Raw genomic sequence first — 60,983 nt, forward strand, 5'->3', positions numbered from 1 at the left:
CGTAAGTAGTAAAACCTTAAAGTCACATCTTAAGTGCACAGGAAGCCAGTGCAGGTGAGCCAGTACAGGTGTAATGTGATCAAACTTTCTTCTTCTTGTCAAAAGTCTAGCAGCCGCATTTTGTACCAACTGTAATCTTTTAATGCTAGACATGGGGAGACCCGAAAATAATACGTTACAGTAGTCGAGGCGAGACGTAACAAACGCATGGATAATGATCTCGGCGTCTTTAGTGGACAAAATGGAGCGAATTTTAGCGATATTACGGAGATGAAAGAAGGCCGTTTTAGTAACGCTTTTAATGTGTGCCTCAAAGGAGAGAGTTGGGTCGAAGATAATACCCAGATTCTTTACCGTGTCGCCTTGTTTAATTGTTTGGTTGTCAAATGTTAGAGTTGTATTATTAAATAGAGTTCGGTGTCTAGCAGGACCGATAATCAGCATTTCTGTTTTTTTGGCGTTAAAGTTGCAAAAAATGAGCGGACATCCATTGTTTAATTTCATTAAGACACGCTTCCAACTGACTACAGTCTGGCGTGTTGGTCAGCTTTAGGGGCATGTAGAGTTGGGTGTCATCAGCATAACAGTGAAAAAAGCTAACACCGTATTTGCGTATGACGTCACCCAAACCAAATTACTGTGTAATTATGCGATGAGAAGAGTCGACTTTTAGCCGTGTGTGTGTGGTACTGAGCTGGTATGTCCCCTCCAACCAATAACGTCACAAACAGACGTCATCATTCCGCGACGTTTTCAACAAGAAACTCCGCGGGAAATTTAAAATTGCAATGTTAAATTTTCATCATTGGTATATAAACTAGTAGTGGGTTTCAGTAGGCCTTTAAAGACGTGTATGAGCTAAGTGGGAAGTGGCTGTTTTACCTCATTTTTTTTATGCCTCCACAACCTGTAGAAAGGGTGGTCCTCATTCCAAATGATAACCTGTGTGTGTGTGTGTGTGTGTGTGTGTGTGTGTGTGTGTGTGTGTGTGTGTGTGTGTGTGTGTGTGTGTGTGTGTGTGTGTGTGTGTGTGTGTGTGTGTGTGTGTGTGTGTGTGTGTGTGTGTGTGTGTCAGTGCCACATGACCTGGACGTGCCATTCTTATATTTAGAGTCACATGATGTTGGTGTTGCTGACTCACAGCAGTAGGAAGCGACACGCTGGCCACACATTGTATATAAATATATACATATGTACATACATACGTATTTTTAGACTTCCTGTATTTGCGTTGCTTCCGTCACCTTTGTGGCCACTTTATCGGGTCCGCCCACAAGTTCCGAGCTTTCTGACAAAAAAAAGTTTAATTTCCAATGTGGACTTTTCTGCAGTTTTTGCACCCGAAGCTGTTGGCAATGATATTGTAATGGGCAGGTGTGCCTAATGAAGTGGCCAGAGAGTGTTCCATACAAATATACTGCACAAAATGAAATTGAAACCTTGGCCTAAATAATAATGCGTTTATAGCTATGACGAATGAGCATGTTTACATTGCATTAACTTGTTTTTTGTTTTTTTTAAATCCCCAAATGTAAAGGACTAAAGCATGGGTGTACAACTCTGGCCTGCGGGCCAAATTTGGCCCTTGAGGTAATATCAAATTAAGATTAGAGCTGGCCCGCCGGTATGATACAGGGTGGATGCCTCTGTAACACTGCATTCACTGCTGATACTCACACTTGCCAACCCTCACCATTTTCCTCGGGAGACTCCGAATTTCTCCCGATTTCCACCCGGACAACAATATTGGGGGCGTGCCTTGAAGGCACTGCCTTAAACGTCCTCTACAGCCTGTCCTCACGTCCGCTTTTACGCCCTAAAAAACAACGTGCCGGCCCAGTCACAGAATATATGCGGCTTTAACACACGCACAAGTGAATGCAAGGCATACTTGATCAACAGCCATAAGGGTCACACTGAGGGTGGCCGTATAAACAACTTTAACACTTTTTTACAAATACAAGCCACACTGTGAAGACACACCAAACAAGTATGACAAACACATTTCGGGGGAACATCCGCACCGTAACACAACATAAACTCAACAGAAGAAATACCCAGAACCCCTTGCACCACTAACTCTTCCGGGACGCTGCAATATACACCACTGCTACCACCAAACCCCGCTCACCCAATTTTTATTTAAATTTTATTTGATATGCCATTGATATTTTTTAAATAATTGTTATAATTTGAAACTTGATTTTGTATGTGACTATAAAGTTAAATAAGCCTTGCTTGTTTAATCCATCCATCCATTTTCTACCGCTTATTCCCTTTCGGGGTCGCGGGGGGCGCTGGCGCCTATTGCTTGTTTAATATTCAATGCAATGTTCAATATTCTTTACCAGGTTTGTACACACAGTAGCTGGTGTTTTGGCCCATTCCTCCATGCAGATCTTCTCAAGAGCATCGATGTTTTGGGGCTGTCGCCGAGCAACACGGACTTTCAACTCCCTCCACAGATTTTCTATGGGGTTGAGGTCTGGAGACTGGCTAGGCCACTCCAGGACTTTCAAATGCTTCTTACAGAGCCACTCCTTTGTTGCCCGGGTGGTGTGTTTGGGATCATTGTCATGCTGGAAGACCTAACCACGTTTCATCTTCAAAGCTCTCACTGATGGAAGGAGGTTTTTGCTCAAAATCTCATAATACATGACCCCATTCATTCTTTCCTTACACGGATCAATCATCCTGTCCCCTTAGCAGAAAAACAGCCCCAAAGCATGATGTTTCCACCCCCATGCTTCACAGTAGGTATGGTGTTCTTGGGATGCAACTCAGTATTCTTCTTCCTCCAAACACGACGAGTTGAGTTTATACCAAAAAGTTCTATTTTGGTTTCATCTGACCACATGACATTCTCCCATGTGTTCTCTGGCAAACTTTAGACGGGCCTGGACATGCACTGGCTTAAGCAGGGGGACACGTCTGGCACTGCAGGATTTGATTACCTTTGTTACTTTGGTCCCAGCTCTCTGCAGGTCATTCACCAGGTTCCCCCGTGTGGTTCTGGGATTTTTGCTCACCGTTCTCATGATCATTTTGACCCCACGGGATGAGATCTTGCGTGGAACCCCCAATCGAGGGAGATTATCAGTGGTCTTGTATGTCTTCTATTTTCTGATAACTCCTCCCACAGTTGATTTTTTCACACCAAGCTGCTTGCCTATTGTAGATTCACTCTTCCCAGTCGGGTGCAGGTCTACAATTCTTTTCCTGGTGTCCTTCGACAGCTCTTTGGTCTTGGCCATAGTGAAGTTTGGAGTCTGACTGTTTGAGGCTGTAGACAGGTGTCTTTTATACAGATAACGAGTTCAAACAGGTTCCATTAATACAGGTAACGAGTGGAGGACTGAAGAGCTTCTTAAAGAAGAAGTTACAGGTCTGTGAGAGCCAGAGATCTTCCTTGTTTGAAGTGACCAAATACTTATTTTCCACCATAATTTGCAAATAAATTCTTTAAAATTCCTGGATTTTTTTCCCACATTCTGTCTCTCACAGTTGAAGTGTACCTATGATGAACATTACAGACCTCTGTCATCATTTTAAGTGGGAGAACTTGCACAATCGGTGGCTGACTAAATACTTTATTGCCCCACTGTATATATAACATATTAATAATGAACTGTTTGGAATGTATTTATCATATATCTTTATTTATTGTAAGGTATTAACTTTGTATAATGTATAAAATATATTTTAAATGTATTATAGTGTGTTAATTGTCATATATTGTACATAATTGTTCATTGTATTGTATTAATTAGAATATAGCAATTGTAATATATTAAATATAAAGTGTATATGAATTTCATATCATTAATAATTGTACAGAATGTTTAATTTGTAATTTAATTGCTGTTTATTGTATGAACTGTTATGCAATTATTATTATTGTTATGTAATTATTATTAATATTGCATATGTTTCAATTGTTACGTAATTATTGTTATGTAATTATTAATATTGCATATGTTTCAATTCTAAAGGACTTGTGAATTGTGTGTAATGCATAATTTGTTGGTAATGTATGAAATGTAATGTATTTATTAATTTTAGATATGTTAATTGTATATATATAATTAATAATTGTATATAATGTATCAAAGTAATGTCATGTATAAAACTGTAATGTAATTATGAATTATACATAATGCAATAATTGTATATGCTGTATAAATTCTAAATGAATTTAGAATAATGTTTGATTATTTATTGTGTATATTGTATTGTAAAATAATAATGAATTGTGTATAATTTATGAATTGTTGATAACGTATGTTTTATTGTGTATATTGTATTAACTGTACAAAATGTTTAAATTATAAAGTAATTATGAATTGTTGTGTAATTATTTGTGTTTATTGTATTAATCGTAGATATTGTTTAAATTGTAAAGTAATCATGAATTGTGTATAATTTACGTATTGTTGATAAAGAATGAATTGTGTAATTCGTGTAAATTGCATTAATCGCACATAATGTTCAAAACTGTAGAGTAATTATGAATTGTGGGTAATAATTTATGCATTGTATGTTTTTATTGTGTTTATTGTAATGATAGCGTATGTTTAAATTGTAAAGTAATTATGAATTGTCGATAAAATATCAATTGTTGTGTAATTATTTATTGTGTTAATTGTACATAATGTTTAAAAATGCTAAAGTAGTTATGAACTTTGTATAATTTATGAATTGTTGATAAAGTATGAATTGTAATGTAATTATTTATTGTGTATATTGTACTAATTGTATATAATGATTAACAATTGTAAAGTAATTATGAAATGTGTATAATTTATGAATTGTTGGTCAAGTATGAATTGTTGTGTAATTTTTTATTGTGTATATTATATTAATTGTACGTCATGTTTAAAAACGGTAAAGCAATTATGAATTGTGTGTACTAATAATTTATGAATTGTTGATAAAATATGAATTGTAGTGTAATTATTTATTGTGTGTATTGTACTAATTGTATATCATGTTTAAATTGTGCATAATACTTTATGGATTGTTGTGTGAATATTTGGTGTGTTTATTGTATTAATTGTACATGATTAAATTGTAAAGTAGTTATGAAACGTGCATAATATATTAATTTTAATGCAATTATTTATTGTGTATATTGTACTAATTGTGTATAATGTTTAAATTGTAAAGTAATTATGAATTGTGTGTAATATTTTATGAATTGTTGATCATGTAGGAATTGTGCAATCATTTATTGTATTAATTGTACATATTTAAATTGTAAAGTAATTATGAATTGTGTATAACAATGAATGAATTTTTGTGTAATTATTTGTGTATATTGTATTAATCGTTCATAATGTTTAAATTATAAAGTAGTTATGAATTGTGTGTAATTATGTATTTTTGATAAAGTAAGTATGAATTGTGTGTGTTGGTATATAATGTTTAAAAATGATATTTTTGAATTGTGTATATTTTAAGGATTGTTGATAAAGTATGAATTGTGTAATTTTTGAATGTGTATATTTTATTATTTGTACATAATGTTTAAAAATTGTGAAGTAATTATGAATTGTTGATGGTGTATTAATTGTTGTGTAATTATTTCTTGTGTTTATTGTATTAATTGTACATATTGTTTACATTGTAAAGTAGTTATGAATTGTGTATAACAATGTAGGAATTATGTAATTATTTATTGTGTATATTGTATTATTGTACATAATGTTTCAATTATAAAGTAATTATGAATTGTGTATAATTATGTATTTTTGATAAAGTAGGTATGAATTGTGTAATTTGTACTAATGGTATATAATGTTTAAAAATGGTATAGTAATTTTGAATTGTGTATATTTTATGAATTGTTGATACAGTATGAATTGTGTAATTTTTGAATGTGAACGTTTTATTTATTGTACATAATGTTTAAAAATGGTGAAGTAATTATGAATTGTGTAAATATTTATTGTATTAATTGTACTTAATGTTTAAATTATAAAGTAGTTATAAATTTTGTGTAATTATGTATTTTTGATAAAGTAAGTATGAATTGTTGTGTAATGGTATATAATGTTTAAAAATTATAATTTTGAATTGTGTATATTTTATGGATTGTTGATAAAGTATGAATTGTGTAATTTTTGAATGTGTATATTTTATTATTTGTACATAATGTTTAAAAATGGTAAAGTAATTACGAATTGTTGATGGTGTATTAATTGTTGTGTAATTATTTCTTGTGTTTATTGTATTAATTGCACATATTGTTTACATCGTAAAGTAGTTATGAATTGTGTATAATTTATGAATTGTTGACGTATGAACTGTGTTTTTTTATTGTGTTTATTGTATTAATTGTGGATAATGTTTGAATTGTAAAGTAATTATGAATTGTGTATAACAATGTAGGAATTATGTAATTATTTATTGTGTATATTGTATTATTGTACATAATGTTTGAATTATGAATTGTGTACAATTATGTATTTTTGATAAAGTAGGTATGAATTGTGTAATTTGTACTAATGGTATTTAATGTTTAAAAATGGTATAGTAATTTTGAATTGTGTATATTTTATGAATTGTTGATACAGTATGAATTGTGTAATTTTTGAATGTGAACATTTTATTAATTGTACATGTTTAAAAATGGTGAAGTAATTATGAATTGTGTAAATATTTATTGTATTAATTGTACTTAATGTTTACATTGTAAAGTAGTTATGAATTTTGTATACATTATGAATTGTTGATAATCTATGAATTGTGTTTTTATTGTGTTTATTGTATTAATTGTGTATAATGTTAAAATTGTAAAGTAATTATGAATTGTGTATAACAATGTAGCAATTGTTATGTAATTATTTATTGTGTATATTGTGTTATTGTACATACTGTTTAAATTGTAAAGTGATAATGAATTGTGCGTAATAATTCATGAGTTGTTGATAAAACATGCATTGTTGTGTAATTCTTAATTGTGTAATAAAAAGTGTGTTCCCAGATGCCTTCTTGCACTTGGAGACGATGCACAATTCCTCAGACCTCAGCCAAGAAAAACAACGTTTTCCATCAGGAAGAAGAAGAAAACATCTTTTGTTTTCCTTCTTTTCTGCTATTTTCCAGCTGAGTCAGCGGTCCCACTTCCTGGCTGACGTCACGGCGGCCTCAGACTGGAACCAGATGGGATTCTTCCCCTCCTCTGCACTTCCCTAAAAAGACGAGGCATAAAAAGCCGCACGCCGACCTTCCTGTTTATTGAAGAAGGACCTGGGAGGACGTGAAGAAACTTGGACACATCGCTGCCGGACTTAAGGTGACCTCGCTCTTATTCCCGCCTTCTCTTTCTCTCCGATCGCCTTTTTACGTTCCTGGAAAAAGACGACGGCTTGTCTTTGTCCTCATTAGCGGCGTTAGCATTAGCATCCGATTCCCTTGTTTACATCACCTGGTAGCACTTTGCATGAGTCTCCTATCAGTGTGTGTGTAGGAGGGGGAGGAGGTCAGAGGTCAGCTGAGCACGCCCAGAAAAAAACAAATCGATATAAACTTTCCTTTCCTCTGGTGCACTCGCTTTGTCCAGCCACTTCCTTGTCGCCATGGTTACGCTGAAAAAAGGTGCCACGATAAAAGCTAATCCGCGTTAGCATGTCATCTCAACAACACCCGGGCTCGTGCACGTTCTGAAAGGGGTGCACAAAAATCATCGATTCAAATGTATTCATCCTGATTTCTAATAGATTCGTCATTTTGAAAAATTGTTTAAAATAAAAAAATATATATACATAAAAAAAAAAATTTTTTAAATAAGATTACATTTTTTAAATTTTAGGAAACAGGTGTCAAACTCAAGGCCGGTGGGCCAAATCAGGCCCGCCACATTATTTTCCCGGGACCTGGAAATAATGTGTTAATAAAATGCTTAACATTATCTTACTAAATATATTTTCCCTTTCGACATTAAAAATCATGAACAGCATGCAATTGCATATCTTTTAAAACTCAATATTATTATATTATCATGTATTCCGAAAATTATTTTGTGTTAAAATAAACATAAATACTGTATGATTTCAAAATAAAAATATCAATCAAATTGTAGACTGTAAAACTGACAATAGATTTTATCGTTAAATTGAACGGACTAAATATTTTTTTTTTTTACCGTAAAATCAACTTTAGCACTGTTTTTTTTTTTTTATCCAAATACAGTAAGACACTAAAACATAAAAAAACCCCCATTAAAACAGGATTTTACGGTTTATTTGGGTAAGCACGCCATTTATGTCAAAATAGCTTGGCTCCAATTTCCATATTTATAGTGTCAAAATCGCTTTCACTCCCCGATTCCGTCTAATCCAACTTCTCGCTCTTCCTTTGTGCTCGCTTCTATAAGCAAAAGTTCATCCTCCGTATATTCAGCTTCAAAAAGACAAGGTTGTGAATCCTCTTTTGCCCAGAAATAGTCATATGTTACCAAGTCTGCCATGATTAGCACACACTCGTGTTTGTTTCCAGAAGGAGGAACACACATGTTTCTAGAAGTCAGAAATGCGCCGCCATGGAAACAGAAGTCAATGGGCTGAAAAAAATCAGTCCTGGAAATGATTTAAAATGACCAAAATACTGTATAATAATGTAATATTGGACATATTACATATTGTTATGATTGTGTCTGTTACTACATTATATATATATATATATACAATAATATTCTGCAAATGTTTATTTACATACCTAAATTGTTTCCTTTAACACAGCAGCAAAACGGCTGATCCAACAAAACAGAAGTCATCGTCATGGACCCACTAGCTGCGGAAGCTAGCTCTCCAATCACCTAAACATATGTTTTGGTGAATCTGTGAAACTAAAACCATACAAAAAGAATAACATTGTAAGTTAATAATACTAACACAGACCCTCGTAAACGTGTTAGCATATTAGCTCATGCTAATGACACTAGCTTCGTTACTTTACGAAAGCACGCACAAATAAATATGCATGAAAACAGCCCTACAGACGTCACACATGGGACGGTTTAGTAAGTCAGAATAGTTTTAGTTATATTGTAAAACTTACAAACGTTGCTCGGAGTGATAAATGAAGAATCCATAGCGTAGCAACGCTGTGGATGACTAAAAGACAGAACGGCACTTGTACTTCCGGTTCAAAGCGTTTTAAACACTGACGGCATTCACCCAGCAGCACCTGCAGCGAGCAAACTCGTCCATAAGATGGCGCCACCGCACAAACAAGAACACACCTTTTCAGTGTCTTTGCTGGTGTTTTTTTTTTTTTTAACATTTGCATGGAAGTCACAAGAGCCAGGCGTGCTGATTTGACAGAGTTTTATTTTTCCATCCAGATTTCCAACACAATCTTTTCATTTAGCTTTTTCTCCAATCTCTCCACGCTTTCCTCCGCTGGCCGCTCATTGTTAAAGACAGCAGATGATTAGATTAACACGTACCACCTGTGAAATCTAATCACCTGCCGGCTGTGTCTTGCACATGCCCCCGCCCCTAGCTGTGGGTGCTCCGCCCTCCACGGCATTGACAGAGGCGGTGACCTTTGCTCCTGCAGGTGCGCTAATGCACTTCCCTCCACAATTTCGCTTTATGGCCATCAGTGAAAAAAATAAAATAAAATAAGCCGCGGGGTTCAAAGCGTAGGAAAGAAGTTTGTAATGTACGGTATAATATTTATAATGAAACATTTTTCAAAACCGGTCCCAGGTTAGAAAAGTTGTTTTTATGGTTGCCTGAAGATGGCGAAAACTTTTTCATTTATTTTTTTTAAGTTGATTCTTATTTTTAAAAAAATACATTAATAGATAAATTATTATAATTTTATTTAATTTTCTTTTTTTAATTCTGATTGGATATAGAGTCGGCTGCGATTCGGAAGCAAATTTTGACTTTTTATTTCATGATCTTGACTTTTTATGTGACTTTGATCTTATAATTCTGCTTTTTTTGTTTAATAATCTGGATTTTTAACATCTCAATTTTGACTTTTTTTTTATTTACTTTTTTACATAATTTAGAATTTTTTTTCCACATAATTTCGATTTTTTGTATCATGACATTTTAATTTAGAATTTTGACTTTTTATCTTACAAATTTTTACATTTTTTTTCTCATAATTCTGACTTTTTATCTCACAATTTCCACGTTCTTAAAATCATAACTCCGTTTCTTAAAATCTCATAATAATGATTTATTAATCTCATTATTTCCTCCCAGCATTTCATAAATATGACTATCTTTTATTTCATAATTTTGACTTTTTACCTTATTTTAAAAATGTTTTCTCATAGTTGTGACTTTTTACTCTCAACGCCCCCTGGTGGCTGATATGCCAATAAACAGTCACGCAAATATATGTTTTAAATATATTAAATGTTGTAATTTCCTATAAATCATGTAAAAACATGCTTTAAATCAGACTCTAAAAAAAAAGACTTCATTGTGGTGCAGTTAATTTTATTTGATTATTTTAATACAGTGTTTTATTTTCCTATATTCAAACACAGTGTTACCGTTCAAACTGTGTGTAATGTTAAAATATTAAACATACCTGTTAAAAAACACCCTAGGCCTTGTTTTTGATGAATACTTGGGCGTACTACGCCGCTGTATTTTGAATGGCGGTCAATACGGTGGTACTGATAAAGTGCTGTTTCCTTTCCAGGATGTGGTGCTGCGTTTACCTGTCGCTGCTGGCCGCGTCGGCGCTGGCCCACCTGGACCAGGTGACCCTGGACGGCCACTGGGAGGAGTGGAAGATGACCCACGGACGAGAGTACAACGGCCTGGTCAGTCCTACTGCACATGTGCACGCCAGTCATGTGACTAAAAACCAAAAAAAGGGGGGGTTAGAGTTTCCGCCCTGAGATCGGTAGGTTGTGAGTTCAAACCCCGGCCGAGTCATACCAAAGACTATAAAATTGGGAGCCATTATCTCCCTGCTTGGCACTCAGCATTAAGGGTTGGAATTGGGGGTTAAATCACCAAAAATGATTCCCGGGCGCTGCTGCTCACTGCTCCCCTCACCTCCCAGGGGGTGATCAAGGGTGATGGGTCAAATGCAGTGTGTGACAATCATGGGTACTTAAAAAAATAAAAACAATAACTCACCTCATGATATCATCATACAAATGCCTATGCATTTAATGATAAATAAAAATTAAAACAACTTAATTTTACCGTAAAATTTACGGTGGTTTTCAAAGCCACATTACTGTAAATGGATAAACCGTACCAATTTTTATTTTTCCTACGGTAAAATTCTCAGCTGCCAGTTTTTTGTTTTTTTTTTCATTTTTGCAACGTACAATTTGATGTAAAATCACCAGTCAAGCAGATGTTTATTATCATTATTTTTATTTCCCACTAAAAAAAGGGTGATAGTACAATATTTGTTGCATTATTAGATAATATTAAAGTTGAAAAGATATGCAATTTTTTTTATGTCAAAATGGAAAGAATATGTTTAGTAAGAAAATATCAATTATTGAATATTATGATTTTTTTTTTTAAAGGCTTTTACAGGCCACGGTAAATGAAGTGGTGACTATAATTAGTAAGGCTGTGAATCTTTGCGCCCCACACGATTTGATTCGATTCCTCATGGGGAACTATTCCATTCTGAATTGATTCTCGATTCAAAACAACTTTTTCATAACATAACATTCCTCCATAAAATAGACAAACAGCTGTGATACATTTCTATATAATTTTTAAAAAATGGTTTGTTTAAATTTGATAAAGTGACTGATCAGGACAGATTTTGTAAAAAAAAAAAAAAAAAAAAAAAAAAAAAAATGTGTATATATATATATATATATATATATATATATATATATCCAGAGAATAGTGCTCGATACCGTGGTAGAGTGTAATATATGTGATTTTTAAAAAATCTCCTGATGATTGAGGGAACGCCTCATGAAACAGTTCTGTAGAGATGAAGTAGTCTTGTGATTTTTCACACACACACATACCTGAAAATATGTATCACGATTAATTTGAAAATTTATTTTTTTTCATGCCCCTAAAATGTTTTATTTTTTTTACAGGTCTTATATAACTTTGTATCCTTATTAATATTAAAGAAAATATTTGATAAAGACTACTTTAGTGATTTTTAAAAAAAAAAATTCTTAATTCAACCAAACAAGGTTGCAAATCCACGTTTTTGTTGTTGGTTCCGACTAAACTTCAATCTTGGGGCGGGGCCTCCTCTGAACAACATGTTAGGAGCCTTTTTATTGGTCAGTTTCAGATTATGACGTCACTGCTCATTTACTCCCTCCCTCAACACATTTGTAGGGAAAAAAAACAAAAAACTAACCTAATAATAAACAAAATGAAACGATTTTACAACCAAAATATAATTTTTAAAAACATTTGTAGCAACATATTTTCTTTTTTTTGAAAAAATACATGTTTTTCATTATTTTAATGTATTTTTTGTTGCAAATCCATTTTTGTTTGGTGGCATAAAAGACTTCATAATGCTTAGGCCAATTTTCCCTGCTTGATGCCTGTCAGGTGCTACTTAAAAATAAAGAAGACTTTGTTTATGTACATACGTATGTCTGACTATATATACTGTATATATATATATATATATATATATATGTGTGTGTATATAATATATATATATGTATATATATATATACATACATACATATATGTATGTATATATGTACATTTATACACATTATATATACATGTATATATATATGCATACATACATACATATATATATATGTATATATTATGCAGTATATATATTATACTGTATTTGTTTATATACTGTATAATATATGAAAGTGTCTTTTAAAAATAATATTAGATGTACCTAATGTATTGTCCAGAGAGTGACATCATTCCAACATGGCGTCTACAGCCATCTTTATGCAAATGTGTTGAGAATTGACACAATGACAAAGTTGTTCCTTAGGACGAGGAGGGCATCCGTCGGGCCATCTGGGAGAAGAACATGCTGATGATCCAGGCCCACAACCAGGAGGCGGCGCTGGGCCTGCACACGTACGAGCTGGGCATGAACCACCTGGGCGACATGGTGAGGAACCATCGCCCGTGGACGCCGTCAGTGCCGCCCTCCACTCCTCTTTTGTCTCCTTGCAGACCTCGGAGGAAGTGGTGGACAGGATGACGGGCCTGCAGGTTCCTGTCAGCCGTGAGCGGGGCTTCACCATGGAGCTGGACCAGCAGGACTACCACCTGCCCAAGTCTGTGGACTACCGCAAGAGGGGCATGGTGACGCCCGTCAAAGACCAGGTCAGAGGTTCTGTATTTCCTCACCAGAAATCTCGGTTCCCAGCGTGGTGCCTCTCATTTCATATTCTTGACTTTTTATTTCATAAACTTGACTTTTTATGTGACTTTGATCTTATAATTCAGATTTTTTTTTATTTAATAATCTCAATTTTGACTTTTTTTTTTTTTTTTTTTTTTTTTTTTTACATAATTTTGACTTTTTTCCACATAATTTCGACTTTTTATCTCATATTGACATTTTAATTAATAATTTTGACTTTTTATCTTATAAGTTTTTACATTTTTTTCTCTCATAATTATGACTTTTTATCTCATAATTTCCACATTCTTAAAATCATAACTCTGTTTTTTAAAATCTCATAATAATGATTTATTGATTTCATTATTTCCTCCCAGCATTTCATAAATATGACTTTATCTTTTATTTCATAATGTAGATTTTTTTAAATCTCATATTATGACTTTTTATTTTATAATTTTGACCTATTATCTTATCATTTTTTAGAATGTTTTCTCATAATTTTGACTTTTTATTTCATAATATGACTTTATTCATATTTTAGACTTTTTATCTCATAATTTTGACTTTATTTTATAATATGACTTTATTCATATTTTAGACATTTTATCTCATAATTTTGACTTTTTATTTCATAATATGACTTTATTCATATTTTAGACTTTTTATCTCATAATTTTGACTTTATTTTATAATATGACTTTATTCATATTTTAGACATTTTATCTCATAATTTTGACTTTTCATGTGACTTCTATCTCAGAATTCTGACTTTTTGTTCAATAATTTTGAGTTTTTTTCTCAATTTGGACTTTGTTTTTTTCATAATTTTGACTTTTTTCCTCACAATTTTGACTTTTTATCTCATAATTTCGACTTTTCATCTCATGACATTTTAATTAATAATTTTGACTTTTTATCTTATAATAAAAAAAAAATTCCTCACAATTGTGACTTTTTATCTGATAATTTCGACTTTTCATCTTATCATATGACATTTTAATTCATAATTCTGACTTTTTGTCTCATAATATCCACGTTGTTAAAATCATAAGTCAGTTTTTTAAAATCTCAATGACTTACTTATCTCATAATTTCGTCACAGCATTTCATAAATACGACTTTTTATCTTTTATTTCATCATTGGGCTTTTTAAAAAAAATCATATTATGACTTTTTATTTAAAATTTTTGACATTTTAACTTGTAATTTTTAACATTTTTTCCTCATAATTCTGACTTTTTATCTCATAATTTTGACTTTTTATCTTATAATTGTGTTTATTTTCTCATAATTGTGACTTTTTATCTCATCATTTCCACTTTCTTACAATCATAATACGTTTTTTAAAAATGTCATAATAATGATTTACTTATCTCATTATTTCGTCTCGGCATTTCATAAATATAACTTATCTCATCATTTCGATTTACTTATTTTATAATTTTGACGTTTTATCTTGTAAATATTACTTTTTATCCCATCATTTTGATGTTTGATCTCACAATTTACACTTTTTACCTCATGACTTTTTTTATCCATAATTTTGACTTATTATTTAATAATTCTGATTTATCTCATGAGTTTTCATCTTATAATTTCTACTTTTTATCTCATAATTATGACTTTTTATTCAACAATCTTGACTTTTTATCTCATAATTATGACTTTTTATTCAACAATCTTGACTTTTTAGCTCATTTTGACTTTTTATTTCCTAATTTTGACTTTTTATCTCATAATTTTGACTTCTCATTTCATAATTTTGACTTCATTTCATATTATTACTTTTTATTTCGTAATTTAGATTTTTTAATCTCAAAATTTAATTTTTTTTTCCTTATAATTCTAACTTCTTATTTAAAAACTACAAAACATGGGTGTCCAAACATTTCCCAGCCAGGGCTGCATATGGAGGAATATAATGTAAATAAATATATATTTCAATACATTTTGTTCATTAGATATTAAAAAACTGCAAAGTTCATCAGTAATAGCTAAGCTATTTAAAAAAACAAAGTAGTAAAGTAACTGCGGGTGAAAATTGTCCCCACTTTGAACAGGTGTGCTTCATCCAGTGGTCCATGATGACCACCATTAAATTACAGTAGTGTAGTTGGCCTAAGTACTCATTAAAAACAAGGCAGAGGTTTTATTTGCCACATGCATTTCATATTTGGACCGCTGTAGCGTGATACACATTTGGAACAGTAACACCGTGTTTGAATACTTAATTGAGCCATTCTTTGGCGTAGCACTAGATGGCGCCCGCCTACCACGACTGCTTGTGTCCTCCACAGGGCTCGTGCGGCTCCTGCTGGGCCTTCAGCTCCGCCGGCGCCCTGGAGGGCCAGATGGCCAAGACCACGGGTCAGCTGAGGGACCTGAGTCCTCAGAACCTGGTGGACTGCGTGACGGAGAACAGCGGCTGCGGCGGAGGATACATGACCACCGCCTTCAAGTACGTGAGGGACAACGGCGGCATAGACTCGGAGGAGTCCTACCCCTACGTGGGCCAGGTGAGAACCGGAACCGCGGGGGTTTCCTCTTCCTGTCCGCCTGTTTACCCAACTTCCTGCGCGGGACCGCGAGCTCCGCATCCTCTTCTCTGTGGCGTTCCCCTCGTCACGTGACTGTCACCATGGCAACGCCCTCTGAAGCCGGTGTGTCTCCTGCCCCCCCCCCCCTGCAGCAGCAGATGTGCCGTTACAACTCCTCGGGCACGGCGGCGGAATGTCGGAGCTTCAAGGAGGTCCCTGAAGGCAACGAGCACGCCCTCGCCGTGGCGCTCTACAAAGTCGGACCCGTTTCCGTCGGCATCGACGCCGCACAGGGAACCTTCCAGTTCTACCAGAGAGGTCAGTGAACGCAGCAGACTTTTATTTCATAATATGACTTTCTTATTCAGATTTTAGACTTTTTATCTCCTAATTTTGACTTTTTATGTGACTTCTATCTCAGAATTCTAACGTTTTGTTCAGTAATCTTGACTTTTTATCTCAATTTTGACTTTTTTGTTTTTTTTCATAATTTGGAATTTTTTTTGTCACAACTTTGACTTTTTATCTCATAATTTGGACTTTTCATCCCATCATATGACATTTAAATTCATAATTTTGACTTTTCTTATAATTAAAATTATTTTCTCATAATTTAGACTTTTTGTCTCATAATTTCCACATTTTTAAAATCATAACTCCGTTTTTTAAAATCTCAATAATGATTTACTTAGCTCATAATTTCGTCACAAATATGACTTTTTTATCTTTTATTTCATCATCTGGATTTAAAAAAAAATCTCATATTATGACTTTTTATTTCGTAATTTTGACTCGTTATCTAATCATTTCTCATAATTGTGACTTTTTATTTCATAATATGACTTTCTTATTCATATTTTAGACTTTTTATCTCCTAATTTTGACTTTTTATGTGACTTCTATCTCAGAATTCTGACTTTTGGTTCAATAATCTTGACTTTTTGTTTTTTTTCATAATTGTGACTTTTTTTTGTCACAACTTTGATTTTATCTCATAATTTCGACTTTTCATCTCATCATATGACATTTTAATTCATAATTTTGACTTTTTATCTCATTATAAAAACATTTCTTTTCTCATAATTATGACTTTTTGTCTCATAATTTCCACATTCTTAAAATCATAACTCCGTTTTATAAAATCTCATAATAATGATTTACTTATCTCATAATTTCGCTACGGCATTTCATAAATATGACTTTTTATCTTTTATTTCATCATTTGGATTTTTTTAATCTCATATGACTTTTTATTTCATAATGTTGACTCTTTATCTTATCATTTCTCATAATTTTGACTTTCTATTTCATAATATGACTTTCTTATTCATATTTTAGACTTTTTAACCTCATAATTTTGACTTTTTATGTGACTTCTATCTCAGAATTCTGACTTTTTGTTCAATAATCTTGACTTTTTATCTCAATTTTGACTTTTTAGTTTTTTTCATAATTTTGACTTTTTTGTCACAACTTTGACTTTTTATCTCATAATTTCGACTTTTCATCTCATCATATGACATTTTAATTCATAATTTTGACTTTTTATCTCATTATAAAAACATTTCTTTTGTCATAATTGACTTTTTGTCTCATAATTTCCACATTCTTAAAATCCTAGCTCTGTTTTTTAAAATCTCCTAATAATGATTTACTTATCTCATAATTTCGCTACGGCATTTCATAAATATGACTTTTTATCTTTTATTTCATCATTTGGATTTTTTTAATCTCATATGACTTTTTATTTCATAATGTTGACTCTTTATCTTATCATTTCTCATAATTTTGACTTTCTATTTCATAATATGACTTTCTTATTCATATTTTAGACTTTTTAACCTCATAATTTTGACTTTTTATGTGACTTCTATCTCAGAATTCTGACTTTTTGTTCAATAATCTTGACTTTTTATCTCAATTTTGACTTTTTAGTTTTTTTCATAATTTTGACTTTTTTGTCACAACTTTGACTTTTTATCTCATAATTTCGACTTTTCATCTCATTATATGACATTTTAATTCATAATTTTGGCTTTTTATCTTATAATTAAAACATTTATTTTCTCATAATTATGACTTTTTGTCTCATAATTTCCACATTCTTAAAATCATAACTCTGTTTTTTAAAATCTCATAATAATGATTTACTTATCTCATAATTTCGCTACGGCATTTCATAAATATGACTTTTTATCTTTTATTTCATCATTTGGATTTTTTTTTATCTCATATGACTTTTTTGTTTAATAATTTTGTCTCTTTATCTTATCATTTTTCATAATTTTGACTTTTTATTTCATAATATGACTTTCTCATTCATATTTTAGACTTTTTATCTCCTAATTTTGACTTTTTGTGTGACTTTTATCTCAGAATTCTGACTTTTTGTTCAATAATCTTGACTTTTTATCTCAATTTTGACTTTTAGTTTTTTTTCATAATTTTGACTTTTTTTTGTCACAACTTTGACTTTTTATCTCATAATTTCGACTTTTCCTCTCATCATATGACATTTTAATTCATAATTTTGGCTTTTTATCTTATAATTAAAACATTTATTTTCTCATAATTATGACTTTTTATCTCACAATTTCCACATTCTTAAAATCATAACTCCCTTTTTTAAAATCTCATAATAATGATTTACTTATCTCATAATTTCGCTACGGCATTTCATAAATATGACTTTGTATCTTTTATTTCATCATTTGGATTTTTTTTTATCTCATATGACTTTTTTGTTTAATAATTTTGTCTCTTTATCTTATCATTTTTCATAATTTTGACTTTTTATTTCATAATATGACTTTTTCATTCATATTTTAGACTTTTTATTTCCTAATTTTGACTTTGGATGTGACTTCTATCTCAAAATTCTGACTTTTTGTTCAATAATCTTGACTTTTTATCTCAATTTTGACTTTTTAGTTTTTTTCATAATTTTGACTTTTTTTGGTCACAACTTTGACTTTTTATCTCATAATTTCGACTTTTCATCTCATCATATAACATTTTAATTCATAATTTTGACTCTTTATCTTATCATTTCCCATAATTCTGACTTTTTATTTCATAATTTGACTTTCTCATTCATATTTTAGACATTTTTTTCTCCTAATTTCGACTTTTTATGTGACTTCTATCTCAGAATTCTGACTTTTCCCCCTTCCCTTCCTGTCATGTGACCGGTACGACCACGCCCCCCCCGTCACATGACCAGGTGTTTACTACGACCCCAACTGCAACAAGGACGACATCAACCACGCCGTGCTGGCGGTGGGCTTCGGCGTGACGCCCAAGGGGAAGAAGTACTGGATCGTCAAGAACAGGTGCGGCGTCACATGACGGCGTCACATGACAGCGTCACATGACGGCGTCACATGACCGCGCCCAACGTGTTGTTGTTTGTGTCCACAGCTGGAGCGAGCGCTGGGGCAAGAAAGGCTACGTCCTGATGGCGCGGAACCGCGGGAACCTGTGCGGCATCGCCAACCTGGCCAGCTACCCCACGGTGTGACGTCGCCGTGGCGACGCGCCTCCCCCTTTTAAGCCGAGTCAGCGGTAAAGCGCGCACATAAAAAAAAAGTGTCGCTGGGCGACGCGATTAAGCACTTTATGATTATTACTAAAGTGTCAAATATTTTGTACGAAATGAAATAAACTCGTTGAAGGCACTTTTTGACTCTCAATCAATGTTTGTTTATATAGCGCTAAATCACGAGTGTCTCAAAGGGCTGCACAAGCCACGACGACATCCGCGGTACAGAGCCCGCATAAGGGCAAGGAAAAACTCACACCGGTGGGACGTCGACGACTCTGAGCTTGTTTTGGACTCCCATATATATTAATAATATGCATATATTAATGAAGATACAAATACGAACGTGGTCTATATAAATCAATTTGAAAATATACACAAATAAAATGTTTATACAGTGGGGCAAAAAAGTATTTAGTCAGCCATCGATTGTGCAAGTCCTCCCACTTAAAATGATGACAGAGGTCTGTAATTTTCATCATAGGTACACTTCAACTGTGAGAGACAGAATGTGGGGGAAAAAAATCTAGGAATTTTCAAGAATTTATATGTAAATTATGGTGGAAAATAAGTATTTGGTCAACCATTCAAGACTCTCACTGCTGAAAATCTCACGATACATGGCCCCATTCATTCTTTCCTTAACACGGATCAATCGTCCTGTCCCCTTAGCATAAAAAACGCCCCAAAGCATGATGTTTCCACCCCCATGCTTCGCAGTAGGTATGGTGTTCTTGGGATGCAACTCAGTATTCTTCTTCCTCCAAACACCACGAGTTGAGTTTATACCAAAAAGTTCTATTTTGGTTTCATCTGACCACATGACATTCTCCCAATCCTCTGCTGTATCATCCATGTATCCATTTTGGTAGGAATGGTGTTCCTTGGATTTAACATACTGCTTGGTATAACAGCTCAATTTTTATTTCATCTTGTCTTTGTCCATGTGATGTCAGGATATGTAAACTTTTAACCACGACAGTATTTATATGCCTCTCAATTGTGTTCTTTGAAAATAATGTTCCATAAAAAAGTTACATTTATATCTGCTCTAATTACACAAATTAAACATTTACGAGCGGGCGGTGTCATTTCAAACTATTCGTTTTCGATTAAAAATAAAAGCAAAACTTGTTTTGAACGATCTTTGTCATTTGCATTTATTGCTTTCTTGAAAAAGTAGAGAAAATATGGCCCAAATAATCACCTAATTAAAAATTCAAACACAGTGTTTGGTACAAAATGCGGCTGCTAGACTTTTGACAAGAACAAGAAAGTTTGATCACATTACGCCTGTACTGGCTCACCTGCACTGGCTTCCTGTGCACTTAAGATGTGACTTTAAGGTTTTACTACTTACGTATAAAATACTACACGGTCTAGCTCCAGCCTATCTTGCCGATTGTATTGTACCATATGTCCCGGCAAGAAATCTGCGTTCAAAAGACTCCGGCTTATTAGTGATTCCCAAAGCCCAAAAAAAGTCTGCGGGCTATAGAGCGTTTTCCGTTCGGGCTCCAGTACTCTGGAATGCCCTCCCGGTAACAGTTCGAGATGCCACCTCAGTGGAAGCATTTAAGTCTCACCTTAAAACTCATCTGTATACTCTAGCCTTTAAATAGACCTCCTTTTTAGACCAGTTGATCTGCCGCTTCTTTTCTTTCTCCTATGTCCCCCCCTCCCTTGTGGAGGGGGTCCGGTCCGATGACCATGGATGAAGTACTGGCTGTCCAGAGTCGAGACCCAGGATGGACCGCTCGTCGGGACCCAGGATGGACCGCTCGCCTGTATCGGTTGGGGACATCTCTATGCTGCTGATCCGCTTGAGATGGTTTCCTGTGGACGGGACTCTCGCTGCTGTCTTGGATCCGCTTGAACTGAACTCTCGCGGCTGTGTTGGAGCCACTATGGATTGAACTTTCACAGTATCATGTTAGACCCGCTCGACATCCATTGCTTTCGGTCCCCTAGAGGGGAGGGGGGGGGGGGGGTTGCCCACATCTGAGGTCCTCTCCAAGGTTCTCATAGTCAGCATTGTCACTGGCGTCCCACTGGATGTGAATTCTCCCTGCCCACTGGGTGTGAGTTTTCCTTGCCCTTTTGTGGGTTCTTCCGAGGATGTTGTAGTCGTAATGATTTGTGCAGTCCTTTGAGACATTTGTGATTTGGGGCTATATAAATAAACATTGATTGATTGAGTGTTACTGTTCAAACTGTGTGTGAATATTACATCCTTGTTTTTAATGAATACGTAGCCCTACTACGCTACTGTATTTCAATGTTGGTCATCGGGAGTGTTTTCTGAAGCGGTGCTTGGCGGAAAAAGTCTGAGAACCGCTGGACGGGGGTTCGATTCCCAAGCAGGGTGATGTCATATGTGAGAAAACAGACCCACAAACATCTCCTGTCTTGTGTCATCAAGCACAAAAATGTACAACAATACTTTCATGATTAACGACTTGTGGAATTGAAGCTCCGCCCCTTCTTTCAGTTCACTGAAAAAGGAAGTTGAGCGTCGTTTTCTTCCTTATTCTCATCAACCAGGAAGGATGTTTGACAAAGGTAACACGTTTTTATCTCTTTCAGCACCATCGTAAATAACTTTTGACTACGCCGTAACACGACTTTTGATTATTTTCACAACTTGTGGTTGGAATCTTTCACTTTCGTTTTATGTTAGTTTCCTTCTGGCTGCCAGAGAAGTTGATTGCAGAAGTAAATCCGTTATGAGGCAACTAAAAATAACCTCCACAGTGTTTTAGTTTTTGCAATTCTTTGGATTCATTTCATTTTTTTAAATATTTTTTTTAAAATGACCATAATATTAGGTACATTTTAATGAGGTGCAATAGTAATTATTGTTCAGACTTATATGAAAATGTTAATTGGTTCCGGGCTTGACCGTGGTACATGGCTTTAATGAAGTAAGTTAGAAATGTCATATTTTAGAGCGTATTAAAACAGTTTATGACCTTCTAAATGTGGTTATGAGAGCCCTGGAGATTTGATCTAACACCACATAGTCACTTTAACACTCCTTCAAGGCAACATAGTCGACATAAAACTGTCTACATACACGGTCTAGTGGCTAATAGTACTGTAATATTTAGGTTTTTACTTCATATTGTCATTTTTATGCTTGAAGTTGCTTATCAACCCTTGTGTAATGTTCAGATCCTTGTTACTAAGCCAGCGTTTCTGGGTCTGATGGACCCGTTGCATTTTGTGGCTCACAATCAAACATTTTTATGTTAAAATACTGAACAGATGATTACCTTATCAAAATAAACATCTGTTCAGTATTTAAACATAAAAGGTGCAGTTACCACACGAGGTTGCAACATTGTCAACACTGTCTGCTCTCATTTTCTCGCACAATTGACCCTATGATGTTTTGTGCACCTACACTCTGTCCTCCTCCTCCTCCTGCTGTGTGTGTGTGTGTGTGTGTGTGTGTGTGTGTGTGTGTGTGTGTGTGTGTGTGTGTGTGTGTGTGTGTGTGTGTGTGTGTGTGTGTGTGTGTGTGTGTGTGTGTGTGTGTGTGTGTGTGTGTGTGTGTGCGTGTGTGCGTGTGTGCGTGTGTGCGTGTGTGTGTGTGTGTGGTACACAGAAAATCAATTTCCACATGTCCAGTGGACCCGGACATCTTATATGTCAGGGGTCGGGAACCTTTTTGGCCATGGTGATGGACTGAACGGGAAATAAACGGATCAAACGGAGAATGAGAACAAAGATGGAAAAATAAACAACGATATGTGAAGATCCGAGTCACGGATCGCAACAGAGAGAGAGCCAAAAAGCCAAATATTTTCTCATGTGTTTCCGTAAGAGCCATATAATTTTTTTTTTACACTGAACAAAACTAAACACGTGCATTTTTAAGTAAGACCAACATTTCTAGAGTATAATAGGTCTGTTATTCTTTGTAATAACATTGTTATTCTCGAGCTAACCGTGGAGGGGGCGTGGCCTGCCGGCCTGCAGCGAACTGGGGTGTGCCAGGGCCGGCCTCGAAATCAGCGACAGGTGCGTAAATGGCCCACCTGGGCCTTGTTATCTAATCACCTGTCGCTCTGTTATAAGCAGCAGCCAGGAGGAGAGACGGGGTCGGGGCTGGAGCCAGAAAGCGAGCGAAAATGAAAGAGAAAAATACAGTTGCTGGAAAGCAACTGAGAGACTTATTGAAAAATAAAACAATATTGTAACCCTGAAACAGGCGGTCATGTTGGTCCTTGGTGGTCTGACAAGCCCCACACTAACCAAGAATAAATAAATAAATTCTAACCATTAACGCAAATTCTTGAACAGTTGCGGTAGATAAAACGGATGGATGGATTAAAAATGCCTGAGAATGTTTTATATTTTGAACATTATTTGTAACACTGTGATTACAAGTGGAATTATTTATTACTTATCATATTAAGCAATGTCAGCTAAGATTTATCCGAGAGCCAGATGCAGTCATCAAAAGAGACACATCTGGCTCTAGAGCCATAGGTTCTCTACCCCTTCATTATATGTAATAAAAATGTCTAAGGGGGGTGTATGGTGTGTGGTCATTAAGTATGTATTCTGATATATGCGCTTCACAGAAAATGAGCTAAAGTCAGTGAATAATTAATTAGTTGTATTTTCTTTTAATAAAAAAATTAAAACGGGTCCCACAGACCCAAACACCACACAGGGGTTAAATGCGTAAAATATAATAAACTAGAACATTTCTGCGGAAATCTTGATGGGCCTGCTATCTGTGCCCTGGACCTCTGGCCGGGGGGGTCGCCGGAATCCGCCGTACTTCGAAGATGGTGCCGAGTGTCCGAATCCGAGAGTTTTAGATGTAACTATGCAAAATGAGTTACAAAGCTATACTAAAACGTTAAGCGTGTGCGCGAACGTTAGCATGTTTCATATTTTAAGTCAGTGATTTTCAACCACTGTGCCACGGCACACTAGTGTCCCGTGAGATATTGTCTGGTGTGCCGTGGGAAATTATGCTACTTCACCTAATTGGTCCAAAATGTATGTTTTGCAAACCAATAATCATAATAATGTGCCGTTGTCTAGTGCCTGGGCTGTGTAGAACTATGCAGGGTAACCGTGTAATACTCCATATCAGTAGGGGGCAGCAGGTGGTTCATTGCTTTGTAGAAGTCAGAATGCGTCCAGGATGGTTTGTGGTGATCCCGATATGCAGAGCACAGCGGGAGACAGTGTGCAGGTAAAAAAGTATGTAACGCTTAAACCATACTTGCCAACCCTCCTGGATTTCCCGGGAGACTCCCGAAATTCCGCGCCTCTCCCGAAAACCTCCCGGAAGAAGTTTTCTCCCGAAAATCTCCCGAAATTCAGTAGAGCTGGAGGCTACGCCCCCTCCAGCTCCATGCGGACCTGAGTGGGTCTGCTTCTTTTCCCGTCCGCTTTACCACTATATAAACAGCTTGATGAGTCCCACTTCTCTGTGAGCGCTTTGAGTGTCTAGAAAAGCGCGATATAAATCTAAGTTATTTGCCTGCCCAATCACGTTACAACATCTACGTATTTTAATAAAAAAACTGCACACACAAAGAGATGAAGCAGAAGAAGGAGGAAGTTACAGCCATGGCGATGCCGTCTGTAATGGAGTGATTCTATATTGTCTGTCGCCATCTCCTGGTGAGTGTTGGCTATGGCGTTATGGGGTTGCTTTTTTATTGGCCAACGATTTACGTGGTGTTGTGCACCTGACGGCAAGTGACTCTCGCCGGTACGCAAATGGCAGAACAAAGGTTACTCAAATAGTGAAAGGTGAGTGTTGTTTTTTTTTAGTAACCAGCAAGCACAGTACAGTTCGTATAACAACCGTGTTTTTATTACTGTGTATTTAATAGGTGCCGAAATTCAACTATTTTATTTATATATATAATAAAATGAATATATATAGCTATAATTCACTGAAAGTCAAATATTTCATACATATATATATATATATTAATATATATATATAAATATGAAATATATATGAAATACTCGAGTTGGTGAATTGTAGATGTAAATACACTCCTCCCCTCTTAACCACAGCCCCGCCCCCAACCACGCCCCCGACCACGCATCCGCTCCACCCCCGACCACGACGCAAGCTCTTCGCTCATAACTATGGTAACACAATTCCACCATTTTCTCACCGAAACCTGCCGGTTCACATGTGGTAGGGAACCATGGTCGCTTGACCGCTCTGTTCCATAGTAAAGCTTCCCCATCAGCTTTCGGGAATGTAAAGAAGGAAACAAGGAAACACCGGCTGTGTTTGTGTGGCTAAAGGCGGCTGCAATACACCGCTTCCCACCTACATCTTTCTTCTTTGACGTCTCTATTATTAATTGAACAATTTGCAAAAGATTCACCGACACAAATGTCCAGAATACTGTGTAATAATGCGATTAAAGCAGACGACTTAACTTATAGCTGGGATCGGTGCTGGATCAAAATGTCCGTTACGATCCGTGACATCACGCATCCTCATACCGCGACGTTTTCAACAGGATACTTTGCGCGAAATATAAAATTGTAATTTAGTAAACTAAAAAGGCCGTATTGGCATGTGTTGCAATGTTAATATTTCATCATTGATATATAAACTATCAGACTGCGTGGTCGCTAGTAGTGGGTTTCACTAGGGCTTTAAGGTGTGAAAATGGCTGAAAAAAAGTTAGCGATGCTAACAGTTAGCATCTATCACGGACCAAGTCATATGACTGTGTGATACACAGGGACACATTTGGCTATAAATGTTAACAAGTTAACAATATTCCTAAATACTTTTAAAAAATGTAGTTAGCGTCGTGTGTGACGCAACAAAAGAGACGTTGCTAACGTGCTAATGTTGTTGTTCAGGTGCGATGCTAACGAGCTTGCTGCTCCTGTCGCTACACGCCACGGCGGCGGCGCCGGCCGTGTTGGACGGCAGACTGGACGAGCACTGGGCACTGTGGAAGAAGACGCACGGGAAGTGGTACCACGGCGAGGTTCGTGTCGACCTTTATCGAAAAACCCCGCGCGCACGTGTGTCACACGCCGTCTTTGTCTAGCCGGAGGAGCGCCACCGCCGAGGATTGTGGGAAAAGAACCTGATGATGATCATGCTGCACAACCTGGAGGCGTCCATGGGCGCCCACAGCTTCCAGCTGGGCATGAACTTCCTGGGCGACATGGTCAGACCGCCTCACTGCGCTCGGACATCTAATCGGTACTAACGAGCACAATCTCCTTTAGACGCCGGACGAGATCCGTCAGTCGTTGGCCAACTTGACTCCTCCCCCTGAACCTCAGAGGCAGTCCGAGTCCATGTGGTCCAGCGCGAACGTTCCAGCCTCTGTGGACTGGAGGGACAAAGGCTGGGTGACGCGGGTCAAAAATCAGGTGAGGACACCTCCAGACCTTCTTGTCCTCGCCACAAAAAAAAAAAAAGTGTTGGTTCTTGTTCATCCTCCATGTTGTTTTGGGGGTCCAGGGCTCCTGCGGTTCCTGCTGGGCCTTCAGTGCTGTGGGGGCCCTGGAGGGCCAGTTGGCCAGAACCACAGGGAGGCTGGTGGACCTCAGCCCCCAGAACCTTCTGGATTGCTCGGGCAAGTATGGAAACCGCGGTTGCAACGGCGGCTTCACGAATCGCGCCTTCCAGTACGTCATCGACAACCAGGGCATTGACTCCGACGCGTCATACCCGTACACGGGCCGGGTGAGTGACCCACATCTTGGCCTCAGGGGACATCTTGTTGCTGGTTCCAGGGCAAAAGTCCAATGTTGACATTTTTGTTTTTAGATTTGATGGTTAAAAAAAACCCTGAAGCTCAGTCAGCAGAATTTTGCCTTAAAATGCAGTTTTTCCATATACAGTAATGTAAATGTAGATAATAATATATTAAATATGAATAATAATATATATTTATAATAAAACATGTTAAATAGAAGTATATAAACATGAATTATATATATACATACATATATATATATATATATATATCCATCCATCCATCCATTTTCTACCGCTTATTCCCTTTCGGGGTCGCGGGGGTCGCTGACGCCTATCTCAGCTACAATCGGGCGGAAGGCAGGGTACACCCTGGACAAGTCGCCACCTCCTCGCAGGGCCAACACACTTAGACACACTAGGGCCAATTTAGTGTTGCCAATCAACCTATCCCCAGGTGCATGTCTTTGGAGGTGGGAGGAAGCCGGAGTACCCGGAGGGAACCCACGCATTCACGGGGAGAACATGCAAACTCCACACAGAAAGATCCCGAGCCTGGATTTGAACCCAGGACTGCAGGAACTTCGTATTGTGAGGCAGACGCACTAACCCCTCTTCCACCGTGAAGCCCATATATATATATATATATATATATATATATATATATATATATATATATATATATAAACACACTAACATAGTAAATACAATTAAAAAAAAAATATATATATATATTTAGAAAAAATATATAAAAATATTATATATTATTAATATATCAAATAATAATAATACTTTTTTTGTACAATATTAATGTATTAAATAATAATTTCAAAAAGTAAAAACAGCTTTACATTTTATGGTTAAACATGTTCGGATCTTCACAGATTGTTGTTTTGTTTCCATTTTTGTATCACTCTCCATCTGACTCCTTTTTCCTGTTTGCTTTGTCACTATGGTAGCTTATCAGTTCACCTGCTCCTTGCTTTCGATGCACACCTGCTTCTATTTTGATTTCCTCCTTATTTAAGCTCGCCCCTTTTCGTTGTTCTGTCTGGGATCCTAATTTGCCTTCGTGCAACAGTGACAACTGCTTTATATGTACATTCTCGCTAGCTTACATGCTACGCTGTTTTTTTAATTCTAGCTCTCATGCTAATGGTTTGTTTTCACTTTGTTGTGCCCTTGTGCCAAGTTTACTTTATCTGTTCATATTCCTAGCTTCCATGCTAGCGACATTTGTTTGCCTTTGCTGCTTAGGGCCAGTGTTTTTGTTGTAGCCTGTTTTGAGTTATTAAATCTTTATTTCTTACTTCAAGCTGTGTTTTTGCTCGACTGATCCCTGGAAGAACATATTATGCCACACAGTCTCCACGAAACGTTGCCTACATTCGACCATGAAAGACAGTTTTTCAATTTACAGTTAAGTATAAACAAATAATAAATAAATCATAAATAAATATAAATAAATAAATAAATATAAATAAATAAATGTAAATAAATAAATAATAAATAAATTAATAAACAAAATTAACAAATATATATATAGCGGTATAGCTCGGTTGGTAGAGTGGCCGTGCCAGCAACTTGAGGGTTGCAGGTTCGATTCCCGCTTCAGCCATCCTAGTCACTGCCGTTGTGTCCTTGGGCAAGACACTTTACCCACCTGCTCCCAGTGCCACCCACACTGGTTTAAATGTAACTTAGATATTGGGTTTCACTATGTAAAGCGCTTTGAGTCACTTGAGAAAAGCGCTATATAAATATAATTCACTTCACTTCAAATATACTTTTTTCAAAATACATAACATAAATAATAGTTATATTAAATATAAATATTTACATACATATACATGGATATATATATATATATGTATATATGTACATATATATTTTACAGTAATGTATATTATAAATAATACAAAAAACAAATCAAGAAATATATTTTCATACTTTTTCAAAATAAATACAACAAATCATAATTATATTAAATTGAACTATAAATATATATATGTTGACATATACACACATATAGACAGTAAATAAAATATAACTATATATATAAACATATATAGAGAATATAATGTAATGTTAATATGAATTTATTAAACACTAAAAATTTTGAAATATTGAAATCAACTCTAGATTTTATGGTTAAAAGTTGCCTAAATTTTACCATGACCCACCGTTTTACAATGTACAGTAATGTATATTATAAATAACATTAAAAGTAAGACATTTATTTTCATACTTTTTCTAAATAAATAAAATAAATAATTATATTAAATATAAGTATATACATGTACACATATACAGAGTAAATAAAATATAAATAGATATAGAAAATATAATATAATATTAATTTATTAAATACTAATAATTCAAAAATATTTTAATCAACTTTAGATTTTATGGTAACCTGGCAGCTTACTTGCCAGAGTGTAACTGTAATAATAACAGTGGTACCATTTTTTTCTCCCAATTGCAGTAATGCACTTTAAAAACGATTTAATTGATTTTACGCCAGATTTGTAACGTAAAAATAACATTTATACTCCTTTTTTCCTCCTCCCAATGTTAGTAATGCAATGAAACGATAACCGCCAAACACTTATCGGTAGCAACACAGTTGCCGGGATTTTTAAATAACTTTTTTAACATTTAATTAATAAAGTTAAGTTTTCCCAGCTACACTAATCAGAGGTAAAAACACTTTTGTTGAGTGGCCAAATGTTTATCGTAACATTTCGATTTTCCACCGACCTTTATGCTGAGTCATTGTCCAACAGCTGGGCAAGGAGTGCCTCTATAGCCCCGCCCACCGCGCCGCCAACTGCTCCGCACGTCACTTCCTGCCAAAAGGGGACGAGGACGCTCTCCAACACGCCGTGGCTTCCCTCGGACCAATTTCTGTGGCTATCGACGCCTCCAGGCCCAAGTTTGCCTTCTACAAGAGCGGTGCGTTCACTCTCATTGCCAGCAAAACACACTTAATGGTCACGAAACGTTACAACAAACTACTCTCTGTGTTAGCTCCAATAGTTTATACTATACTGCCCTCTAGTGTCTCAAAACTGCAACTGCTTTCAAGTCTGCTTGACAACCTCTAATTGGGGTCACCAACATTTTTGAAACCAAGAGCTACTTCATGGGTACTGATTAATGCGAAGGGCTACCAGTTTGATACACACTTAAATAAATTGGCAGAAATAGCCAATTTGCTCAATTTACCTTAAATAAATAAATCTACATATAAAAGAATGGATATTTCTGTCTGTAAATCCGTCGTACATTTTTTTCCTTTTACGGAAGTTTTTTTGTAGAGAATAAATGATGAAAAAAACAGTTAATTGAACGGTTTAAAAGAGGAGAAAACTGGAAAAAAATTAAAATTTAATTTTGAAACATAGTTTATCTTCAATTTCGACTCTTTAAAATTCTAAATTTAACCGAAAAAAAAGAAGAAAAAACTAGCTAATTCGAATCTTTAAAAAAAAAAAATAATAATAATTTATGGAACATCATTAGTCATTTTTCCTGATTAAGATTCATTTTAAAATTTTGATGACATGTTTTAAATAGGTTAAAATCCAATCTGCACTTTGTTATAATATATAACAAATTGGACCAAGCTATATTTCCAACAAAGACAATCGTTATTTCTTCTAGATTTTCCAGAACAAAATTTTTAAAGAAATTCAAAAGACTTTGGAATAAGATTTAAATTTGATTCTGCAGATTTTCGAGATTTGCCAGAATTTTTCTTTTTTAAATTTTAATCATAATTAGTTTGAAGAAATATTTCACAAATATTCTTCGTCGAAAAAAACAGAAGCTAAAATGAAGAATTAAATTAAAATGTATTTATTATTCTTTACAATAAAAAAAAAATACTTGAACATTGATTTAAATCAGGGGTCACCAACCTTTTTAAAACCAGGAGCTACTTTTTGGGTACTGATTAATGCGAAGGGCTACCAGTTTGATACACACTTAAATAAAATGCCAGAAATAGCCAATTTGCTCAATTTACCTTTAATAAATAAATCTATATGTATACAAAAAAGGGGTATTTCTGTCTGTCATTCCGTCGTACATTTTTTTCCTTCTACAGAATGTTTTTTGTAGAGAATAAATGATGGAAAAAACACTTAATTGAACGGTTTAAAAGAGGAAAAAAACTGAAAAAAAATGAAAATTAAATTTTGAAACATAGTTTATCTTCAATTTCGACTCTTTAAAATTCAAAATTCAACCGAAAAAAAGAAGAAAAAACTAGCTAATTTGAATCTTTTTGACAAAATTAAAAAAATAATTTATGGAACATCATTAGTAATTTTTCCTGATTAAGATTAATTTAAGAATTTTGATGACATGTTTTAAATATGTTCAAATCCAATCTGCACTTTGTTAGAATATATAACAAGTTGGACCAAGCTATATTTCTAACAAAGACAAATCATTATTTCTTCTAGATTTTCCAGAACAAAAATGTTAAAATAAGTCCAAAAGAATAGGATAAGATTTAAATTTGATTCTACAGATGTTCTAGATTTTCCAGATTTTTAAAAAATTTTAATCATAATTAGTTCGAAAAAATATTTCACAAATATTCTTCGTCGAAAAAGCAGAGACTAAAATGAAGAATTACATTAAAATGTATTTATTATTCTTTACAATAAAAAAAAAATACTTGAACATTGATTTGAATCAGGGGTCACCAACCTTTTTGAAACCAAGAGCTACTTCTTGGGTACTGATTAATGCGAAGGGCTACCAGTTTGATACACACTTAAATAAATTGCCAGAAATAGCCAATTTGCTCAATTTACCTTTAATAAATAAATCTACATATAAAATAATGGCTATTTTTGTCTGTCATTCCGTTGTACATTTTTTTCCTTTTACGGAAGTTTTTTTGTAGAGAATAAATGATGAAAAAAACACTTAATTGAACGGTTTAAAAGAGGAGAAAACTGGAAAAAAATTAAAATTTAATTTTGAAACATAGTTTATCTTCAATTTCGACTCTTTAAAATTCTAAATTTAACCGAAAAAAAGAAGAAAAAACTAGCTAAATCGAATCTTTAAAAAAAAAATAATAATAATAATTTATGGAACATCATTAGTCATTTTTCCTGATTAAGATTCATTTTTAAATTTTGATGACATGTTTTAAATAGGTTAAAATCCAATCTGCACTTTCTTAGAATATATAACAACTTGGACCAAGCTATATTTCCAACAAAGACAATCGTTATTTCTTCTAGATTTTCCAGAACAAAAATTTTAAAAGAAATTCAAAAGACTTTGGAATAAGATTTAAATTTGATTCTGCAGATTTTCTAGATTTTCCAGATTTTTTAAAAATTTTAATCATAATTACTTCGAAGAAATATTTCACAAATATTCTTTGTTGAAAAAACAGAGACTAAAATGTAGAATTAAATTAAAATGTATTTAATATTCTTTACAATAAAAAAAAAATACTTGAACATTGATTTAAATCAGGGGTCACCAACCTTTTTGAAACCAGGAGCTACTTTTTGGGTACTGATTAATGTGAAGGGCTACCAGTTTGATACACACTCAAATAAATTGCCAGAAATAGCCAATTTGCTCAATTTACCTTTAATAAATAAATCTACATATAAAAGAATGGATATTTCTGTCTGTCATTCCGTCGTACATTTTTTTCCTTCTACAGAAGGTTTTTTGTAGAGAATAAATGATGAAAAAAACACTTAATTGAACGGTTTAAAAGAGGAGAAAACTGGAAAAAAATGAAAATGAAATTTTGAAACATAGTTTATCTTCAATTTCGACTCTTTAAAATTCAAAATTCAACCGAAAAAAAGAAGAAAAAAATAGCTAATTAGAATCTTTTTGACAAAATTAAAAAAATAATTTATGGAACATCATTAGTAATTTTTCCTGATTAAGATTAATTTAAGAATTTTGATGACATGTTTTAAATAGGTTCAAATCCAATCTGCACTTTGTTAGAATATATAACTACTTGGACCAAGCTATATTTCCAACAAAGACAAATCGTTATTTCTTCTAGATTTTCCAGAACAAAAATTTTAAAAGAAATTCAAAAGACTTTGGAATAAGATTTAAATTTGATTCTACAGATTTTCTTGATTTGCCAGATTATTTTTTTAATATTAATCATAATAAGTTTGAAGAAATATTTCACAAATATTCTTCGGTGAAAAAACAGACACTAAAATCCATCCATCCATCCATTTCCTACCACTTATTCCCTTTTGGGGTTGCGGGGGGCGCTGGCGCCTGTCTCAGCTACAATCGGGCGGAAAGCGGGGTACATCCTGGACAAGTTGCCACCTCATCGCAGGGCCAGAGACTAAAATGAAGAATTAAATTAAAATGTATTTATTATTCTTTACAATAAAAAAATAAATACTTGAACATTGATTTAAATTGTCAGGAAAGAAGAGGAAGGAATTCAAAAGGTAAAAAGGTATATGTGTTTAAAAATCCCCAAATTATTTTTAAGGTTGTATTTTTTCTCAAAAATTGTCTTTCTGAAAGTTATAAGAAGCAAAGTAAAAAAATGAATTTATTTAAACAAGTGAAGACCAAGTCTTTGAAATAAGTTCTTGGATTTTCAAATTCTATTTGAGTTTTGTCCGTCTTAGAATTAAAAATGTTGAGCAAAGCGAGACCAGCTTGCTAGTAAATAAATACAATTTTAAAAATAGAGGCAGCTCACTGGTAAGTGCTGCTATTTGAGCTATTTTTAGAACGGGCCAGCGGGCGACTCATCTGGTCCTTACGGGCTACCTGGTGCCCGCGGGCACCGTGTTGGTGACCCCTGGCATAGATTGTCGGGTGGATTTTTACAATAAACACGACCACGGCCGTCTGAAAATGTCCGCCGTGGTTGCTCATGGTTTTTGTGTTGTCGACAGGAGTGTACGACGACGCTTCTTGCTCGCAGAAAACCAACCACGCCGTGTTAGTGGTCGGATACGGCACACTGAACGGAGAGGACTACTGGCTGGTGAAGAACAGGTACTGCATGTCAGGGCCAGCAAGGTCTTCTCTGCTGGCCTAACACAGTCTTTTTCAACCTTTTTGGAGCCAAGCCACATTTTTGGCGTTGAAAAAACGCGGAGGTACACCACCAGCAGAAATTATTAAAAAACAAAACTTAGTTGACAGTAAAATGTTGTCGTCGCAATTGTTGGATATGACTTTAAAGGCCTACTGAAAGCCACTGCTACTGACCACGCAGTCTGATAGTTTATATATCATACGCAAATACAGTGTTAGCTTTCACTGTTATGCTGATGACACCCAACTCTACATGCCCCTAAAGCTGACCAACACGCCGGATTGTAGTCAGCTGGAGGCGTGTCTTAATGAAATTAAACAATGGATATCCGCTAACTTTTTGCAACTCAACGCCAAAAAAACGGAAATGCTGATTATCGGTCCTGCTAGACACCGACCTCTATTTAATAATACAACTTTAACATTTGACGACCAAACAATCAAACAAGGCGACACGGTAAAGAATCTGGGTATTATCTTCGACCCAACTCTCTCCTTCGAGTCACACATTAAAAGCGTCACTAAAACGGCCTTCTTTCATCTCCGTAATATCGCTAAAATTCGCTCCATTCTGTCCACTAAAGACGCTGAGATCATTATCCATGCGTTTGTTACGTCTCGCCTCGACTACTGTAACGTATTATTTTCGGGTCTCCCCATGTCTAGCATTAAAAGATTACAGTTGGTACAAAATGCGGCTGCTAGACTTTTGACAAGAACAAGAAAGTTTGATCACATTACGCCTGTACTGGCTCACCTGCACTGGCTTCCTGTGCACTTAAGATGTGACTTTAAGGTTTTACTACTTACGTATAAAATACTACACGGTCTAGCTCCAGCCTATCTTGCCGATTGTATTGTACCATATGTCCCGGCAAGAAATCTGCGTTCAAAAGACTCCGGCTTATTAGTGATTCCCAAAGCCCAAAAAAAGTCTGCGGGCTATAGAGCGTTTTCCATTCGGGCTCCAGTACTCTGGAATGCCCTCCCGGTAACAGTTCGAGATGCCACCTCAGTAGAAGCATTTAAGTCTCACCTTAAAACTCATCTGTATACTCTAGCCTTTAAATAGACTCCCTTTTTAGACCAGTTGATCTGCCGTTTTCTTTTTCTCCTATGTCCCACTCTCCCTTGTGGAGGGGGTCCGGTCCGATCCGGTGGCCATGTACTGCTTGCCTGTGTATCGGCTGGGGACATCTCTGCGCTGCTGATCCGCCTCCGCTTGGGATGGTTTCCTGCTGGCTCCGCTGTGAACGGGACTCTCGCTGCTGTGTTGGATCCGCTTTGGACTGGAGTCTCGCAACTGTGTTGGATCCATTATGGATTGAACTTTCACAGTATCATGTTAGACCCGCTCGACATCCATTGCTTCCGTCCTCTCCAAGGTTCTCATAGTCATCATTGTCACCGATGTCCCACTGGGTGTGAGTTTTCCTTGCCCTTATGTGGGCCTACCGAGGATGTCGTAGTGGTTTGCGTTGTGGTTTGTGCAGCCCTTTGAGACACTAGTGATTTAGGGCTATATAAGTAAACATTGATTGATTGATTGATATATCAATGATAAAATATTAACATTGCAACACATGCCAATACGGCCTTTTTAATTTACTAAATTACAATTTTAAATTTCCTGCGGAGTTTCTTGTAGAAAACGTTGCGGAATGTTGATGCGTGCTTGTGACGTTATTGGTTGAGTGGACATTTTAGCCCAGCACCACTTACGGCTAAAAGTCGTCTCTTTTCATCGCATAAATACACAGTATTTTGGACATCTGTGTTGCTGAATCATTTGCAATTTGTTCAAATAATAATGGAGACTATAAAGAAGAATGCTTTTGGTGGAAAGCGGTGTATTGCAGCTGCCTTTAGCAACCAAAACATAGCCGGTGTTTCTTTGTTTGTTGTGAAGCTTTAGCGGACATGTTTCTCCAGCACATGTCAACCAGCAAGTTTTTGGATGGGAAAATTGTGATATTAAGTCGGCTCTTACCGGAGACTCGTGCGGAGTTAGCGTCCTCCTGCAGCAGCTGTCAAAAAGGCAGCTCCTCCATTGGCTTCTCTCAGAGACACTGGCGGTCACCGCAGCCCTCCGACTTTCAGGTATGACTTTATAATCTCACTAAAACACTATTAACACAATAAGCAGATAAGGGATTTTCTAGAATTATCCTAGTAAATGTGTTTAATGACATATGAATCGCTCCCACTGCCGTCGCCTTTTTTTTTTCTAGTGCTTCACTCTAACTTTCCTCATCCACAAACCTTTCATCCTCGCTCAAATTAATGGCGAAATCGTCGCTTTCTCGGTCTGAATCGCTCTTGCTGCTGGTGGCCATGATTGTAAACAATGTGAGGATAGGAGGAGCTCCACAACCCGTGACGTCACGCGCACACTGTCTGCTACTTCCGGTAAAGGTAAGGCTTTTTCATTAGCGACCAAAAGGTGCAAACTTTATCGTCGATGTTCTCTACTAAATCCTTTCAGCAAAAATATGGCAATATCGCAAAATGATCAAGTATGACACACAGAATGGACCTGCTATCCCTGTTTAAATAAGAACATCTCATTTCAGTAGGCCTTTAAAGCATAAGCAAGCATGCATCAATATAGCTCTTGTCTCAAAGTAGGTGTACTGTCACCACCTGTCACATCACACCCTGACTTATTTTCATTTTTTTGCTCTTTCCCTGTGTGTAGTGTTTTACTTCTTGTCTTGCGCTCCTATTTTAGTGGCTTTTTCTCTTTTTTTGGTATTTTCCTGTAGCAGTTTCATGTCTTCTTTGACCGCTATTCCCCACACCTGCTTTGTTCTAGCAATCAATAATATTTCAGTTGTTTTTATCCGGCTTTGTGTGGACATTGTTTATTGTCATGTCATGTTCGGATGTACATTGTGGACGTCGTCTTTGCTCCACAGTAAGTCTTTGCTGTCGTCCAGCATTCTGTTTTTGTTTACTTTGTAGCCAGTTCAGTTTTAGTTTCGTTCTGCATAGCCTTCCCTAAGCTTCAATGCCTTTTCTTAGGGGTACTCCCCTTTTGTTTATTTTTGGTTTAAGCATTAGACACCTTTTTACCTGCACGCTGCCTCGCACTGTTTCCGACACTAGCTACCGGGTGCCACCTACTGATATGGAAGAGCATCGACACTCAACAACAACACAACATTTGCAGACTATAATTACCGGTTTGCAAAAAATATTTTCAACCTAAATAGGTGAAATTAGATGATTTCCCACCAGACTGTATCTCACGGCACACTAGTTTGCCGCGGCACGGTGGTTGAAAAACACTGACCTAACTCAACCAGAAATCATGATCATAAGTAAAGATAAAATTATTTTTTAATTTACTTTCGTTATACATCTAAAAGTATTCATATTCTCTTCATGCCATATTATGCTCGTTCCAGTCCTGTTGTTTTTAATTTTATTTTGTATCCAATCAGAATTCCGCTAGCTTATGTTGCCATGCTATACCAAATCTGCCCGGGGCCTTCAGAACTAAAAGTGCAGGGCGTAGATAATTGCGATAGCCAAGCAGGTCCCGATTTGTTGTCAGTACGGCTTTCACGCTGGCCTCACGTTGAACGTGACATTTACGCATCCTGTGATTGGATATTCACTTGGGAGTCCCAAATGAGTATCCAATCACAAGTTGCGAAAACAGGAAGTGGCATACGAGCTATAGAAAGCCACAAAAACCTCACTGGTGCTTGCTTTTTTAACCCACAGACAAGGAGAACAAAGTGTTGATTAGGTGGCAGATAAATATTTGCAAGGCCATTTTCAAGAAGGATATTTAAGAGAAACCACATCTCGTGAGACGAGGTCGGCCAACACCGGAAGCTAGCTAAGCTGCCTCGGCGGTGAAATGGTTTCCCCGCCACTTTCACCATGAATTGATTAACGCGGACCCCGACTTAAACAAGTTGAAAAACTTATTCGGGTGTTACCATGTAGTGGTCAATTGTACGGAATATGTACTGAACTGTGCAATCTACTAATAAAAGTATCAGTCAATCAATCAATCAATTCACATGAATCAACCGACGACGAGCAGTACCGCTGGCTTATACGTCGTCGGATATGTGCTTCGAAATGTAGATTCAAATTTTTAATTTCTTAATTTTTCATATTCCATACAATTCTTTTAATTTTGACAGTACCACGTAAGATATGTTTTAATTGCTGAGGCGGGTTTATTAAATGTTAAGTGCGCCGAAAAATAGACCGTTTTGTACTCTGTTGAGGGGATCTAATGCACAGTAGTGAAGTCTGACTGTAATTAAGACATCACTGAAATCCTAGGTGAGAAATGCACGGCCTGCCACTTGGTGTTTTCCTGTGTTCCATGCTTTTAGTTCAAGTCCTGGGCTTTTATTGTGGAGGCACTGTTCCCTGCACCTGTTTTGTGTCTTCAATTAGGACTATTTAAGTTGGGCACTTGGGAATGTCTGTTCTTGTGGACGCTCCTCCTGCCGCACATCTCTGTGTGTAAGTTTTTGCTGTTCTCCAGCACCCCCTTTTGTTGTTTTATAGCCTGTGCTGTACGCTTTAGTTTCGTTTTGCATAGCCTTCCCTTTGCTTCGGTGCCCTACCCAGCTGCACTTGTCTTTTGTGTATTTTTGGTCACTGGTTTAATCAATTTTTACCTGCAAACTACCTACATTTCTGGTAACACGACAAATTTCCTCATCATGCTATTAAAGCGCCACACAAAAAAACTAGTTTATTACCTAATGTTCGCACTCGGAATTGAGAAGGTGTAGGAAAGCTGTGGCAAACTTTTGGTGAGAATTAGCATTGAAAAGCAGAATGATAAAAAAATCATAGTCCTCTCCTTCTTCTTTGTCGTGTAGCTGGGGACTTACGTTTGGAGAGGAGGGCTACATCCGCATGGCTCGTAACAAAAACAACCAATGTGGTATTGCGTTGTTTGCCTGCTATCCCGTCGTCTCTTCCGCCTCTGGAGATGAGCAGCAGCCGTGACGAAGATTCACACGGCGAACAATTCTCGTCATTCACTAACACAAAGGTTGAGTGGATCTAACGTTCTCATTGTTCTTGCCTTTCATTAAAACACCAATAAGAAAAAAACTGTCTTGTTGTTTTAAACTTTTTCATCATTAAACCGTTTCTCTTACTGTAGATCAGTGTTTCTCAAACATTTTTCAACAAGTACCACCTTAGAAAATACTTGGCGCTACAAGTACCACCATAATGACCAACAATATAAAATACAGTAGCGTAGCAAGCCCAAGTATTCATTAAAAACAAAGCATAGGTTTTATTTCACTGCCATTACATCAAGGCCGTTTTGGAAAAAAATAAGCCTAGCTAAAAGCTTTCCAAATCTACAAAGCGAATTGGAGTCCCTGTCCACGACCAGCTCTTAAAGAATACCGTGTAGGTGAAATATGTGCTTGACCAGGAGTTGTGCAGTTTCTAGGTAAGTTGGTAATTTGGACAGGGGAATGAAGTAAGCCATTTTAGAAAAAAACAGTTGATCACACTGAGTATGACTGAGTTTTTCCGGGAAACTGGAAGGCCTGTGATGAAATCTAATGCTATGTAGGACCATGGTCGTGATGGAATAGGCAGAGGGTGAAGGAGTCCGGTTGGAGGGCGATGAGAGGCTTTGTCTCTGGCACAAACGGAGCATTCTCCATGTCCTTTCCCATCGCTGACCAGCAGAATATCTCTGAGACCAAAAACAGAGTGCGCCTCACGCCAGGATGACACGCTACTTTGGACGTGTTTCCCAATTGCAGGACTTGAGACCTCAGTTCAGTTGGTACAAATAGCTTACCTGCAGGAACATAGTCAGGGACCTTTGTCTTGGAGGCGGCATCGCCAACCTTTCTCTCCACCTCCCATTAAAGTGTTCTTATCACTCGAGCCCCAGGTATGTTGGTCTTCAGAGTAGATTCCTCAGTTGCAGGTCTGAAAACTCTGGAAAACTCAGCAGGCTTGGTGTTGCGAGAGCCGGGTCTTTAGGTAATAGAGAAATTGAAGCATGTGAGAAACGCTGACCATTGTGCTTGGCCGGAGTTTAGTCCTTATGTAAGACGGGTTCTTGTGATCTGTGACTGTTCGAATAATTATATATATCATCATCAGCCGTTGTCAGTCCACTGCTGGACGAAAACTTCAGCATGTTTCTGCTATAGTGAACGATCGTCTTCTTGGCGTACTTTTCATGCTGGTTATTAGCCTACACCTTCCACGCTGGCTTGGTGCGGGTTGGAAGGGGTATCTTATATCAGAGATCCTTCTCCTAGACTAATTGCCTTACTGGGCTGTTGAACTTAGTCTGTCCTGTTGGTTTACCCAGGGACCCGCTCAGCTTTATGGCGCTGACCGCCCGCCAGTCACAAGAGAAGGTGCAAACGGTTCTTTGTGTGCATTTTATAGACGTTAGCTGGGACTCACTAGCCCCACAAACAACCTCCCATCTCATGCCTGGATGTAGTTTAACGTCATAACCAGGACTAATCATATATATATGTTATCACACAACTCTTGTGTTTAAAGGCCGTTGCTATATTTATTATCTACTGTGCTCTTTCTGCTTCGTGCGAGGGCACAAAACTTGTTATCAGCCATGGCATATGAGGGGTGGCCTCGCTGCAGATGTATCTTTGTTTTAGCCCGCTAACAGCCAAGGACTTCAACTACCTCAATGAAGATAAGACAACAGCACGCAGACGAAGCAGAGACAAGGCGAAATAACAAAGCCCCCTGTGCCTCAGTGATGGTAACTAGGGAACTCCTGAATAAATAGAGGAGGGCGAGAGCTGTACCTTAGAGCGTAGGGTGAGACTGTGGTTGAGTGTGCAGCGCCATGCGTTCTCCTCATGAGCTAAATTGAACTCTCTCTCTGCCTGATTCCTTGCTTCTTGTCTGTTTAGTAGATCGGTGTTTCAACCTGACAGTGACAACCACTCCTGTAGCACGGGATCAATGACCAGCAGCTCCCCACATCATAGTTCCTTTCAACTGCTGAGAGGCGATGCAAGAAGAAGGCACCGGGATTAAGCCTATGGCTATGCTCCAACTCCTCTATCTGATGCATCAACCTTAACAAAAAATTGTAAAGCAGAATCAAAAAAGTTTGATCACATTACACCTGTACTGGCTCACCTGCACTGGCTTCCTGTGCACTTAAGATGTGACTTTAAGGTTTTACTACTTACGTATAAAATACTACACGGTCTAGCTCCAGCCTATCTTGCCGATTGTATTGTACCGTATGTCCCGGCAAGAAATCTGCGTTCAAAAGACTCCGGCTTATTAGTGATTCCTAGAGCTCAAAAAAAGTCTGCGGGCTATAGAGCGTTTTCCGTTCGGGCTCCAGTACTCTGGAATGCCCTCCCGGTAACAGTTCGAGATGCTACCTCAGTAGAAGCATTTAAGTCTCACCTTAAAACTCATTTGTATACTCTAGCCTTTAAATAGACCTCCTTTTTAGACCAGTTGATCTGCCGCTTCTTTTCTTTCTCCTATGTCCCCCCCTCCCTTGTGGAGGGGGTCCGGTCCGATGACCATGGATGAAGTACTGGCTGTCCAGAGTCGAGACCCAGGATGGGCCGCTCGTCGGGACCCAGGATGGACCGCTCGCCTGTATCGGTTGGGGACATCTCTACGCTGCTGATCCGCTTGAGATGGTTTCCTGTGGACGGGACTCTCGCTGCTGTCTTGGAGCCAGTATGGATTGAACTTTCACAGTATCATGTTAGACCCGCTCGACATCCATTGCTTTCGGTCCCCTAGAGGGGGGGGGGGGTTGCCCACATCTGAGGTCCTCTCCAAGGTTTCTCATAGTCAGCATTGTCACTGGCGTCCCACTGGATGTGAATTCTCCCTGCCCACTGGGTGTGAGTTTTCCTTGCCCTTTTGTGGGTTCTTCCGAGGATGTTGTAGTCGTAATGGTTTGTGCAGTCCTTTGAGACATTTGTGATTTGGGGCTATATAAATAAACATTGATTGATTGATTGAATCAACGTGCATACACTTAAGTATCGGTGCTTTACTAAACAATTGTTTTAGCATAGAAAATATGGCCTAGGCTTGTGCGGTCCAATGGAAAGGTACCTTAGTGGATGTGAACCTCGTCAAAGGGTTAGCTTTACCTTCTCCACGATGAACCCCACATATGGCACAGATAGCGAGTGAAATTCACAATTTTCAGCTTTGACATATAAACCAATTCTCCAATAGCCACTTCCTGGAGAATTCTGGAAAAAAGAAGAATGTCATCAAAGTACACAAAGCATTGATCATGTCCCTGAAGACATCGTTAATTCAATTCTGGAAAACTGTGGGCAAATAAGTGAGGCCAAAAGACAGAGTGCGCCTCACGCCAGGATGGGATGGCGTGGCGCAGTGGAAGAGTGGCTGTGCGCAACCCGATGGTCCCTGGTTCAATCCCCACCTAGTACCAACCTCGTCACGTCCGTTGTGTCCTGAGCAAGACACTTCACCCTTGCTCCTGATGGGTGCTGGTGAGCGCCTTGCATGGCAGCTCCTTCCATCAGTGTGTGAATGGGTAAATGTGGAAGTAATGTCAAAGCGCTTTGAGTACCTTGAAGGTAGAAAAGCGCTATACAAGTACAACCCATTTATTTTGGGACGGCATAGCTCGGTTGGTAGAGTGGCCGTGCCAGCAACTTGAGGGTTGCAGGTTCGATTCCCGCTTGTGCCATCTTAGTTACTGCCGTTGTGTCCTTGGGCAAGTCACTTTACCCACCTGCTCCCAGTGCCACCCACACTGGTTTAAATGTAACTTAGATATTGGGTGTCACTATGTAAAGCGCTATATAAATATAATTCACTTCACTTCACATAAGTAAATATTCAAAATGCCCGATAAGAATGTGTCCTCCTTAATTCTCACCAGGAAAAAAAACATTGCATGTATCTAATCGAGTGAAAACAACAACAGACGAAAAATAAATAAATGCCAATTCCTTTGGTGGCAAAATTTAGCTGCTATTCCCAGGTACATCGTTCAAATCACGATAATAAATACAGGCCGCCAAGATTTATGGTTTTTCTCAACGAAAGAAAAACGCCCCCCCAATGGAGAGGAAGAGGGCCAAATGAGACCTGCTGTGAGAGACAAGAAAATATAGTCACTTAATCCGGACTGTACCGGCAGGGGCGCCGCTAGGGATTTTGGGCCCCATGAAAAGAATCTTTACAGGGCCCCTGTATCTTTACAGGACCACTCTGTATTATAATTTCATCATCATTAGGGGCCTCTCTGGGTCCCCCTCCATCATGGGTCACTAGAATCCGTCTCCTTTGCCCCCCCCCCCCCCCTTTTCGGCGCCCCCGGAAGGAGTTTGACACAGTCACAAGGACAATGTGGGGAAGGGACTGAGCCAGGTCTACTAAATACCTGCTTGAGGTCATGATATTCGACAGGTATTCTGAAAGAAATTAATGATCTCATTAACAGGGCTAAGCGTGGCTGACGAGGGAACTGCAGAACGCAAACAATAGCGTGGCAAAAGGCGCTCCAATTTAAATTAAAGCTGCAAGCAGCGTTGGTCGGGTCCGCCTTTGGCTGCTGCCCCCGAGACCCACGGCCGGATAAGCGTTAGAAGATGCCTTGGAGCCACTATTTTGAGAATCTAATGCATTGTGAAAGTAATGCAGTTGTTGTATTGAAGTGAAAATATCAAACTTCCTGTTGATTTTTGCTAAAGTATGTTAATTATTAAAATGTAGGTCTAAGTGAGACCTACATAGTGTTTTTTGTTTCATGTCTCTCTGACATTCCTACTGGAAGTTACAAGCAGTTTTTTCTGTGTTTTCTTCCTAGGAGCAGTTTGTCCGTGTTGTATTCCTAGGGGGGCGGTAGAGCGCAATTTTGAGTTTTGAGGTTAGGTTTTTTTCATCAGATCGCAATTTTTGCCAGACCTGATGTGTGTGTCAAGTTTGGTGAGTTTAGAAGCATTTTAAGGGGGTCAAATAACCGCTCAAAGAGGCAAAAATGACATTTTTTAGGAGACTTTGCACAGGGGTTCTTTGAAGGCGCGTAAAATCAAAACCTGAGAACTTATCAAAACTCTGTTCTATACTTTTAATCAGAAGGGTTCAATCTTTCTCCTGTGCGAGTTTGAAGCCAAAACTACAAACGCACTCAGAGGAGATAATGTTTGAAGAAAGGTGACCGTTTTTTACAAAACTTTTGTTTTGAAGGGGGGATTGCAAACTTCCTGTTGATTTTTGTTGGGAGTTGTCAATCTATGAAATGTAGGTCTAAGCGAGACCTACATAGGGGTTTTTGTTTCATGTCTCTCCGACATTCTTACCGGACGTTACAAGCAATTTTGTCTGTGTTTTCTTCCTAGGAGCAGTTTTTTCAGTGTTTTATTCAAAAATAGCGCTAAAGCGCAATTTTGAGTTTTTTTTTTTTTTTTTTTTCATTAGATCGCAATATTCGCCAGTCCTTATGTGTGCGCCAAGTTTGGTGACTTTTGAAGCATTTTAAAGGGGTCAAATTACAGCGCAAAGAGGCAGAAATTGAATTTTTTGCGCAAATTTTTATTTTGAAGGGGTTTTTGCCAACTTCTTGTAGATTTTTGCTGAAAGAAGTGAGTGTATGAAAATTGGGTCTAAGTCAGACCTACATAGGAGTTTTTGTTTCATGTCGCCATGACATTCCTAACAGAAGTTATATGCAGTTTTGTCTGTAATGTTTTCCTACGGGGCGCTAGAGCGCAATTTTCATTTTGGGGGATTGGTTGCTTAATATGTTGGGAAAGTTTGCTATACCGACGTGTGTGTCAAATTTGGTGAGTTTTGAAGCATGTTAAGGGGGTCGAATTACAGCGCGTAGGTGCGGAATAATAATAAAAGACAGCAGTTTCAATAGGGTCCTTGGCCCATGGCAAAGGACTCCTCTGGAGTCCTTTGCCATGGGCCTGGCGGACCCTAATTAGTGGTCCTACCCCAATCAATACTGGGATTATGGAGTTTCAGCCATGGTAGACCTAATACAATGGGTGTAGAGTCAAGGAGGGGCAAAGAAGTCTATTGCTTCATGGTGATTACCTCATAACTGTAAAGCTTACGTCTCGGTTTGGTGCGTCTCCTTTGCCACTAAAAGGCCATTGTCAGGTTCAAACACTGATGACATCTATTAAACAAGACAAAAAGGCAAGGAATCAAACAGAAACAGACCTAAATTTGGACTCAGATCTGAGAAGAGACATGGCCTCTGTACACCCTGTACAGTTCCTGCACCAAGCTCTGACGAAAAGGGTTTACGTCTCCTCTTTTATTTAGATATTCAATGTTTATGCAAAAACACATGTCAAAACAGGAATGGAGTGTATGCAAAAACACATGTCAAAACAGGAATGGGGTGTATGCAAAAACACATGTCAAAACAGGAATGGGGTGTATGCAAAAACACATGTCAAAACAGGAATGGGGTGTATGCAAAAACACATGTCAAAACAGGAATGGGGTGTATGCAAAAACACATGTCAAAACAGGAATGGGGTGTATGCAAAAACACATGTCAAAACAGGAATGGGGTGTATGCAAAAACACATGTCAAAACAGGAATGGGGTGAATGTTAACAGTCATTGTTTTCAGTCACATTGAAGACAAAAGAAGATGATGCCTCGGGCTTAGGCTCGTCCTGGATTCAGCTTTGTCAGGTCTTTGAGGAAAATGGATAACCCCTCCCGTGTCATTCCAACGTACACAGCGGAATCTTCCAAGACCTTGCTTGGTCGAACAAGGACATCTCTCATCTGCTCAATGGAAACTCAGAGCGCGGAAAGTTTTTTGATAATTTACACACAATTTTTCTAACAGCCATCTAAAACCCGGACTTCCTTCGGGGAACAAAGCTTAATTTTAGCAATTTTATGCAAATCCACAAAGTCCGAGTCCATGACGCAATCATCTGCCCCCGAGTCAAGAAATGCGATAGTCTTGACACTGCTTCCCCACCTGACAAAGTCCCTGAAAGTCTTTTTCCAGGCCTAGGAGCTTGCGTTTACTCACACAATCCATTAAAAGCAGGCTGTTTGTGGTTCCCCGCAGGAGAAGGTGAAGCTTGATGAGCGGGGGGGTGGGAGCATCATGAGTCTTGGATGACAAATGGAGCATTCGGAGATGTGACGATCCGCACTCGCACAATCGCGACTGAGGCGTAATGTTCGTCGACGAGCTCGCTCAGCAGCGGCGACTTGTCCTCCGAGCTGCATTGTCCAACGCATCGTTAGGCGGACGAGCGATGGTTTGGGCAGGAACGATTACAGGGTCGACTCCTGCCACTGCCTATATCGCTCCATTAGTGGAAGAGGGACGATATCGGCGAACCCCCTGGAAATCTGTCGTGTGAACGAATGGCGAAATTAAAACAGGGTGTTAAAGGCTTACTGAAATAAGATTTTCTTATTTAAACGGGGATAGCAGGTCCATTCTATGTGTCATACTTGATCATTTCGCGATATTGCCATATTTTTGCTGAAAGGATTTAGTAGAGAACATCGACGATAAAGTTCGCGACTTTTGGTCGCTAATAAAAAAGCCTTGCCTTTACCGGAAGTAGCAGACGATGACGTCACAAGAGTGAGGGCTCCTCACATCCTCACATTGTTTATAATAGGAGCCTCCAGCAGCAAGAGCTATTCGGACCGAAGAAACGACAATTTCCCCATTAATTTGAGCGAGGATGAAAGATTTGTGGATGATGATATTGACAGCGAAGGACTAGAAAAAAAAAAAAAAAGTAAAAAAAAAAAGGCGATTGCATTGGGACGGATTCAGATGTTTTTAGAAACATTTACTAGGATAATTCTGGGAAATCCCATCCATCCATCCATTTTCTACCGCTTATTCCCTTTTGGGGTTGCGGGGGGCCCTGGCGCCTATCTCAGCTACAATCGGGCGGAAGGCGGGGTACACCCTGGACAAGTCGCCACCTCATCACAGGGCCAACACAGATAGACAGACAACATTCACACTCACATTCACACACTAGGGCCAATTTAGTGTTGCCAATCAACCTATCCCCAGGTGCATGTCTTTGGAAGTGGGAGGAAGCCGGAGTACCCGGAGGGAACCCACGCAGTCACGGGGAGAACATGCAAACTCCACACAGAAAGATCCCGAGCCTGGATTTGAACCCAGGACTGCAGGAACTTCGTATTGTGAGGCAGACGCACTAACCCCTCTGCCACCGTGAAGCCCTCTGGGAAATCCCTTATCTTTCTATTATGTTGCTAGTGTTTTAGTGAGATTAAATAGTACCTGATAGTCGGAGGGGTGTGTCCACGGGTGTCTTGACGCCAGTCTCTGAGGGAAGTCGACGGCAGCTGCATGGACGGCGCACGCTCAGCTGATCTCCGGTAAGAGGCGATTTTGTACCACAATTTTCTCACCGAAACCTGCCGGTTGACAAGTGGTCGGGATCCATGTTCGCTTGACCGCTCTGATCCATAGTAAAGCTTCACCTCCGGGAATTTTAAACAAGGAATCACCGTGTGTTTGTGTGGCTAAAGGCTAAAAGCTTCCCAACTCCATCTTTCTACTTTGACTTCTCCATTATTAATTGAACAAATTGCAAAAGATTCAGCAACACAGATCTCCAAAATACTGCGTGCTGAAAAGAGACGACTTTTCGCCGTAAATGGTGCTGCGCTATTATGTCCCCTGCATCTCGGGACGTCACAAACACGTGTCATCATTCTGCAACGTTTTCAACGAGAAACTCCGCGGGAAATTTAAAATTGCAATTTAGTAAACTAAAAAGGCCGTATTGGCATGTGTTGCAATGTTAATATTTCATCATTGATATATAAACTATCAGACTGTGTGGTCGCTAGTAGTGGCTTTCAGTAGGCCTTTAAAGGGTGGCAGTTTCATCACAGGTAGGAAGTTCTTTCTTGATGCGACGATTTACCTCTTCGTGAAAAACGCTGCATAAAGCAGCGTCGGCAAATCCACTTTCGGCACGGAGTATGGGGCTACAGAAAGCTTGATTTGTTTAAAGTCAGCTAAAGCCAGCGAATCTGCCTTTTAAGGGTTTGATCAAAAAAACGTAAACAAAAGGTAGTGACGAGCGAACAGCAGGAGACTTCTTTCTAAACGCCATGGCCCAAGCGGCGACTTTGTCCGATTACAGGCTCATGTCAAAAGTTATCTTAAAGGCCTACTGAAATGAGATTTTCCTATTTAAACGGGGATAGCAGGTCCATTCTATGTGTCATACTTGATCATTTTGCGATATTGCCATATTTTTGCTAAAAAGATTTAGTAGAGAACATCGACGATAAAGTTCACAACTTTTGGTCGCTAATAAAAAAGCCTTGCCTGTACCGGACGTAGCAGACAAATGTGCGCGTGATGTCACGGGTTGTGGAGCTCCTCACATCTGAACATTGTTTACAATCCTGGCCACCAGCAGCGAGAGCGATTCGGACCGAGAAAGCGACGATTTCCCCATTAATTTGAGCGATGATGAAGGATTCGTGAACGAGGAAAGTGAGAGTGAAGGACTAGAAAAAAAAAAAAAGGCTATACAGTGGGAACGATTCAGATGTTATTAGACACATTTACTAGGATAATTCTGGAAAATCCCTTATCTGCTTATTTTGTTACTAGTGTTTTAGTGAGATTATATGGTCGTACCTGTACAACCTGATGGTCGGCCACGCACCGTTCTTCAGCACCAGTCGACGGGTTGTGGCGGTGCCCATCTCTGCCCTTCGCAAGGGACCCTCTTTGAAACAGAATCTTTCGAAATGATCGCTGCATAATACACTGTACTTTGTGTGTGTGGTCCAATCCAATAGCAATAGTGTGCGGCAAGAAAGTGGCGTAAACCTGGCACTTTTGTCAACGGAATTTGGCACAGCAGGGGGGAAAAAAAGCCGGAGGGGTGTGGTGACTGCCAGTGTCTCCGAGGGAAGCCACGTTTCTCGACGGGCTGAGATTTTTTTATTTTTTTCCCCTCCTCCACGGTGGAAGCATCCGACGGTCGGGGGCAGCCGGTGGGAGGAGGCAAGTAAGTCCACAGCTGCCTCTTTGACAGGTGCAGGAGGAACGACGCAAGCTCTCCGCTCATGCCTACGGTAAGAGCCGACTTATTACCACCATTTTCTCACCGAAACATGCCGGTTGACATGTAGGGAACTGTGTTCGCTTGACAGCTATGTTCCATAGTAAAGTTTCACCGTCATCTTTCGGGAATGTAAACAGGGAAACACCGGCTGTGTTTGTGTTGCTAAAGGCGGCCGCAATACACAGCTTCCCACTTACAGCTTTCTTCTTTGACGTCTCCATTATTCATTGAACAAACTGCAAAAATTCAGCAACACAGATGTCCATAATACAGTGGAATTATGCGCTAAAAAGAGACGACTTATAGCTGTGAACAAAATGTCCTCTACAATGCGTGACGTCACGCGCACGCGTCATCATACCGCGATGTTCTAGCATGATTCTTCCGCGCAAAATTTAAAATGGCAATTTAGTAAACTAAAAAGGCCGTATTGGCATGTGTTGCAATGTTAATATTTCATCATTGATATATAAACTATCAGACTGCGTGGTGGCTAGTAGTGGGTTTCGGTAAGCCTTTAACTTGGTCAGTGGAACCAGGCTGCTAGTCAAAAATTAATCAGCACTGATGAAGAAACCGTTCGCAGGAGCTCGACTCACCAGTGAAGAACATTAGTCTCCCGAGGAGTGTGAGGAACAGCCGCTGGTGAAAGTGGGAAGGACCCCGACCTGGCGGGGGCCTCCCTCCGAGTAAGTCACAGTGCTCGTCTGATCGACATGCTGGCTGAGGGTGCCGACAGCGTCTGAAAGGCGGCCGTTAAATAACTCAGAATTCACACTTGTGGTGTGAGAAAAACAAAATAGCACTTAAGGTGTGCAAGATAACAGTTAAAGTCCTACTGAAGTGAGATTTTGCTTATTTAAACGGGGATAGCAGGTCCATTCTATGTGTCATACTTGATCATTTTGCGATATTGCCATATTTTTGCTGAAAGGATTTAGTAGAGAACATAGACGATACATTTCGCAACTTTTGGTCGCTAATAAAAAAGCCTTGCCTTTACCGGAAGTAGCAGACGATGTGCGCGTGACGTCACGGGTTGTGGAGCTCCTCACATTCTCACATTGTTTACAATCATGGCCACCTGCAGCTAGAGCGATTCAGACGGATAAAGCGTCAATTTCCCCATTAATTTGAGCGAGGGTGAAAGATTTGTGGAGGAGGATATTGAGAGTGAAGGATTAGGAAAAAAAAGAAAAAAAAAGGCAAGGGCAGTGAGAGCAATTCAAAACGTAAACAAAAGGTAGTGACGAGTGCACAGCAGGAGACTTATTTCTAAACGCCATGGCCCAAGCGGCGACTTTGTCCGATTACAGGCTCATGTCAAAAGTTATCTTAAAGGCCTACTGAAATGAGATTTTCCTATTTAAACGGGGATAGCAGGTCCATTCTATGTGTCATACTTGATCATTTTGCGATATTGCCATATTTTTGCTGAAAGGATTTAGTAGAGAACATAGACGATAAATTTCGCAACTTTTGGTCGCTAATAAAAAAGCCTTGCCTTTACCGAAAGTAGCAGACGATGTGCGCGTGATGTCACGGGTTGTGGAGCTCCTCACATTCTCACACTGTTTACAATCATGGCCACCTGAGAAAGCGTCAATTTCCCCATTAATTTGAGCGAGGGTGAAAGATTCGTGGAGGAGGATATTGTGAGTGAAGGACTAGAAAAAAAAAAAGAAAAAAAAGGCAAGGGCAGTGAGAGCGATTCAGATGTTATTAGACACATTTACTAGGATAATTCTGGAAAATCCCTTATCTGCCTATTCTGTTACTAGTGTTTTAGTGATATTATATAGTACCTGAAAGTCGGAGGGGTGTGGCCACGGGTGTGGTGACCGCCAGTGTCTCCAGTGGGAGGAGGTAATAGTCAGCAGCTGCAGGAGGATGCAAGCTCCGCTCATAACTACAGTAAGAGCTGACTTATTACCACATTTTTCTCATCGAACCCTGCCGGTTGACATGCGGTCGGGATCCATGTTCGGTTGACCGCTCTGATCCATAGTAAAGCTTCACCTTCGGGAATTTTAAACAAGGAAACACCGACTGTGTTTGTGTGGCTAAAGGCTAAAAGCTTATTATTGGGATCAAAAAGGGTCCTACTCATTGAAGTGTTTAAAAACATAAATTATATATATTTTTTTACTGTTTACTTTTAACACAATAATCTCGAGATCACCTTCAGATCTATCCGTCAATTATAAGTTGTATTGTTGTTTATATATGGGAAACACAAAACATGAAAATTTTCCCCCAAAAAATATCTCAAAGTGGAATATTTATTGTGATTTTTTTGGAGCCTTGAATAGGTCAATAATTCATAATAACATAGATTTTGATTCAATATTATTTAAAACAAAAAAACGGAAATAGCCTGCATGGCAGCTTTGTATTATTCGGGTAAACATTGCAACATTTTATTGTTACATTCCACATGTTTGCTCTTTCATTACACTTTTTATTTTTTAAATTTTTTTTTCAATCGTGGGGCCTTAAAAAAATTACCTACGGGCCGAAAATGGCCCCCTGGCCGCACTTTGGACACCCCTGTACTAAACCGTCCCATGTTTGACGTCTGTAGGAGTATTTTCATGCATATTTTGTAGGTGCTTTCGTACTGTAATCAAGCAAGCTTCTTTAGCATTAGCTAATATGCTAACATGTCAGTGTTAGTGTCATTAACTTACAATGGCTTTGTTTTTGTATTGTTTCAGTTTCGGATATCCCCCAAAACGAGGCTGGAGAGCGAGCTTCCGCAGCTAGAGGGTCCATGACAAGGACTTCTGTTTTGTTCGAGCCACCGTTTTACTGCCGTGTTACAGGCACCGTTTGGAAATGAAGGTATGTAAATAAAAATGTACAGAATCGTGTAAATAACTTATTTCACAACGTACAAACCATGTTTTCATTTGAGTTGGGAAATTGTGTTAGATGTAAATATAAACGGAATACAATGATTTGCAAATCATTTTCAACCCATATTCAGTTGAATATGCTACAAAGACAAGATATTTGATCTTCAAACTCATAATAATTAACTTGGAAATTCATGGCTGCAACACGTGCCAAAGTAGTTGGGAAAGGGCATGTTCACCCCTGTGTTACATTACCTTTTCTTTTAACAACACTCAATAAACGTTTGGGAACTGAGGGAACTATTTGTTGAAGCTTTGAAAGTGAGATTATTTCCAATTCTTGTTTTATGTAGAGCTTCAGTCCTTCAACAGTCCGGGGTCTCCGCTGTCGTATTTTACACTTCATAATGCGCCACACATTTTCAACGGGAGACAGGTCTGGACTGCAGGCGAGCCAGGAAACTACCCGCACTCTTTTTTTGCAAAGCCACGCTGTTGTAACACTTGTCTTGCTGAAATAAGCAGGGGCGTCTAAGATAACGTTACTTGGATGACAACATATGTTGCTCCAAAACCTGTATGGACCTTTCAGCATTAATGGTGCCTTCACAGATGTGTAAGTTACCCATGCCTTGGGCACTAATGCACCCCCATACCATCCCAGATGCTGGCTTTTCAACTTTGCGCCTATAACAATCCGAATAGTTAGTTTCCTCTTAGTTCTGGAGGACACCACGTCCTCTGTTTCCCAATATAATTTGAAATGTGGACTCGTCAGACCACAGAACACCTTTCCACTTTGCATCAGTCCATCTTAGATGAGCTCGGGCCCAGCCAAGCCGGCGGCGTTTCAGGATATAGTTGATAAATGGGTTTTGCTTTGCATAGTAGAGTTTTAACTTGCACTTACAGATGTAGCAACCAACTGTAGTGATTGACAGTGGTTTTATGAAGTGTTCCTGAGCCCATGTGGTGATATCCTTTACACACTGATGTCGGTTTTTGATGCAGTACCGCCTGAGGGATCAAAAGTCATATCATCGCTTACGTGCAGTGATTTCTCCAGATTCTCTGAACTTTTTAATGATTTTACGGACTGTAGATGGTAAAATCCTTAAATTCCCTGCAATAGCTCGTTGAGAAATTTTGTTCTAAAACTGTTTGACAATTTGCTTACAAAGTGGTGACCCTCGCCCCATCCTTGTTTGTGAATTACTTAGCATTTCATGGAAGCTGCTTTTATACCCAATCATGGCACCCACCTGTTCCCAATTAGCCTGCACACCTGTGGGATGTTCCATATAAGTGTTTGTTCCTGAGCCCATGTGGTGATATCCTTTACACACTGATGTCGTTTTTTGATGCAGTACCTCCTGAGGGATCAAAAGTCCGTAAAATCATTGCTTACGTGCAGTGATTTCTCCAGATTCTCTGAACTTTTTGATGATTTTACGGATCGTAGATGGTAAAATCCCTAAATTCCTTGCAATAGCTCGTTGAGAAATGTTGTTCTAAAACTGTTCGACAATTTGCTTACAAAGTGGTGACCCTCACCCCATCCTTGTTTGTGAATTACTCAGCATTTCATGGAAGCTGCTTTTATACCCAATCATGGCACCCACCTGTTCCCAATTAGCCTGCACACCTGGGGGATGTTCAATATAAGTGTTTGTTCTTGAGCCCATGTGGTGATATCCTTTACACACTGATGTCGTTTTTTGATGCAGTACCGCCTGAGGGATCAAAAGTCCGTAATATCATCGCTTACGTGCAGTGATTTCTAGCTCGTTGTCTTTGTAGCATATTCAACTGAATATGAGTTGAAAACGATTTGCAAATCATTGTATTCTGTTTATATTTACATCTAACACAATTTCCCAACTCATACGGAAACGGGGTTTGTATATACCTGCGGCTGTGGCTAATATATGGGAAGCAAATTTAGAAATTTAGTGGGTGTGGCTTGTACAGTGCAGTGCGCTCCATAGTGCGGAAAATAATAGTAATCATCCAACATTAGCTTGGGTCATTTCAGTTAGATTTGAAGCATTTAGCAAGAATCGCATTCATTTTGACTGAAATACGACGTGTTTTCTTGGAATTCCGGAGACTATTGACCCCTATTAATTTTGCCAATCCTCACGCTGGCATCAAAGCAAGAATCCTATTGATTTTGGCCGCTGCTTGTCAGATCGTGTGCAGGGTTGGCTGAAAGAATGCCGAGTCTCGCTGGTTACAAATGACTTTATTGTTTTAGTGCAACATGACAACAAACAACATGAGGTATTTGAAGGGCTTCCTCCCCCAGCGGGAAGTGTTTTTTTTTTTTTTTTGTTTTTTTCCTATTTCGATCTTTTACAAATGTGTAAAAATAGTTTGCGTGGTGAGCGATTGTTTGGTTTGTGAGGACAAGAACAGGCAACGTTGATTACAGCAAGATCCTCCTCGCTTGGATTGTCACCTTCTTTTTTTGGTCTGGACATTTATTTACACGCCACACCGAGTCGACGGGAGCGGACTGGACTAAAGCTTTAGCTGGACAGCGGGCCACCCCCCCTCCCACGGGGGGTCCGGGTTGGGATTGATTCCAGCTTTGTTTGTTTTGTTTTTTTCTTTTCTGGACGTAAAAGGCAATGAAGACGAGGAAAAACGGACACACCCTGACAGCATGGAATCTTTGGTTACACAATATCTTCTCACATGTTGAGGTAGATGGCTCAAGTCTTCATGTTGACAACGACGGGGGACACACAGGGGGGTCTCGGGGGGGGGGTGTCCATGTCTCAGTTCCACCATGACAAGAAAACGTCATCATCACTGGCGTTTTCTAGGACGCAGCACTTCATCATCTTTGGTTCTTCATTCAAATTTTTTTTCATCAAAAACATTTTTTATGCTTTCAGTTCATCCTGGGTGGAGGGGAGTTCTTGGGGGTGTTGCTAGAATGTCCCAGAAAGTTCTCCATAAACTCAATCTTTAATCACATGACACAGCTTGTCCAGCAGGGGTCAGCACACTCACCTGTTTTAGTCTATAAAATACCCCTCCCCACACCCCAGCATGCTTACATTTGTTCAACATTAATATTTAATAACCCCCACTCCCCTCTCCTGCTCAACACAACCATCATCCTCTTTCTGGAAAGTTCCACCCCCCCCCCCCCCCCCCAGGAAGACAATGGAAGCATTATTGTAGCAAAACTATGATGTCAATCTGTGCCTCTGTAATGTGATTTACTACTTTGTGTGACTGTATCTCAATATGTGTTTGTGTAAAAAAAAAAAAAGAACTTGCATGAGTGGGTACGTGGCGCCAACTAGTGGCGAGTGTAGGGAAAGGAAAGGTGATGTTTGCGGACAGACAATTATTTTTACACGTTCAGAACGCTCCACGGACGCACAAATCCAGCAATACAGAGTAAAAAGAAACCCAATCAGAGTCCCGTGTCACACACATCTGATTACACACATTTTTTGACACACACACACAAACACAGATCAAAGTATGAAAACACAAAACACGAATACAGATTGAGATACAGACACACTAAATTAAAACACGTACACAGATTGAGATACACACACATTAAAAGCACACAGATTGAGATACAGACACACAAAATAAAAGCACATAGATTGAGATGCAGACACACACATGAAAACACACACACAGAGATTGAGTTACAGACACACAAATGAAAAGAACACAGATTGCGATAGACACACAAATTTAAAAGCACGCAGATTGAGATACAGACACAAATTAAAAGCAGACTGACCTACAGACACACAAATTAAAAGCACACAGATTGAGATACAGACATGCAAATTAAAACACGTACACAGATTGAGGTACAGACACACACATTAAAAGCACACAGATTGAGATGCAGACACACAAATTAAAACACACACAGATTGAGATACAGACACAAATTAAAAGCACACTGACCTACGGACACACAAATTAAAAGCACACAGATTGAGATACAGACACGCAAATTAAAAAACGCACACAAATTGAAATACAGACACACAAATAAAAAGCACACAGATTGAGATACAGACACACAAATTAAAAAGTACACAGATTGAGATACAGACACACAAATTAAAACATGGACACAAATTGAGATACAGACACACAAATAAAAAGCACACAGATTGAGATACAGACACGCAAATTAAAAAACGCACACAAATTGAGATACAGACACACAAATAAAAAGCACACAGATTGAGATACAGACAAACAAATTAAAAAGTACACAGATTGAGATACAGACACACAAATTAAAACACGTACACAAATTGAGATACAGACACACAAATAAAAAGCACACAGATTGAGATACGGACACACACATTAAAACATGCACACAGATTGAGATACACACACAAATTAAAAGCACACAGACTGAGATACAGACACAAAAATTAAAAGCACACAGATTGAGATACAGACACACAAATTAAAACATGCACACAAATTGAGATACCCACACAAATTAAAAGCACACATTGAGATACAGACCCTCACATTAAAAGCACACAGATTGAGAAACAGACACACAAATTAAAAGCACACAGATTGAGGTACGGACACACAAATTAAAAGCACACATTGAAATACAGACACACACATTAAAAGCACACACATTGAGGTACAGACACACACATTAAAAGCACACAGATTAAGATACAGACACACAAATTAAAAGCACACAGATTGAGATACAGACACACAAATTAAAAGCACACAGATTTAGATACAGACACACAAAATAAAAGCGCACGGATTAAGATACAGACCCACAATTTAAAACATGCACAAAGATTGAGATACAGACACACAAATTAAAAGCACACAGATTGAGATACAGACACACAAAATAAAAGCACATAGATTGAGATGCAGACGCACACGTTAAAACACACACACAGATTGAGTTACAGACACACAAATTAAAAGCACACAGATTGAGATACAGACACACACATTAAAAGCACACAAATTGAGATACAGACACACAAATTAAAAGCACACAGATTGAGATACAGACACACGAATTAAACCATGCACACAGATTGAGATACACACACACATTAAAAGCACACAGATTGAGATACAGACACACAAATTAAAAGCACACAGATTGAGATACAGACACTCAATTTAAAACATGCACACAGATTGAGGAACACACACACAAATTAAAAGCAGACAGATTGAGATACAGACACACAAATTAAAAGCACACAGATTGAGATACACACAGACAATTTAAACCATGCACACAGATTGAGATACACACACACATTAAAAGCACACAGATTGAGATACAGACACACAAATTAAAAGCACACAGATTGAGATACAGACACTCAATTTAAAACATGCACACAGATTGAGGAACACACACACAAATTAAAAGCAGACAGATTGAGATACAGACACACAAATTAAAAGCACACAGATTGAGATACACACAGACAATTTAAAACATGCACACAGATTGAGATACACACACAACTTAAAAGCACACAGATTGAGATACAGACACACAAATTAAAAGCACACAGATTGAGATACACACACCATTTAAAACACGCACACAGATTGAGAAACACACACCAATTAAAAGCACACAGATTGAGATACAGACACAAATTAAAAGCACACAGATTGAGATACACACACAATTTAAAACATGCACACAGATTGAGATACGGACACACAAATAATAAGCACACAGATTGAGATACAGACACATGAATTTGTACACAAACAGGTGAATCGGATTACAGACGCACAGACTGCAAATAGCTTTGCTCCAATAATACTTCCATAGACGACTCTCTAAAGTGCCCACCCCCTCTCCCCCCATCTGTGTGAAAGTTCTGTCCATGGAGAACAGGGAAAAAAACTGGAAGACGATCAGTCTTTGGAAGTCTTTTAAGTGTGGCTGGAGCGCCCCCCGATGGAGAAGTCTGGACAAGAAAATGGGGATCTTTCCGGAGGACGAATCTATAAGTTCTGGCATTGACACTTTAAGCCAGGGGTGTCCAAAGTGCGGCCCGCAGTTCGTTTTTTTATTAGCCCTCGGCAGATTGTAAAAATGAAATGAATTCTATGTTACCGAGATGTTATTAGCAATGCTGTCAAACGATAAATGTTTCAAATTAGATTAACCACATTTAAATTTGGATTAATCATGATTAATCACAAGTATTACCGGTCGCAAAAAAAAAACCACTTGCATGATTTTAATTAAATAAAAAATAATAAAAAATACCTGGTCACAAATGCAAATTGATTGTTAAAATAGATAGAAGGTAAAAGAGCAAAATAAACTGTGATTAATCTGCGTATTTACGTGATTAATGCAATCATTTTGTGGTTAGTCGCATGAGTTGACTCGTTATTTTTGACAGCCACAGTTATTTGGTAACACTCATTTCGATGTCAGGCACAAGACATTGATACAACATTAATTACACGTACATCTCCTTTAAAACTGACTTTGAAACAATACTTGTTTTGGTAAAATGAGACAACGTTGAAATGTACGTTGTTGGTTGGGAACTGACCAAAATTCAATGGTCAAATCAATGTCACAGCCTGACATTGAATATCCATTCATCCATCTTCTTCCGTTTATCCGAGGTCGGGTCGCGGGGGAAACAGCCTAAGCAGGGAAGCCCAGACTTTCTTTTCCCCAGCCACTTCGTCCAGCTCTTCCCGGGGGAATCCTGAGGCGTTCCCAGGCCAGCCGGGAGACATAGTCTTCCCAACGTGTCCTGGGTCTTCCCCGTGGCCTCTTACTGGTCGGATGTGCCCTAAACACCTCCCTAGGGAGGGGTTCGGGTGGCATCCTGACCAGATGCCCAAACCACCTCATCTGGCTCGATGTGGAGGGGCAGCGGCTTTACTTTGAGCTCCTCCCGGACTACAGAGCCTCTCCCCCGATCTCTAAGGGAGAGCCCCGCCACCCGGCGGAGGAAACTTATTCCTGCCGCTTGTACCCGTGATCTTGTCCTTCCGGTCATAACCCAAAGCTCATGACCACGCAGATCAACCGGTAAAGTGAGAGTTTTGTCTTCCGGCTCAGCTCCTTCTTCACCACAACGGATCGATACAGCGTCCGCATTACCGAAGACGCCGCACCGATCCACTCTTCCTTCACTCGTGATGTGCTTGAACTCCTCCACTCGGGGGGCCCAACCCGGAGATGGAACTCCACCTTTTCCCAGGGCAAGAACCATGGACTCGGACTTGGATGTAGTGATTCTCATCCCAGTGGCTTCCCACTCGGCTGCGAACCCATCCAGTGAGAGCTGAATATCCTGACATTGAATAAACGTATTCGTGTTGAAGAAAATTGGTTGGGAACTGACCAAAATTCAATGGTCAAATCAACGTCAAAAACCTGACATTGATTAAACGTTGTCAAAACGCAGGTCGTTTCAACGTTGTGTTTGAGTTGCTCTACGTCAGGTTTTAATTCAACCAGTTCTCAATGTTGTTTCAACGTCTTGGGCTGGTTTTCTTTTAGCATCTTTAATGCACAAAATGTATCAAAGTGACCCCCGCATCCTTGGATTGTTTTGGGTAAAGGTTTGGACACCCCTGTTTGACACGGTTGTGGGTGTGGGGGGTTCTTATCAGAGAAATTCTGACTATGTCGTTTCAACGTTGTGTTTGAGTTGCTCTACGTCAGGTTTTAATTCAACCAGTTCTCAATGTTGTTTCAACATCTTCTGCCTGCTGGGCTGGTTTTCTGTTAGCATCTTTAATGCACAAAATGTATCAAAGTGACCCCCGCATCCTTCGATTGTTTTGGGTAAAGGTTTGGACACCCCTGTTTGTGTGTGTGGGGGGTTCTTATCAGAGAAATTCTGACTATTTTCAAGTCTGTTTGACATTTTTTGTGGCCTCAAACGGTTTAATTTGATTAGCAACTTATAAAATCAACCCAAATCTCGTTTGGGGCCACAAAAAGCAGGAATTGATCATCTCCATCAGGCGACGGACACGGGAGGGGGGGTTCTGTCACGACCACCCAAGGACACAAGCATGTGACCTTGAAGCTTGGCCTTCAAATTATTATTATTCATAATATTATTCAAGTTCATTAGCATTATTAATGCATGGTACTCATTAATATCACAACATTCAGACAAGCTTTGGCGCAAAGAAAGAGGAGCAAGCTTGTAACATCACGGGGGGGGGGGGGTGAAGGGGGCGGGGCTCGATACATTCAAGGAAGCAACGTTCATCTTTGGTATCACGATGGGAGTCTACAGCTAAAAGTGCCCATCAGAAAAAATAAATACAGAAAATCAATAAATAGCTAAGTCAATAAATTAAAATAAAAACAATAAATAGTCAAAGAGTTATAAATAGTGAACTTTTGGCTATAAGGAGGCGTGTCAAAGCCGTTCCTTTGTGGACCAAAAAAACAATGACGTCGTACCTCGGCGGGGCTCGGAACAAAAGCCGCCCCGCAGCGCCACCGTGTCGCTAGGAATCCTGCTGTGTGCTTGACATCTGTACAAAAACATCACATTCCTTTTCCTGTAAAAAAAAACAACAACATTTAGAGTGGGAAGGACAACAAAACGAGTCCGTCTAGTCTAGTGGAGCTCCTCCCCCTTCTCCTAGCTCCTCCCCCTTAAAGAGCTGAGATCTTTGGATTTTCTTTTCGGGTTTGGACCACGTGAAGGAGTTCCGTCTTGGCCTCTGTGATTCATTCATGGCCCCGGGGGGGAGGGTGGGGTGTTCCTGCAAAGATTGATTGACAGCTGCGAGTCGGAGACGCTCCATCGCCATGGA

The 60,983-nt window shown here is 38.4% G+C and overlaps 2 protein-coding genes and 1 long non-coding RNA gene across 5 annotated transcripts; 2 read left to right on the forward strand and 1 right to left on the reverse strand.

The window, feature by feature from the left end:
- Positions 1-7,137: 7,137 nt before the first annotated feature.
- Positions 7,138-19,528, forward strand: ctsk (cathepsin K). The gene is made up of 8 exons (XM_061881710.1): positions 7,138-7,297; positions 10,675-10,798; positions 12,952-13,074; positions 13,140-13,292; positions 15,612-15,830; positions 16,004-16,169; positions 19,075-19,183; positions 19,272-19,528. The coding sequence occupies exons 2-8, from the start codon at positions 10,676-10,678 to the stop codon at positions 19,369-19,371; spliced, it is 993 nt and encodes a 330-aa protein (XP_061737694.1). The 5' UTR covers positions 7,138-7,297; position 10,675; the 3' UTR covers positions 19,372-19,528.
- Positions 8,229-30,079, reverse strand: LOC133539648 (uncharacterized). Its single transcript, XR_009803459.1, has 4 exons — positions 29,876-30,079; positions 10,694-10,835; positions 8,719-8,848; positions 8,229-8,563 (listed from the first exon to the last, which is right to left on the reverse strand). It is a non-coding gene; the product is annotated as an uncharacterized LOC133539648 (long non-coding RNA).
- LOC133539645 (cathepsin S-like) lies at positions 21,645-52,134 on the forward strand. 3 transcript variants are annotated; one of them, XM_061881708.1, is made up of 8 exons: positions 21,645-21,954; positions 26,263-26,393; positions 26,457-26,579; positions 26,641-26,787; positions 26,879-27,103; positions 29,902-30,070; positions 34,051-34,153; positions 52,008-52,134. In XM_061881708.1, the coding sequence occupies exons 1-8, from the start codon at positions 21,942-21,944 to the stop codon at positions 52,054-52,056; spliced, it is 960 nt and encodes a 319-aa protein (XP_061737692.1). In that variant the 5' UTR covers positions 21,645-21,941; the 3' UTR covers positions 52,057-52,134. The 3 variants fall into 3 exon arrangements, with proteins under 3 accessions (XP_061737692.1, XP_061737690.1, XP_061737691.1); XM_061881706.1 differs by lacking the exon at positions 52,008-52,134 and adding an exon at positions 39,055-39,343 and having other exon boundaries at positions 21,798-21,954; XM_061881707.1 differs by lacking the exons at positions 21,645-21,954; positions 52,008-52,134 and adding exons at positions 25,506-25,527; positions 39,055-39,343.
- Positions 52,135-60,983: the final 8,849 nt, after the last annotated feature.

This window comes from Nerophis ophidion, linkage group LG21 (genome assembly GCF_033978795.1).
Source record: "Nerophis ophidion isolate RoL-2023_Sa linkage group LG21, RoL_Noph_v1.0, whole genome shotgun sequence".
Taxonomy (NCBI): Eukaryota; Metazoa; Chordata; class Actinopteri; order Syngnathiformes; family Syngnathidae; genus Nerophis; species Nerophis ophidion.

Bases quoted from the DNA above. Each gene is read 5' to 3' on its own strand.
- ctsk (XM_061881710.1), top strand. From the start codon at position 10,676: ATGTGGTGCTGCGTTTACCTGTCGCTGCTGGCCGCGTCGGCGCTGGCC. The intron at 10,799-12,951 runs GTCAGTCCTACT...GTTGTTCCTTAG, and splicing joins GACGAGAGTACAACGGCCTG to GACGAGGAGGGCATCCGTCG. The intron at 15,831-16,003 runs GTGAGAACCGGA...CCCCCCCTGCAG, and splicing joins CCTACCCCTACGTGGGCCAG to CAGCAGATGTGCCGTTACAA.
- LOC133539645 (XM_061881706.1), top strand. The intron at 26,788-26,878 runs GTGAGGACACCT...TTGGGGGTCCAG, and splicing joins TGACGCGGGTCAAAAATCAG to GGCTCCTGCGGTTCCTGCTG. The intron at 27,104-29,901 runs GTGAGTGACCCA...ATTGTCCAACAG, and splicing joins CATACCCGTACACGGGCCGG to CTGGGCAAGGAGTGCCTCTA.